Raw genomic sequence first — 67179 nt, 5'->3', positions numbered from 1 at the left:
TTCACCCAGGTCTCAGGTATGATGCACACCTTTTACATTTTTGATATGTATGACAATAAACTGTAAAATCATATGCAAATATTCATATGTATTTCACTACTGTATGGGATCATATACAAAATATGGCAATATTTAAAGCTCAATAGCGTTTGAAGACAATGACTTACAGTCATAAAACCTACTGTACATTGTTCACCCAGGTCTCAGGTATGATGCACACCTTTGAAATGTATGGCAATAAACTGTTAAATCAAATAAAATATGCCAACAAATGCCATATGACCTGGTGGAGGGACTTCTGAGTTCTAACTGTCTTATACCAACGGGGGAGGGGCTCAACAGTCAATTAAGATTTGCATGCGGTTAGCAGACTGCAGTTACAGGCATCATGGCCAGATATAAAAAAGGGAAACACAAAAAAGAAAATGATCTTTGGGCAAAGGCTGGTGGCAGAAAAAAAATAATCCAGACATTTTTCAGACATGGCGTGGGAAATGAACAGGTAAAGTGGTCCACCCTTGCTGTAGCCGTTTTCAACTCCCACTCACCGGACAAAAAACTGGCTAAATGGCTGCAAACTGTTTGGGCCGAGGACAGGAAAGGTGTTCGAGAACAGGTGCTTCAAACAGGCAGTTCTGGTAAATATCATATTTATTTGAGTATGTAGTGTTTCTCAGTTTTAGAGGGTTCTCAGGTTTAGGGGGTAGCTAAATATAAATATATTGCTAAGTAGCTTGCTTAACTATTTTTTTCAAGTAGCCTGACAGTAGCCTGAGCCATGTGCCATAAGTAACTAAGCAGCTAACTGTTACTGTGCAAAATGTGCAAATGTAAACAATTTTATACTTTAGCTTATTACCATCATAGTTATTACCTATTAATATAGCTATATTAATGTCTTATTAGTACACAATCACTTACTGCCACTACCAAAATGACATGCATCAATCCTGTGTAAATGCTATATATATTATATTTTATTGATTACGGTAGTGGCAGTAACTATGTGTTTAATAAGTGTATATATATATATATATATATATATATAGTGGAAGTGAGTGTTTAGTAAGATATTAGTTACATGCTAATAATTATGATGGTAATGGCATGCTAATAAGAAACTAGTTAATAATAAACTACTTTTATATCAAATTACCATCGTATTTATTAGCTTATAACTAATGTCTTATTACACAAGCAATAAATGCTTATTAATAGTAAGGTAGTTGTTAAGTTTAGGATTAAGAGATGTTAGCGTTAGGGTAAGAATATGGTCATGCAGAATAATGCATCAATATGTGCTTTATAATAGTAATATGCAAGCTATTAAGCAATTAGAGAAAATGCAATTAGGGATTGACTCAACTTATTTTATTTTATTTTTTATTTAAAGATAGGGAAAATTTTGAGAAAAATTATGAAGTTGATGAGGCAAGTGAAGGGACAAAGGAAAGAAGGGATGAAGACTATCCTTGTGACAGTGAAGATGGCAGGAACAGCACTGGTGATAAAGATGAAAATGAGAATATTATTAATGATAAAAGTTCAGTGCACAGTAAGCTGATCGGTACAGAGGGAAGAAGGGATGAGGACTATACTTGTGACAGGAAAGATGAGGCTGGAGACAGGAACAAAACTGCAGATGAAGATGAGGATGATGATGGCAAACGTTCAGGGCACAGTAAGCTGATCGGTACAGGGGGAAGGAGGGACGAGGACTATACTTGTGACAGGAAAGATGAGGCTGGAGACAGGAACAAAACTGCAGATGAAGATGAGGATGATGAGGATGAGAAAGACACAGGAAAATGGAGGAAAACAAGACCTGGTCCAAAGAGTTTTGTAGTGGCCTTAAAAACAAAAACCTGGAAAAAAATAAAGCCACATGCAGGCCTAACTCAGTTACAACAGCCCTGGACAGATGTCTTGTATGAAGCATTCACAAAAGTAAATCCCTGCTGTGTATTGGCATTTAAGTATCAGCATGTAAAATGCAGGAAAAGTCGTAAAAAAAGAGCACCTTATTTCCAGGCACTTGCCATCTGTATTTTTGAAGATTGCTCAGCAAAATACAAATTTACCATTCATACAAAGCCCAAACCATGCCAGAAGCATATTGATATCCATGTTTTACGAATTGGCGAAGTCACCCACAAAGAAAAAGATTTAAAATTCAGAAATGCCAAATTCACCAAAAGAGGAAAAATTGCTGCAGCATTAGAAAAAGGAGTAAGTCAGCACTACTATAAATCACTGAGAAACACACCACCAGACGAGATCTTGGCTGGCAACATCTCCAGATGCCTTTCTTTGGATGTCTTAAGGGTAATATCTAGTGAAGTCAGGAAAAGCACCAGACTCCATGATGATGTTATCATGGAGATGATGCTCTGTCAGAAGATAATGAAGGAGTGCAGTGGTACTGCTTCTCAAGTGGCAGGCTATATTCAACACTTACAAGTGGACCCATTTGGTGTCCACTTGTACACAGATTGTGGCCTACGAATACTGGCAGATCATTTAAAAAACTCACCCCCAGTCACATTGCATCTAGATGCTACAGGCAGTGTCATGTCACGCATCCCCAATCAAACCAAAAGGATCCTCTATTATGCTCTTGTTCTCCCTGGAAAGGGTAAGGATAAGCCACCTCTTCCTGTGTCTGAGTTCATATCAAATGAGCACTCCATACCAACTCTCACGTTTTGGCAGATGGAAACACTGAGACAACTGGGCCAGATAACAACACGGAAGGTCCACCAGGTTGAGACTGATTTTAGCTGGGCACTCATTGGTAGTGTCCTCCTGGCCTTCAATAAAGAAAGTGTCTCATCCTACTTAAACAGAGCACATTTAATTGTCAGCCAAAAAGTGAAAAGTGCAGATTCATTCAATTTCACAGTGCTCCATCTTTGTTCTGCTCATATAATAAAGGCTGTAACTCAAGGATTTTCTAAGAAAACTGGCGAGTATGCTGTAAAGGAATATGCCACCTATTGTTTTGGCCTTCTTCTTAACAGCACCACCCTACAAGAAGCACTTAACCACTTTCAGGATATGGCTATGTTGTTCATGTCAGCAAACGAGTCCAATGCAGTTATGGCAGCAAAGAACACACTAGACCAAAAAATCCTGAAGTCCAAGCCTACTACTATGGATGAAACACTTCCACCATACATAGAAGACATGGAGAGGAGCAGTAACATCAAGACGATATGTGGCACATCTCCCTTCACACATTTATTCAATGGTGTTCTAGAGAAGACCAGGTGCACACAGACAGAGAGCGACACAAAGAATGAATTCTACTGCCCAGGGATCATCAATTTCCTCATGAGCAACTACATGGGCATTTTCCCCCTTTGGAGTGGCATGTTGCTTGGGGACCTGAGCAGATTCTCCAAAGAGAGACCCAAAGAAATAAAAACAAGGGAGACAAATTGCCATGTGGAGCAGTGGTTCTCAATCGTGAAGAATCACATATTACATCGAAAGAGGTTCCTGCGGCCAGCTGATTTCATTACAAAGATGTTTAACTCTCTGCAAGGAAGGTATACACAACATCAGATGATGCATAATCTTGGTAGTTTGTCCCAAGTTGCATCTCCAAAGCAACAGACCATTGACCAACAAGAGGAGCAATGGGCCAAGAGATCCCTATCCGAAAGATCAGCCAAACATCATTCAAAGTATTTTGATCCACCAGAAGTAGTGCCACAACCAAAAAGACGCAAAACAAAGAAAACATCTGAGGGTCATTCAGAGGTCACATCAGCCCAGGTATTATGAAATTCTCAATCATGCCATAAAGCTTTTGTTCATATTAACTCATAACAACTTTAATATTATATTGTCTGTCTGCCTGCCTGTCTGTCTATCTATCTATCTATCTATCTATCTATCTAGCATCAGATGAAAACATCAGTGAAACATCATTCAGATTTTGATCCACCAGAAGTAGTGCCACAACCAAAAAGACGCAAAACAAAGAAAACATCTGAGGGTCATTCAGAGGTCACATCAGCCCAGGTATTATGAAATTCTCAATCATGCCATAAAGCTTTTGTTCAACAAATAAAAAAAGATCAAATCACTGCACTTAACCTTTTTCTTTTTGCAATTGTAATTGTTTTGTAATTGATCTAAATTTAGAACGAAATTAAGAACGAAAGATTTGTTAATACTAATTTGTAATTTATTAAAAAGACACAAGCGAGTGTGGATCTTTCATTCTATATTTTAAAATAAAACTTGCTTACATTACAGTAACTCATACCATCTTTTGTATTTTATTCAAATATCTAATTTCAGGTCAAAGCTCTGTGGTCTAAGAAAGCATGTGAGATAGTTGTTGCCATCATACAGTCAAAAGACAAAAAAAGGTCTTATATCCTGCATCATTCAGAGTTGAAAACACTCCAGCCACATAAATGGCTGATGGGAGAGGTAAGGAAAAAAAATATTCATATCTTTGGGAAATGCTTTGCAACTGAAAAATAATCTGTGAACATACAGGAATATAGAAATGTAAAGATGACAATGTTATCAATGTCAATGAAACATTAAATGAAGCAACTATCATTTATTTTTTCTCTTTTGATCTTAGACAATGCAATGTTATTTGCATGTGTTAGTGAATAACAGTGACCAGGGACATAGGATTTATGTACTAGATCAATACACAGCAGATGTCATAATTAATGACGAAAGAAACAAAGTACGGCGAAACATTCTCTCAAAGGTAAACATAATCTTTATCTTTTATTATCTTTAATCATTTAAGACAGTTATATAACAATGAAATGTATCAATGAAATTGCAGGTGGACTTTCATGACTACGAGGGAATTACAAGTTTCCTGAATGTCAACGAGAATCATTGGATGTTTTTGGTGAATACATTTTATGGTCCTTTTTTAATACATTAGATATAGTTACTCTATTCTATATATGATGTTCATAATTCAGATAAATTCAAATGAACCAAGACTTCAAATACCAACCATCAAAATTCAAATATAAACAAAGGCTGTCTGGTGTAGTTGAATGAATGAATGAATGAATGAATGAATGAATGAATGAATGAAGGAATGAAGGAATCAAGTTTAGTTTAATGTATGAAATTTAGTTATTTAGTTATCTATTATCTGTTAATTACCTATTATCTATTTAGTTTCATCTTTTTTTATTATCTTGCACAGTATCTCCATGCAGCATCCAGCCAGGTGTTTGTGATAGACCCAAAGGGACATGGCGAAGAAGAAAAATCCATGCATGCAGCCAGTAGATTTCGGTTAGATTTTTGCTTGTTATATACTGTAACTTTTCTCTACATTTAGACTCAACAAAGTAGTAACAAACTCAAAGATTGTTTACATTTAGTATGTTAATGATTGTCTTTATTTACACTGCCTAGAGAGTTCTTCAAGATGAGACGAATCTGTCTCAGTAAAAATGACTGGGTGGACATAAAATGGAATGGAGGACTAATTAACCATTCCAAACAACGTGACGGGTACAGCTGTGGAGTGTTTGTAATGCAGGTTGGTTTTCCTCATTAAACTGTGAAAAAAATGCTTATAATAAACTCTAACACATTTTTTATAAATTTGTGGTGCAAAATGTTGATTTGGTTCAGTCTTAAATTAACCATTGAGTGCACCAAGACAATAAAGCAGAATGGAAGTGGTAAATTGAGGCTAAATACTGTAAATTTTGTCATTTTTTTTACATTTAGTAATTTAGTCACTGTACATGAAGATGATCCAAATAGTCTACTGAATATGATTTATGGACTTAGATGTACAGTATGTATTTTTTTGTTGTTGTATGTATTGCTGATGTGGTGAAACAATCTCCCCTGGAAAAAAAAAAAAAACCTTAACTTATCTTGAATTATGTAGATGGCAAAAGAAGTTGTTGGTGCTTTTCCAAGTATCCCTTGCCATTTTGCAATAAACTCAGCCAGGGAGCACATGACACATCTGCGACTGACGATGGCAGAGGAACTTGCATATCAAAAATGTAAAAGGTGTGCATCATACCTGAGACCTGGGTGAACAATGTACAGTAGGTTTTATGACTGTAGGTCACTGTCTTCAAACGCTATTGAAGTTACAAAACGTTTATACCAGTGTCGCATGTAACTTTAGAGACGGTCCCTAAATACGCGAATATCGAACGTCCAACGTCAAACCAACTTCAGCGTCCTTCCATGCACCACAACACTTTTTTGTCAAGTCCTTCTCGAATGCAAGTTGAACTAGTCTGGCCTTTCTTGTGTGAAGCATGCTGCTTCTGTGTTCTAAAAACACATTTTTGAGCGTGGAGAACGAATTTTCGCAGGTCGCGGTAGAAGCACCAAATACCAAAGCCAGTTGGAGTGCCGTCAACACAGTGGGCATCGCCTTAAGCGTTTTGTAATGTTTGGACAACAGTCTCTGAACTGTCCATTTCTCCTCTGAGTCGTCTTCCATTTGGGACTGGAGAAATCGACGTGCGACGCAGAACTCCGACTCCACTATCTCCACTCCTACTAAATCCATAATGTGTTTGAGTTTTTTCACATCCAGAAAACTTTTATTTTCTGGGTCAAGAGCTTGCAATGCGCTTATCAGCTTTCCATTGCGCTCGCTGAAACGCACATCCATTTCTCCAAGTAGGCCTACGGCATCAATCGCACTGAAAAAACAGTCTCTTCAGCTCTGACTTGTCGTTATTTGTGTCGTGGCGCTGCTACAGGTGCTAGCTTGGAAAGCTACGATGTTAGCGGCCACGGAGTCACAAATGTTAGCCGGGCTGTCGTTGTCTTGCTGTATGGGGTCAGCAGAATCGTTAATCGGCGTGGAACTTGAAGGAGAAACTGTGGTTTTGAACCATTTCCTAATGTCCATTTTTGGAGCGTTTTGAATGCAGCGCGCCAACTGAAAATCATCTCATTCATGTATTAACGATTTAACGTGCGTGATTGGGGGGGCGGCAGGGGGGTTCCTCACAGCGCCATATTGGTTTTATGTTGGCTTTATTATATTTTCAGATAATGAGCAGTTTGTAGACATATATTTTTATTATTTCTCACTGAAATGTGAATTAAATTAAACTGATATTTTTTTGTAAATTATATCATAATTCAATTTGGGGGCATAAAAGACATTTGGGGGCATTGCCCCCTAATGCCCCCCCATACCGCCGGCGCTGCATGGGGGCTGCCATGTTGGAATCACATGACCACCCGAATACTACTCTTGTCCTGTTATTTCATACTTTCACTCATTGATTAAATAATCATGGCTGACTGAATATTTCATTTCTACAATGGCATCTGTAACTTAAAACTATTAATTTAAAATGTTGCTGAAGAGAGAAAAAAACATTTTGGAAGAGAAAAAAAGAATTAAGAGAGAGAAATACACAATTTGAAGAGAAAAAAAAGAATTAAGAGAGAGAAATACACAATTTGAAGAGAAAAAAAAAATAAGACTTAGGCTCAGAAAGGAACTGAGACACAATTGTCAAATTGTTTTTTCTCATCTTGCTGTTCAGGGCTTCCGTACTGTGAAGAGACATGCTCATTGGACAGGTCCAAACATGCGCAGACGCGTTGAGAAACTTCCATATCTGGGACAGTCATGAGGCCACGGTTAGACAGGAGGAGTGGCCAAGAATGTTGAAGATAATTTTTAGCCACATATATAAGCTTGAAGAAGATTTTGTTCGTCACGGAAAAACGTTTACTCACTCAAGAGGTGTTAAGCACAGTGATGTTAAAGTACTGCTTCGCTTGGGAATAAGTGTTTAACACAACAGATCTGATGCAACAACATGGCAACATCACATGTGAATGGCTTTCTTGTAAGGACAATCATGAGATGTTTACGGCACACTACTCGACAACCAAATCTGATGGCTGTAAGGCCTGTTGGACATTTTTCTAACTCCACTTCAGGAAAACGGGAAGATGTAAGAAGACATGAGAGCAGCCTGGCTGTTGTAGCGTCACAGCGGAGGTCAGGAGGTCGCACCGGTCGCTTGATGGCTGTGGCTTTTGGACTGGGATTCGGTGCTGCAACAGCCTTGTATGCATTAAGAGAAGGGGACAGTAAAGATTCCCTACAGAGGACAGCCGCTATCAGAAATGTGCTAATTGACAGCTTATTACCTACTATCCATTGTGCCTCCCCATTTAAAACGGACAGCCCGCGGTGCAAATACAACTTCATCGCAGATGTGGTTGAGAAATCAACTCCTGCTGTTGTTTACATCGAGATCGTTGGGAGGTGAGTCTGTGAACAATGCAGTGTAGGAACAAATATTTTTTAATGTCTCTTGAACCGATAAACATATAAATTCCGTCTTTGTTGTCCAACAACATCTTGATTTCATTTGTAATGTCAGTTAAAGGTGCACTCAGTAATTTTTTCCCTCATTAATAAAGTTTTTCTCCTAAATAAATTAATTGTAATTTTGAAACAGATGTATAAAAATCATGAGCACTCAAGTAAGATGAAGACTCCAGTCACATATCAGTAACCTTATAAAAGCTGTTTTATTCTACATGGAGAGGGTCTCCTCATGGGGGCTGCCATTTTAGAATCACATGATGAATACTACTTGCTTAACCTCAGTAACCACAAGATACAATATTGTACACTTTTTGTTGCAGACACCCTTTTTCTGGCCGTGAGGTGCCCATCTCGAATGGCTCTGGCTTCATCATAAGTAGTGACGGCCTGATAGTGACCAATGCCCATGTGGTTGCAAACAAGCGTGGCGTCCGTGTCAAACTGACCAATGGAGAGACTTACAATGCCACAGTCCAGGATGTAGACCAGGCTGCGGACATTGCCACTATCAAAATCAATGCTAAGGTACAAATTGTGCTTTTGATTCATTGTGCATTTGCACAGGCTTTATGATGGGACGTATATTTTATCTCCATGGTGATCTCTTTGTTTAACCTTCAATTTTGTCACTATGTGAAATAGTGGTCAACATGTAGACATGTAGGCTAGAATAGAATAGATAATCTACAGTCAGGCGGTCATTACTGCAAAATAGACCCTGACAGGGTTGTCAAGACTAGAGGTCAAATTGTGTATTTTGCGGATATGGATTACTAAGGTGGTAAGTGATTAATAGGCAGATAGATGATTAATCAGTTGAACATTTTTGAAATCGTATAGATGTGTCAAATGTGATTGACGTGATTTAGACCTTGGAATGATTGTTGGTGCCAGACGGGCTGGTTTGAGTATTTTTGTAACTGATAATCTCCTGGGATTTTCATGCAAAACAGTCTCTAGAGTTTACTCAGAATCGTGCCAAAAACAAAAAACATCCAGTGAGCAGCAGTTCTGCAGATGGAAACGCCACGTTGATGAGATGTCAACAGAGAATGGCCAGACTGATTCGAGCTGACAGAAAGGCTACTATTTTATTGAGCAGAATGGCATTCCAGAATGCACAATCTTCGGTCAGTCAAAAACAGAAAACTGAGGCTGCAGTGGGCCTACCATTTGTGTACCTCAGATTTGTCAGACCAGGTGATGTTTTTTCCAATCATCTACTGTCCAGTTTTGGTGAGACTGTGCCCACTGCAGCCTCAGATTCCTGTTCTAAGCTGACAGCTGTGGTACCTTTCACTGAGTGGTGGTGGCGGCGATATATATTATTTTTTTTTAAATTGTCAATATCCAGAGAGCACGGTGACCAATAGGCCGATACAATGCTGATATATCACACAATTTAATATAGTAAATAATAAACTTAAAATTGATTAAATATTTGTGTGAAATGGAGTAAATATAGTGCTAAATAAGAGTGGTTTTATATATATATATATATATATATATATATATATATATATATATATATATATATATATCTCAATTTCATACCAAAATAATATAATTAGATGGTATATAGCAGTTTCTTCTGATTTCTGTTTAATCATCAAATTTTAATAATTTATTTGCATATGAAGAAATTTTAATATCGTCACCTTCCTAAAATAATTGCCTAAGTCATTTTTTGACAAAAATGATTTTTTTGCATAAGTCATCTCCTCATGATGCTGGCTACCTTTGGTAAAATCGCCCACATCCTCAGTTGAACAGATCATGCAATTCTACCCCTATAGTATAATGGCCTATGTCAAGTGTGTGACTTAGGCCGTTTTATTTTGCCTAAGTCAAAAGGCAATGAGACAATTTTACAAGTTTTTTAAGATGGCAGGTGCATCAAGAAGATGGAAAAGCTACTCAACCTCTGAAGTTATTTCCATGATTCAGGGCTCACCCCTACTGGTAAGTGATGAGGTTTACTATAGACTATAAATGCATAAAAATATTGTGTTTTTGTCTTTTTATTTAGTCTTTTTAGTCAGCATTTTAGTCAAGAAAAATAGCTAAGTCAAGCTAGCATTAGGCTTTCTGTTAACTCTTTTCTGTATTTTTAAACAATATTTCATCTAGTTTTTGTCTAATTTTTTCCACATTACATGATCTAATTATGAAAGATTTGAATAGGCTTTATTGTAATCAAACATCTAGAAACGATTATCAATAAATATCATATATTCAATTATTGGTTCATTGTTTTGTGTTTTCTGAGAAAAGTGAAAAAATGACTTAGGCAATTATTTTAGGAAGGTGACGATATATTAGGAAGAAGGAAATAATAGTACATGCAGTAGTCCAGCAACCATGGATGGCATGTCCATGTTAGCAATCGCATTTACTCAAAACATACAGAATCAAACCGATTGTACATACAGTACATAGTGAATAAGACATTTACTTATAGCACATGGGAAGTGCTTTTACCTTGAAGTTGCACCAGAGACTATTTAGCAGAGACGGGCCACTGGTATTAAAATGAATGGGAGAAATTAGAAGGTCCAACTGCAGCCAACAGTCAACGGATGTAAATGGGAAGTACCGCCTTACAGGTAAAAGAGCCAATTACCTTTTAGATACAGACATCGGCTGTCAATCAACTTGAGAATGTGCATTCGCTATAAAAGCTGAGAAAATTGTGATTTTTAGCTTAATCTGAGGTAAAGAAGCACCATTTATGATACCAGTGTTGTCAGATTTTACTGCTGATTTGAAATATGTTCTTTGATCGTAATCTTGACCAACCATTTTGGAGTTTTTGGTCTTTCTCCATTCAAGTAGATAGGAGCTGCACTTTTATGACTGGAAATAGCCTCCCAAAGCATTCCAAACATGGCCGACGATGGTCTGTCTTGCTAGAATGACTTTGATTGCACTCACATGCTCGTGCAGATCCAACGCGAGCAGCAATCTCCTGACAGTTTAAATGGTCTGGATCGCCACATATACCTATAAATACTTGTGTGTGTGTGTGTGTGTGTGTGTGTGTGTGTGTGTGTGTGTGTGTGTGTGTGTGTGTGTGTGTGTGTGTGTGTGTGTGTGTGTGTGTGTATATACATTTCACCAGATGAGATTTAATGAGGAATAAGGTTTATTATTATTCACACGATATGAGTTGGAGATGCGACGTGTCCTGGCGGAGCACGTTTTCATATACAAAAATTATCAATGATAAAAGATTTAGACACAGAATGAGGTGTCAGTGATTGTTTTAAGAACTGTTGAATCCTCCAGCGCTGGCCACAATGTAGAAAATTTTTTTATTTTTTTTTTAACTATCGGCATAGATTTTTTTGCAGATAACCGATTGTTCCAAAATAACAACTAGCGGTTGATTATCAGTCAGACTTGGACCGATATATTGTCTACATCCAGTCAGGACTCCTGAAAGGGTTTATTTAGCAATAATGACCGACTGACTGTAGATTATCTCTTGCCTAATTAAATGGACATGAAATAATGATTTGAGTTAAAACGATGTCATTATGTGAGAAGAAATAGGCATCAGAATCTGAACAGCTGAATTCCACCTCAGGTTTGCGTTGGAATTCTGATTAACCTGTTGGTGTTTATTTTGCAACAATAACCATTTGACTGCTCATTGGCCTTCTTAAATACATAACTACTAGCTATATAAAAAATAAATGGACATAAAATATTGATTTGAGTTTAAATAATTTTATAATTTTTAAATAAAGTTTACCAGAAATGGGAAAAATGACTCGCTATACCCGGATTATGAGTGAAATATCACTTAATTCTCAAAAATACTGCTTGATGGCACGATTGACCAATCAGAATCGAGCATTCCAGAGAGCCGTGTAATAAGGGTTTGTAATGGCTGATGATATCTAAAGAGCAGACAGGCCAATATAATGTCAGGTTACACACTCACCGGCGACATTATTAGGTACACCTGTACATCTACACCTGTTTATTTGGGTTACTGTCACCTTCCTGTTGTTTTGGACCTGTCTGGCCATTCTCCTCTGACCTCTGTCATTATAAGCCATTTTTGCCCATACAACTGCAGCTCACTGGATGTTTTTTGTTTTTTGCACCATTGTCTTTACACTCTGGAGACTGTTGTCCATGAAAATCTTAGGAGATTTCAGTTACAGAAATACTCAAACCAGCCCGTCTGGCACCAACAATCATGCCACGGTCCAAATCACTGAGATCACATTTTCCCCCGTTCTGATGGTTGACGTGAACAGTAACTGAAGCTCCCGACCCGTGTCTGTATGATTTTATACATTACACTGCTGCCACATGATTGGCTGATTAGATAATCGCATGAATAATTAGATGTAAAGGTGTACCTAATAAAGTGTCCGGTGAGTGTACCTGATATTATAATAACTTGGTGATGACAAAAAAGACGAATGCTTATTTTACACAATATTTACTTATTTTACAATATTTGAAAACAGGATATGTTTATTATGCTTTAACATGGATGTCAGCATGTTTTGAAATTGATACAAGGAAGCCATTCCAATATATAAATGGCTTTTTATCGCTAACCTCAAATTTTTTTCTCTTTGTAGCATCCCCTCCCAACGTTGTATCTTGGTCAGTCATCTGATGTGCGCCAGGGTGAGTTTGTGGTTGCCATGGGGAGCCCCTTTTCTCTTAAAAACACAATCACATCTGGAATAGTCAGCTCCACCCAGAGAGGAAGTAGAGAACTGGGCCTATCCAACCACAACATGGACTACATCCAGACTGATGCTGCCATAGATGTAAGAGGACAGAAATTAATATTGTGCATAGCAAATTTGAGGGCAATTGCATGTGTACACTATTTGTGGCTTTACAATGAGACAAACGGTATGACAGTTTGTTGCTTCAGTAGAGATACTGAGTAATGGATTGCAGTGATCAGTCGTACATTTCTGTTTTACAGTTTGGAAATTCAGGAGGTCCCCTTATTAACCTGGTAAGTCACTGACATTTACACAACAGACTGCTTGCACTGCTTGTGCCTTTTGGTTTTAGGAAGTTGATGTATAAAGGTCGCTTTCATTTCCAATGCCAGATTTTATTACAGTTTATTAGACTAATAATAGAACAACAGATGAATTAACACGTTATGCCTCATTCATGAAATCTGGACAGAACAAATTTCTGTCTAAATCATTCATTAAAGCATTCTTCCTTAAATTGCCACATTGAAGTGATGATTTCCTTTTATTAACAATTCACACAGAAAGTCTTCTTGTTTCATGAATAAGATCTTGTGTGAATTGACTGGTCATGTGCTAATGCAATGTGATTTTTAACGGATTTGTCGCTCGTCTATGCAACCTTTAGGATGGTGAGGTCATCGGCATCAATACCATGAAAGTGACAGCAGGGATTTCCTTCGCTATTCCCTCGGACAGAGTCCGCCTTTTCCTTGAGCATGCTGCTGACAAACAGAGTATGACCTTTGACTTCAAAGGATCTTTCTCTTGTAAGTGGCATTATCCATCGTGTGGTTATTGACTGTCCTTAACGTGATTCTCTTGCTTTTAGAGTCCTGGTTTGGAGAATCAGGATCAAAACGGCGCTACATTGGAGTTATGATGCTGACACTAACCCCCAGGTGACATATTATTTATTGCTACAGAGGGGGTCACAGAGACTAGGAGCAAGTCTGTTCCTCTTTTGTAACTTGAAATGGTGTACCTTTGCTCCTTCAGTATAATCGAGGAGTTGAAGATGCGTGACCCATCCTTTCCAGATGTTACACATGGAATTCTGATCCACCGTGTTATTATAGGTTCCCCAGCCAATAGGTAAGCAGCAGTAATCTGACCCTGTCTGTGCTCTGCTCAGTGGTTTGGTTCCTGACAAATGTTTGAAAGAGGCCTCCTATTGTTGATGTAATGTCCTGTATTCTATTTTACAGAGCTGGAATGAAACCAGGGGATGTGATTGTTGAGATAAATGGGACAAAGGTGAACACGTCAGAACAGATCTATAACGCTGTGAGTACAAGCGACAGCTTAAACGTGGTGGTCCGCAGGGGACACGATCTCCTCATGTTGCACATGACTCCTGAGTTTACAGAATGACATCAGCATGATGAAAATGTATGCATTAAAATAAGAGATAGAGAAATGGTTCAGCTGAGGTTAAATGGATGACAAATACAGAGAAATGAAATAAAATAGAGATGATTTCCAGATGTGAGACTATTAACATAGTTGGGAGGTGTTATAATAAAGTACAAATTAATTGGATCAAACCTGGGTCCAGTTTGTTTTGCAAAAGTGGAAATTTGTGCAATGTGATTGAAATGTTATTTTAAAGAGATGGTTCACCCAAAATGTAAATTCTCTCGTCAATTACTCACTCTTGCCATCCCAGATGTGTATGACTTTCTTTCGTATACTGAATATAAACAAAAATTGGTCTTTACAATGCAAGTAAATGGTGACCAGACATTTGAAACAATATGATGGTTGTGGGTGAGAAACAAATCAATATTTAAGTCCTTTTTTACTATAAAATCTAAATTATAATTTTCTTTCACAATTTGAAAGTGAAAGAATAGTTTTATTTTAAAACATGCTTAAATATTGATCTGTTGCTCACCCACAACTATCAAATAGCTTCTGAATATATGGATTAAACCACTGGAGTCTTATGGATTACTTTTGTGCTGCCTTTGTGATTTTTGCAGCTTCAAAGTTCTGGTCACCATTCACTTGCATTGTATGGACCTACAGAGATATTCTTCTAAAATATTTATAAATAAAATGTGTTTGTGTTAAGCAGAAGAAAAAGTAATACACATCTGGAATGGCATGAGGGTGAGTAAATGATGAGTTCATTTTTGGGTGAGCTATCCTTTTAAGTGTACATTTTGTGCATGCTTTGGAAGTGTGTGAATGAGTTTGGGTAAATTTGAGCAGGTCTGCCTTTAGCATTACACTGGATAAATATCAGTGTATCCTCTCAAAACTGCACTGTATCAGTATTGTATCAAAATAATGAGTTCCATTAAATATTTGTGTCTGTGTTCAGGAAACTGTTTAGCATGGCACAAATGAACATTTGTCCATCATTATAAAAGTGAGTTTTTCTACATTGCTACATCACAGAAGTTTTGTATTGAATCTCATGTATGTTACAATGTTTTGTATTTTAATAAATTTTGAAAATGACTGTTTTCACAATAAAATATTGAAATTTCAAAAACCTGCAATCACATGCAATTGATTATATTGCAAAGTCAAAAGCAGGTTTCAATTCTGGATAATGTTAAAATGTCAAAATATCCTGTTTGTCGAGTGCTAAGCAGAGGCCCTTGTAATGTGACATGATTACAGTAATCTATTCTGGTTACTGATTTGCTGTGTGGCTCATGAAAGATGAAGTACCATTATTTGTATTAACTTTAAATAACACTTTTATTTTCCATCCATCTCTAAAAGAGGAGAGTGTGACATGTTTCTGTTGATGATCACATGAAGACAATCTATTCAGTAGAAGAAAATAAAAACTAGAATAGTGTGTAACAAAAAGTAAATGAAGCTTTAACAAGTCATACATAAGACCATTTGAAAGTAACATAAGATCCTATGTTGAATCAGAGCTTTAAAGCATAACATACTGTACATTCATACCTTGCAATAGCGTGAAAACGTGAATGATCATCTGGAGTACAAAACATTCAAGTATTTTTTAACTCACAGAGATGACAGCATCTTTGCTGTGTGATGCACAACAAGACTTTTTAAACCTGTAAGAAAATAAGAACCTGATTGCACTGTAAACAAATTCAGCAGGCTGTGCCATTGCACGGCCTTATTTGTTTTACGTCTAACCTTCAAACTACTGAAGCCATACTCATTCACTCAGAGTATCTTTTGGAGTTCCACTAGAGTCTTCATGAAAAAGTACAGTTAGTGTTATCAAAGTTATAGTTCTTTGGCTTCATAATTTTATCTTGTCAGATCCACCACTTTGGTCTAAAGAAAAAATGTCAAGTTATTTTTATGAAATGTCTCCACAACGTTCCATGGCTGGAGATGACATCAAATATTGCAGTGGCAATATAATGTTATACTCTTGGTTTAAAAAAACATTAGGTAATGTAGAATTCCAGGTTTCTGTAACTGGCAGTGTGAGAAGATATATAATTAATCAATATTTTACCCTGGATTATTTAGCCTACACATAAGATTGTCTAATTATGAATCTATGGTTTAGCTGATTACGAGATCTGGTTGTTCAGTTGTCCAGGGTATTTCTCAAACCTTCTCTCAGCCTCCTCACTGAAAGCGTCACCTGAAATATAGATATGGAAAATAAAAGTCAGTAAATTAACTTTTCTTTGGGCATTTTCAAATCATTCCATGTAACTATGTATAATGTGGATACTAAGCATATATGATAGATGACCTATTGCATTTGCTAAATGTGCAGTATACAACACCGCATCTTGTGTTTGGTACCATATTTTAATGCAATGTGCTAGACTTGACCTTTAATTTCTAGTGTGACGAATGATCTCTTGATTAAATAATAATAATTGTATTTTTTCATAACATAACATTTGAACATGTACACTTACCGGCCATTTTATTAGGAACACCTGTACATCTAATTATTCATGCGATTATCTGATCAGCCAATCATATGGCAGCAGTGTAATGTATACAATCCTATAGATATGGGTCAGGAGCTTTAGTTAATGTTCACATCAACCATCAGAATGGAGGAAAAAAAATTGATCTCAGTGATTTGGACGGTGGCATGATTGTTGGTGCCAGTTGGGCTCACTGGATGATTTTTGTTTTTATACACCATTCTCTTTACACTCTAGAGACTGTTGCCCATGAAAAACCCGTCTGGCACCAACAATCATGCCAATTACTGTCCAAATTACTGAGATCAAATTTTTCCCCATTCTGATGGTTGATGTGAATATTAACTGAAACTCCTGACCCGTATCTGCATGATTTTATACATTACACTGCTGCCACATGATTGGCTGATTAGATAATTGCATGAATAAGTAAATGTACAGGTGTACCTAATGAAGTGACTGGTGAGTGAATATAATAATATAGATTTTGAAAAGTATATACTATGCAGTATTCAGTAAGGCCATGGCCACACTAATCGGCCTCTAAATGTGGATTAGAGGATTACACCTCTAATCCACACTGGAACGTCGTTTTCCTCCACCAGAAACTGAAACTTTCGAAAATGCTCTCCATGCTTTGGAAAATGATGACGTTAGGAAACTAAAAACAGAGGTTTCAAACTCCAAATGGATTAGTGTAGACGTGGCCTAAGTAGTATACTATTATTCCATTCCAAACACAACCATTGTCTTTGACTTTGGTGCTCTGTATTTGTGTCTCACCAATATGGCAGTTATGAACCCAGATCCTGTGGCCATCGTATTTGCAGTTACATTTCATGGCATTGTTAGTGAAGTCACTCTCAGAAACCTCATAGTTGGGATTTATTACAACCTGGAAAAAAGATAAAAAAACACATTTTCACAAACACGTCTTCTGCTATCCTAAGAATGCCATACATTTGTTATTTCTCATAATATGGTTAATATTAATAGGAGGGTTAATAACATGACGAGCTAAACTGTCACATAATCTCAACCATCCTTCCACTGATGATTCCAAAACAAGTCTATATAATCTAGAATAAATTCTACAAGACAAGTTTGTGATGATGTTCTGCACACATTAAAATGTACCATGCATTGTAAGAGGTACTGCACTCTACCATTCATTGCATTTTGTAGATGAAACCAAGACAAGTGATTCTCTGACCTGTAGTATATAATTTCCTGGTTTGACATCCGTGATGTCGATCCACTGGCAATCAATGTCATGGCGATACAGATCCCAGCATCCCACAGTGATGCCCTGCTCACCAAAATTAGCACACTCATATCGCTTGGAAACACCTGTAATCAAAACAGATGATCAAATCTGATATTTACAAATCACTGGAAATGTGTCTAACTGAACGTGGAAGAGTGTATTTAGATGCTTTGATTTACCCTCTTCACAATCTACGTCCTCCAGGCAGAAACTGGCTTTGTGTCCTTCTGCCACCTTAGTGCCATTGGCAGACAGCAGGTCATAGTGTGTAAATATATCCATACTATGATAATGCCTGTGGAGTCAAATCAGTTGTTATAAATCTTGCCTCAATTGTATCAGACAAAAGCACTATTTAGCAGTATATCAATGATTATAATGTATTTACCTGGGACATCCCTTGGTAACCACATGAGGTGACTGTATTTTGTGTCATTTTGTTGGGAATTTTTTCCCACTTTGTATTCATGACACAAATATATTAAATAATGTATAATAATAAATATAATAATCTCATGTGGACCTGTTTTTCTTAATTATACCTTTTATTTTGATCAAATCTTATGCATTATGATGCTTCTTTTCAGTAATGTGTAATGTAATCTATACTGTGATGTGTGTTCGTTGCAGATGCTTTATAATAGATTTCATAAATTTTTTCCATGTTATAAATGTTGTATTCTTATGTTAAGTGCATTAATTGTATATAATACATAACAATATAACTAGTATGTGCCTCACCTCGAAGCTGATATCAATGTTGATGTTTCTTTTCAAAATACCTTTTTCACAGACTGTGATGATGCATTTCCGTCTTATTTATCAGCATAAATCTCTAGATTTTTTTTATATTATACATTTTTAAAAACATTGAGTGTAAGTTTATAACATTATGCTTTGTGTTAAATTACCCTGGAATTAGTTTGAAAAAATGAATTACCACAGCTGCAAGGGGGTTTCTATTACAGCTGCTGAGAGAGTGACAGTAAATTTAGCATATTCTCCTATCTTTTCGTCTTAATCCACCGCTCTCTATTTTTTAACTCTTCTGGAAAGTCATTAAAACATAAGAGTGGATTTTTTTTTTTTTTGTCTTTGAGCGAATGGGTAAGTGAAAATAATCACTTAAGTAATCAGTAAAGTAAGATGAATAATTTAAAACTGCTATTGCGAGCAGCCCCCTCTGTTAGTCAAAATATACAGCACACAGTTAACGTTGTTGCCAGTAGGCTTCAATAGGGGCTTTCTTACCATTGATTTACCAAAATGGGGACATTTTCGGGGACAGCTCCAGTCAGGGACAGACCTTCAAAAACTGGGACTGTCCCCAGAAAATGCGGATGTCTGGTCACCCTACTGGGGCTTTCATAAATTCACAGTATGCCCACCTCTTCAGCCACTACTACATCACTGATTTAATACGTTGCAGTATTGTTACCCATGACAAGCATGCCAGACCCATGAGTGACGGCCAGCTTTGGGTCTGAAGTCAGCCCGACCGATGTTATGTATCTGTGAGGAGAAGCGGAGCAGGCGGCGATGACCGTAAGGCCAGTTAGCTTGAGAAGCGCTCTTGGAAAGACAGTCTTCCTCTGCTGCGCAATACAGCATGTGTAATGGTCGGTCCTCTATATATGTTGTCTGCTGCACTAGGGATGCATTCAACACTAGATCGGATGCAGCTGTGGAAAGAAACTTGAAAACATTAATATATACCTATCATATAGTTAAAATATAAAGCAAAAAAGTGTTAATCTGGAATGGCATACTGTCAAATATAAATGAAAGTTTAACCCTTTAAACTCGGATCAGCCCAAATATTAATAAATACAATCTTGACCAACAAAAAATAGGTGTTGTTTTAAATCTTAGAAGCTCTACTTTACAATGTATGTAGGCATTGTGACCAAAACTGAAAAAGTGCTTTGAAATTTACAATAACTGTAAATCAGAAGTGTTCCGTTTTTACCTTTTGCACTGTATATACGAATTATTGTAATCGGTTAATACATCCATCTGATCAAAAATCATGTGTCATATGTAGTTGGAAATCGGAAAAAAAGTAGAATACAACAAGATTATATTTTTTTACTCACAGACAAAAATTTAGTGATTAATAGCTAAGTGTATGTCTTTGTCATGCTGTACATGAAACATGTAAACATATGTTGTTATTAGCTGCATTTACACTTATATCTTAAAATAAAAGAAAAAAGAACATACAATATCACATATAATTACTTAGAGAAGGGGATTCCCGTTAAAACGGTTTGACACACAACGTACTCAGATGCATAGATCATTCGATTATCCTGCATCTGGCTAAAACACATTAGATTACTGGATCAGATGACTTCATCGGAAATGATGTAGTATGTTGTCAAGCATCATAGAACACTAAATCAATCACATTAGGATTCAGATAGCAGCAGACAGAGGTGGAAGTCATCCAAATATTGGCAGGGAGGATTGTTCACTCTAATTTCATATGGCCACCAGGAGATGGCACCAAGTACATGAGAAAGACTCAATGATGGCTCAAATGACACAGAATGGAACTGAATGAGATCTCATTACTCATGCCTGCATGCTTTGCAGTTCTTATGCAATTAGTTCTTATGTACAATTATTATGTTTTATTTGTTTGGAGGTGCTTTTGGTCACTTGGAGTCATTTTTGGACACTAGGATATATTATTTTTGTAACGCTATAATTTTCAATTGCTTTGTCATAGCAACACAATATTACAGGTGACAAAAAACAAAAGCAGTTTTTCAGAGCTGCCTTATTTTCACCCAGAGATATACTGTATAATGTCATAACAGAAAAATAAGAAAAAGTTTTTTTGTGTGATTTTTCAACAGTTTCTGAGTCTCATTTATCATAATCTATATCATTAAAACATTTGAAAATGTTTATTTAAAATGATACCAAATGCGTGACCCTCCTTTTTTATCAAGTTATAAGCCTTTAAGTTTGGGCTTGACACTCGAACAGGAAATCTTTAAAAACACCTTCAGAGCTTAAAGGGTTAAAGACAATCCAAAGTTAGAGGGTTCGCTTAGGTCCCCCATAGGCTCAGAACCAGCCCTGTGTCATAAGGTTTTGCACACATGAGGTTTTTTTTTTTTGGAGTCAAGTGCATGCTGTCATTAAAGAAAAAGAGGGACCAAATACTTGCAAACTAAAATACTATAATTCAATAATTGAACTTTCACTGAAATTGTCATAATGATAGTATAATTTGTAATGTAAATTATTACTTCAGAAAAATGCAAAATAGAAACATTTTAACAATGTCGATTTTTGAACCCCTGTGTACATACTTTTGACCCTTGAATTACATTTTGATGGATACATTACATGTTGATCACAGAACTGGATATCTGAGGTTTTATTGTATGAACAAACAGATTTGCTCAATGTGCAACAGTTGTGAGAAAATGATATGCTCATTTGTCTACATGATCCAGACAGGTGTAAGTAATTAAAAGTTCTGAAAGCAAGACATTTTCCAAGATCTTTCCATGATACGAGATCCACTAATTGCAGACCTGTGCAGAGAGAAAGATAAACAACAGACTCACCACAGCTTAAATACTACTGTCTACAGCAGACTAACCATCTGAGAGGTGAGAATTGCTGTCTGTCATAAAAGAGTGAGTAACGTTCTTTGCAAAAGACCATAATGTTTTCCACATCACTGGAATTTTATAAGATTTTATACATATTGTTTAAATGAACTCACTAGACTCAGCAGTTTACATAGTTTACATGTATATATATTGAAGTCCATAAGCCTGAGATCACTAGTGACAATGATTATATTTAGCATTTTACCAGCATGATTTAAGAATGTTCCAAAGAACATCTTGTGTGCTTCAATGGAAGCAAAGAAACTGAATTTTGTACAAAAGATACATTTGTTTGCATTTGATTAGTGACCTAGATGTAGTGCTGAATCCTTAATATTTATGATTCATTTCATGTCATATTGAAATAGATTTATTGGCAAACTTCGAATCCCAGATGTCCAATGTGCTCTTAGACAGACTGTCTTTGTGTACTGTACATGTCTGTATGGTCACTCACTTTCTGAGCAGATAACTCCTGCTGAGAATCGTGCGGTTGCTTTCTGGCAGTTGATGGTTTTGTGGTGTTGGCACTGACTGAGAGACATCTCATCTCCAGTACATTTCACTCCACTCATGACCATCTCTGTCACATTACTGCTATCCCAATACCATGTTTCCTTGGCAAACATACACAGAAAGAGTGATGAGCAGTTTGGCATGAAGGGAATGATGTGATAAATTCATTGGACTCACAAACAACAGAATAAATTGGTAGACAGTTCTGATCTGAAAAGCCATATTCATAGCATCTTTACATTGCACAGGTGGCACAGAAGCTGTATCTGAAGTGACAGATATTCCTGTCTGTATTTACACATACCGTTTAATGCTGCTCAGAGGTGGCATAACTGCATTTACCGGTACACAGCAATTGCAAATGCATTAATAATGTTCTTTAAATAAATCTATGCTCTATCATGACAACAACAAAGTTTAATGTGATAGTTCACCCAAAATGAACATTCTCTCATCATTTACTCACCCTCATGCCATCCCTGGTGTGTATGACTTTCTTTCTTCTGCTGAACACAAATTAAGATTTTTAGAAGAATATCTCAGTTCTGTAGGGCCATGCAATACAAGTGAATAGTGACCAAAAATTTCAAATAAATCGATGTCTTATAAAGCGATATGATAAGTGTGGGTGAAAAACAGATAAATATTTAAGTCCTTTTTTACTAGGGAGGGAGGAGAATTTATAGTAAAAAAGACTTAAATATTGATTTGTTTCTGACCCACAACTATCATATCACTTCTGAAAGGATCATTAAATCACTGGAGTTGTATGGATTGCTTTTATGCTGCCTTTATGTGCTTTTTTATCTTTAAAGTTCTGACCACCATTCACTTACATTGTATGGACCTACAGCACTGAGTTATTCCTCTAAAAAATTTTGTTTGTGTTCTGCAGATGAAATAAAATCATACACATCTGGGATGGCATGAGGGTGAGTAAATGAAGATCATTTTCATTTTTGGGTGAACTATCCCTTTAAGGGATCATGCACATAGCAGCCTTAGCACATTTTACACCCAAATACTCATTACCATAATGCATGTAAATGCATGTAAATGTTTTATTTTAGATTTTTTCAATACTCAAAAGTGGTTCTTATTGGTGTATTTTGTACTGTATTATCATAATAAACTACTGTAATGCAATGTTTTGTATTAATACTTGACCATTTAAATAATATAGAATTATTATTTTTTTGCATTACAGTAAAGATAATGAGATTTTTTTTTTTTTTTTTTGCATTATGGAATATGAGATTTGATGAGGAAAATGTACTTAATTCTCATAAAGCTAACAATAATAGTAATGAAAATAAATAAATAATTATTAATGGTCCACGATCACAAAAATAGGCCCCCAGCATCCAAAGTGGCAATGAATTCTCTACAGTCTTTAAAGTGTTTTGTTATGAGTTACCACAAATGTGTTTCACTTTTATTCCTCAAATAACTCCTTTACACTAAACAGCTTATTTGTAATCATAAATTTCACCTAAACAAACCCACATGCCTAGTGAAAGAATGCAGCTGCATCTGAGAGCATATGTGTGTTCAGGTTATGTACTCACTGTAATAGCATGCATGCTGAAACCCAGCCCTAGCTGCCTGCACACTACCATGGCTTCTTTGGTGGTCCAGCCCTCACTGCATACACTGCCCCACCGCTGCCCCACCCGCACCTCCACTCGCCCTTCATACTGCGAGCGCCCACCTGACAGACGCACCTGAAAACACAACCTACGCCACGTCAAACCACTCTCACATCTTACCCGATCACCAGTCTCTCTCCAGACAATCGCTGCTTACCCACATACACAGGCAGACTTCACTACTGAAAAGACCAGCATAGAATAGCATGAATGTCTATGCTAGCGCAAGCTTGTTTACCGCTGACCTAGCTGGTAAGTCAGCATAGCCAAACTGTTCACTAGTAAAATTTGTCTGGTGAAGTTAGTCAACCAGCATGATCTTTCTCCTGAAGCTAGTTGACAAAAAAAAAAAATCTTACTGCAAGAAAAAACAATACAAATATTATATATATATATATATATAAAATTATCTTATTATGTCTTATTTTCCATTAAAAACATCTAAACATCCTTAAAACAAGATACATTTTCTTTAAAAAGCAAAATCGAATGTGATACGGCTTGTTTTCAGAGACTATATTTTGAATAAACATTCGTTTTGTTAGATTTATGCTTAAAACCAATGGGGTAAGAAAAATAAAATACAGGCATCAAATATATAAAAATACACAATATATATATATATATATATATATATATATATATATATATATATATATATATATAGAAATATGTGTATTTTGTTTTAAGTCTGTTAAGAAATTTTACTGGAAAACAAGAAACAATACTGTTATTTTTATTATATTTTTGTTTTGCAGTGCTAACCAACACAACTTGTGCTGTTGCCAAGCTATGTTGGTCTTTTCAGCAGGTGTATTTCCTAACTGTCCCTGTACTACATGCATTGACTCAGCGTTTTCATGTGTTGTTCTGTGTTTTTTCAAAGCCGAAAGCTTTGAATATGTATGTGGGAGGGTGTAAGCAAGCACCATCAGATTCTTTGATGGTAGCAGAAATTTCAAGGCCTTGTTAGCATGCATGTGTGTGTTGCTGTTAGTGTTAGCATCCTACTTGTAGGCCATGGTTGGCGTACCCGAGGCCCAGCTGCCTGCACACAACCATGGCCTCCTCAGTGCCCCAGCCTTCTCCACAGATCAGGCCCCAGCGCAGGGTTCCATTAGTCTCAAGATGTAACACCTCCACACGACCCTCGTAGCGTGACCGGCCCCCTAAGATGCGCACCTGAGCAGGGCACAACCAGGCAGGAAAGGTGAAGGTGTATTCAACTTGTAGATTATAGGGGAGACTGGGGCTAGGTGTTAAATTTTTTACTCCCGTAAACATGTCTCAGGGTAGGTTTTTTCGCTATCAATATCTGTATTATAATTTTAAATCTACAAATGCTACAAAAGCTGCTATAGTTTACAGAACACATATTGACCTTTTGTTACAATGTGTTCAATGGGATAAGTTGTCACAGAGGGAACCTGTCATTAACCCTAAAAAGCATACCTCAGGGGCCGGAGTAACTCAGCAAGTAAAAACGCTAACTACCACACCTGGAGTTGTAAGTTTAAATCCAGGGAGTGCTGAGTGACTCCAGTAAGGCTTCCTAAGCAACCAATTGGCCCGGTTGCTAGGGTGGGTAGAGTCATGATCGGTTAACCTCCTCCTGTTCGCTATAATGTGGTTCTTGCGCTCGGTGGGTCACGTGGTAAGTTGTGCGTGGATGCCACGGAGAATAGCGTGAGCCTCCACACGCGCTAGGTCTCCACGGTAACACGCTCAACAAGCCACATGATAAGACGCGTGGATTGATGGTCTCAGATGCAGAGGCAACTGAAATTCATCCTCCGCCACCCGGATTGAGGCGAGTCACTACACCTGCACGAGGACTTAGAGCACATTGGGAATTTGGCATTCCAAATTGGGGAGAAAAAGGGAGAAAATCCAAAACAAAAACAAAAACGCATACCTCAGATCTTTAGTGATCCAGGACCTCATTCTACTTCCTTTACCTAATACATTTTTTTTAAATTATGCCCACACTTCTTTAGCATTCCTCAAACTTTCACTTATAAAACAAAATTGTAAAAATAAAAATTCAAAAAGAAATAAAACAATCATCTAACTGTTTCATTACCAAAATATATAGTGTCTTTAGTGACCAGAGATATGTAATAGTGTTGCAATATATATGTCCACTTCTATAAATCATATTATAATGATAAGTTCATATCATTATTATATTAATATATATTTAAGTTTTCTTTCACATAATATATATAGTTCATGGTTTATGACAAGACAAATGAGTACTATATTTATACAAATGTTGATTTTCTGCACAATGGTGGTAAATGATCAGTATATGTGTGTGCACACATTATACATTTATACAGTTATTTGTTACTCAAAGTGGCACTGATGCTTCAGTAATTGACTTGATTTATATTTGATGAAGAAGCAACATGGAAGTAAACTACTGAAAGTACAAACACATGAACAGTATGATTTGGTTATTGTCATTTGGGTGTACTACTGAAAATGTGCATCTATTTAGACTATAATTTAGACTAAAAGTGCCTGAGAAAACACATATGTGTAACTTATGTGTAGCTTATGTATTAAGTTGTTGCTCAACACATATTTGACAGTCAGTTATGTCTAATAAAATTTCAGCATAGAATGAACTGCTTTTTATCATTTGTTGCATCATCTCTTTGATATGTGAAAAATAAAACAATAAAATATATCAGAATATATTCTATTCCATTATCTTAAAAATGCTTTGTTAATTTTACACTATCTTGGCATTTTGTAGATCTATTTGTAATAGACATAAGGTGTCATATTCCCTGTTGTCTTTTGTTTTTGTACTTTTATGTTGAAATTCTTGTTTAGTTCCTGTTAGTTTTGTAGTCCTTTGTAGTTCATTTTCTTGATTGGTTCTCCCTGATTATCTCTCATTCCCTGATTGTTTCCCCAGGTGTTCCTCGTTCCCTTGTTTGTTCCTTGTATATTTAAGCCCTTGTTTTCCCCAGATAGTTTGTCAGTTCTTGCATGTTTTGTTATGCTCTGTGCTAGGGTCCCTGTGGTTTTCTTTATTTGGAGTTTTCTTGTTTATTTTAATAAAGCTGCACTTAGATCCTCATTCTTTGCCTGCCTCGCCACACCAGGTACCTAAAGACTCGAAATATGTAATAATGTTTAGCAAAACAGTCATGCATTTAAGGATTAAACAGGCTATTTAACGGCTTGTCTGCAAAATATAAACCGTAAAAAATGTATAAAGCACAAAAACATTCATGAAAAACATACACAAATATCAAATCACTGTTTCAGTTAACAGATAATGTAATTAATGAATTCTATAAAATACAACATGTGAAACACATAAGACAACTTGCCATAATATAAATGTGACAACCTGACATTTATAAAAGAATAACCCTGTCCTAAGAACACAGTTCAACTTCTTAGTTATATTATACCTTCATAGCTTCAATGCATTCCAGTGTGGATTTATTGCATTCACACAAAAAATATTTAATGATGATTCATTATTAATTATTAATGAAATATTCAACAGTAGTAAAATAATAAAATATATACTGTACATTATATAATATTATTTATTATACCAAAATAATCATATTTTAGAGGGTTTTGAAGTAGTTGATTGAAACCAACAAACAAAACCACTGCTAGAGAAAACAAGCAATTGAACTTTTGTCTCAAATATTGTTCCTGAGATATAGCTCTAGTGACAACTTCCATGTGTGACAACAAGCCCCAGTATCTCCCTACATAGAGAAAAGAATCATAAAAAGAGGGTTTCTAGAAGTGGGTGTATCATGGTAAACGTATGTTACAATGTTACAAGACAATGTTACATCTGTTGTAATTAATCATCATAGATCACAACAGATGATTAATTTCAGTCATTGTCTCTTGACATTAACAATGTTATCAAGCATTTTCAGTCATTCATTTTGATAAGAGCTTTTCAAAATGAACAGCGAGCATGACATCATTCATTGATTTGATCATTGCTGAGAAAAACAAGCAATAGATGCAAGTGATTGTAATATATGATCTCTGAAAACATAATTATCATTATGTCACCCAAAAAAAATAATTCATTTAACATTTACTCACCCTCATGTTCATGTTCGAATCCCATATGACTTTCTTTCTTCCATGGAATACAAAAGGATAAGTTAGGCAGAATGTTATAGCCTCAATCATCATTCACTTTTTTCTATACAATGAAAATGAATGGTGACTGAGGCAGTTACATTCTGCCTAACACCTTTTGTGTTCCACGGAAGACAGAAAGTCATACAGATTAGGAAAACATGAGGGTGAGTAAATGATGACAGAATTTTCATCACTTTTTCACATTAGTAATGATTAATTTTCAAATGTAAACATTACATTGTATAACCATATTCAAAAATGTAAAAGAATGAGTGTAAGTTTGTGTGTGTTGCTCTGACCGTCTTCTCATAGCCCATATCTGGGACATTACAGCGGACTGATGCATCCTCTGTGTGTTTGCAGTCATCAGAAGAGATGTTTTTATAGCCACAGTTCCACAGAGAACGCTCATGGCCAGTGCACTGGACCTTATTCATATGGATATGCCCCAAACCTAATAGAACACAAAGCAACATGCACAAAAACACAGTAAAATGTATAATAGATACTAACACATAATAATGCAATACAGTATATTTAACTGGAGAATTGTGCTCTTTAACCTTGTGCGATCCCGCATACACACACGTGGATGTTGTCTTATGGTTACGCAATAACGAAATACGCAATGCATAATTAAAATAAATTTAAACAGATTGATATCAGTTCAGGAGACCAGATGCGGACAGGAACTTTTCCAGGTGGGCCAGTCGCGAAATGTGTTCGCAATATGCCAAAGTGGGCCACGATGTGATGAAGGGGGCTGTGAAATGGTGCCGCGATATGCCAAAGTGGGCCGCGATATGATGAAGGGGGCCGCAAAATGGTGCCGTGATATGCCGAAGGGGGCCATGATATGCAGAAGGGGACAGTGAAACACACTGCCACAACCCCCCCCTACCCACAACCGGTTGACAACTTCACATCGTACAGTGTCATGTGACAAACCAACATGCCGCTGATCTCTCTTTGAGAGAAACGCCAACAAAACTACATCTAGTAAGCAACCTAAAAAGAACGTTTTTACATTAAAACCTGGTTGAGTCAAAAGATTAGAGCCTCTAGTTTCCTCCGATTTGCCTTTTTTTTTATTTGAGCAATTTATTGTGAAACGCCACCCTGCTAAACACAATGCACACAAATGTGTACTTGAGTGCATTTTTTCCTTAGAAATCCTTGATTTACTGTGCATTATCACATTGAGAATCAATGGGTTCACCCAAAAGCTGAAAAATGTTGCTTTCAGAGACTTTGTATGGAGTTAGGTTGAAGATAAGGTGCATTTCACACAACCATTAACACCTCCTGCAACCCCCCTCCTACCCCCTCCTGCTACACTACCTGCACTCAAGATCTGTGAGGACGATGTGTGCCGTCTCTTTCGGAAGCAAAGGTCAAGGAAGGCTCCAGGTCCAGATGGCATCTCACCAGCGTGCCTTCATTCCTGTGCTAACCAACTGGCCCCCATCTTCACTCAGATCTTCAATAGATCACTGCAGCAGTGTGAAGTCCCTTGCTGCTTCAAACGCTCCGTTATTATCCCCATCCCTAAGAAACCTAAAATCACAGGACTTAATGACTACAGACCTGTCGCCCTGACATCTGTGGTCATGAAGTCATTTGAGAGACTGGTGTTGGCCTACCTGAAGGACATCACTGGACCCTTTCTGGACCCCCTTCAATTTGCTTAGAGCAAACAGGTCTGTGGATGATGCAGTCAACATGGGTTTGCATCACGTCCTGCAACATCTGGACAGACCGGGGACATACGTAAGGATCCTTTTTGTGGACTTCAGCTCGGCTTTCAACACAATCATACCAGATATACTCCAGACTAAGTTAAACCAACTCCCTGTTCCCACCTCTACCTGTCAGTGGATTACCAGCTTTCTGACGGACAGGCAGCAGCTTGTGAGGCAGGGAAAATTAACTTCCACCACCTGTACCATCAGCACTGGTGCCCCCCATGGATGTGTGCTCTCCCCACTACTCTTCTCCCTGTACACCAATGACTGCACCACCAAGGACCCCTCTGTCAAGCTCCTGAAGTTTGCAGACGACACCACTGTCATCGGCCTTATCCGAGATGATGATGAGTCTGCATATAGAAAGGAGGTTGAACGGCTGGATGTCTGGTGCAGTCAAAACAACCTGGAGCTGAACACGCTCAAAACGGTGGAGATGATTGTGGACTTTAGGAGGAACACCCCATCATTGTCCCCCCTCACCATTCTAAACAGCACTGTGGCAGCAGTGGAGTCATTCAGGTTCCTGGGCACTACCATCTCACAGGACCTGAAGTGGGAGATACACATCGACTCCATTGTGAAAAAGGCCCAGCAGAGGTTGTACTTCCTTCGCCAGCTGAGGAAGTTCAACCTGCCACCAGTGCTGCTGAAACCAATAACTGTCTGGTTTGGTGCAGCTACGAAATCAGACATCAGAAGACTACAAAGGACAGTTCAGTCTGCTGAGAAGATTATTGGTTGCCCCCTGCCCCCCCTTCAAGAACTATACACTTCCAGACTGAGGAAAAAGGCTGGTAAAATCACTCTGGACCCCACTCACCCTGCCCACTACCTTTTTGAACTGTTGCCTTCTGGCCGGCGCTTCAGAGCTCTGAACATCAGAACCGTCAGACACAGGAACAGTTTTTTCCCTCAGGCCATCCATCTAATGAACAATTAAATTGCCCCATTGAGCAATAATGATGTGCAATACACAGTTTAATTTTAATTTATATTATCCAACATATCCACTTCTGCCATTACTTACATTGCTCTGTACATAATATACTGTATTTTTGTTCTTTATATACAGATTGTATTAGATTTGCACTACGTGTGTGTATGTGGGTATGTATGAAGGTGAGTGTATGTACGTATATGTATAATTATTTATTTTGTGTTCTTTTTTAATTACCTATGTCTTGCTGCTGTTTTTGGTATTGTTTGTATTGTTGTACACTGGAAGCTCCTGTCACCTAGACAAATTCCTTGTATGTGTAAGCATACTTGGCAATAAAGCTGATTCTGATTCTGATTTCGAACTATTCTGAGACCAGTACAGACAGACAGCACACTGGAGGTTAAGTCATTCACTAAATAGTGAGCAAGGGAGCATCCTATAATTCTCTATGCAGCTAAGTGCATTCAATCCAAACTTTCGATCAAAAGAAAGTGGACCACTCAACATGTTTGTAAGAAATGGGACAATGATAATCAGTACTCAGGTTTGGGGAGTAACGGAATACATGTAACAGGATTACGTATTTAAAATACAAAATATAAGTAACTGTATTCAACTACAGTTACAATTTAAGTTTAAGTTGCTGGACATTACTTCTATCAGAATGAATTATGCTCATTCCTGATGTAATGTCTGTAATGTACATGACGAACCAACACACCTGCAAACATAATAAACATTTTTTTTTTAAATAAATAAATATTAAATCTGATTTTCTATAGCTTATTTATATTATTTACTATTTCATAACTCAGTCCCACTGTCCACATTTTATTTCTCTAGAATTATTATTATTATTTTGCATGTTTATTAGGTGCTACTAGTTACAAATCAAAAAGGGAAATGGAAAATGCACAAAGCAGTCGCTGTCTCAGGAGGTTAAAGTAGAACTCTGACACTCAGTTACCTTTAAACGATTTTAGTCCATTAAAAATAAAATATCCCTTTAAACAGCACACACACATAGTTATATTTGAACTGGCAATTATAGTGTATTTTTGTAAAGGACCAATTCACTGTGTGCTGTTAGAAATCACAGCAAAGTTCTCACTCATCCTAGAATTGCACGATCACCCTTGAGCCTGCACTCACATTGCATGGCAAACACACACACACACACACATGTTATAAATGTATATTTTGTCTTGTGTCAACCTGATCAGCTGACTGCAAAATATCCCGCTTATTAGATGATTACTTCAATCATTTTGACCACGGAGTGATATGTGAGACATGATATTAACGTAGCTAATTAGGAAAATGGCTGCATGGTACAATGGTCAATTATACAGTTTAGCTGTCATTAAACAAAAGTATTTGACCACAGAATGTCATAATTGACCATTCAGAATGAAGTACTCCCAGGAGCTGTGCAATTATTCAGTGGAATTTCTTGTGATGTGACGAGTTGTTTTCTTTGACGACTAGAAATGAGAGTCCAGGCCACTGGTCAAGTAATAAAAGCATTCCATTCATTCCATCAATGCAGTCAAAACAATTTCTCATATCTGTTCCGTCACACTAGCCTCACTGAATCTTTCTCACACTAATTTTATGGCTCTCTTTCTCCATCTCTTTCTCACCTTGTCCCATGCGGGCCCCTGTCAAGGCTTCTTTGGCAGAGCCGAAACCCAAATCTCTGCATACAACGCTGGCAGACAGCAGATTCCAGAGATCATCACAAACCGTCCCCCATTCACTGCCCTTCAATACCTCGACACGGCCTTCACCATGCTTCGCTCCACCCTTCAGACGTATAGAGGTCTGATGAGAAATACAGAGGATGACTCAGAAGTTAAATTATGTAGTCAGATAAGCACTCATGAAATGCATGTAAAAGGTCAATCTTACACAGTGGCCCTAAAAGGTATTTGGACAGATAGGCAACACTCAAAAATATATAACCATAATATAACCAAAATATTAAATCAAGTGGCATTTATTTAAAAGAAATATAGCCCAAAATGTTTCAAGCAAAACATTTCACAAAAAGAGGTTTGTAGGGTTTCAAAAAATAAAATAATAGGTACTAGTCAAACTGTCCATTAATGTGATGAACTACACCTGTGGTTACTCTGCTAGGAGACCTGTGTGAACTTGAGGGGAACTGATTTCATACATCACCTTGACACCAGTTGGTAAAAAAGTAACTGCACAAATGGCTAAGAAAGGTCAAGTTAGTTCTGATAAAAACTTTAGCATCATTTGTTTGCAGATGCCACATGGTTTGATATTTTGTATCTAATGCAATGAAATTCATACAAGTCTAACTTAAATTTCCAAAATAGTCAACACATTTACATGTTACAATACATTTTTGGGCCACTCTATATCATGTATATGAACCCACTTTACCGAAATTTTGAGTTTCTTCCTCTGTATGTTCTGTGCATACAGGGGACCAGGTACGCAGCTGACCACAGCAGGCATGCCTCCAGGGCAGGATTCAGTGGCATTACCATAATTAAAGTCTAGAGGACACGCACCCAAGTGCACCTCTGTACCTAAACATACCACTGAATGAACCAGGAAATGATTCTTCTGCCGCTCAGCATATAGCCTGAGAGAGAAGTCAAAGAGACATTGAGAGAGAGAGAGAGAGAGAGAGAACATGAGAGAGAGAGAGAACATAGAAACCTGCTTTTTTTCTGCCTAGATTCTTTCTTCTGCTATGAAAGTATCTATAAAAATTTGAGATATTATTCTCATCTAAATGCTTGATTTTATTTCAGCAAGCTTAAAAAGTGGCCTTCTTTTGACTTGGATTGACTTCAAGCATCAATAATGTAACCAGTCTGACCGAGGAAATCCAAGTACCTCTAGACAGATGGGAGAAGTTTTAAGATTAAATTCAAAAATATTAAGAAGAAAAGTTTTGCAAAATGTGCATTGTAACACATGTAATTACACTGTAATACTTGTTAAAATGTTATAGTGGAGTATGTGTGTTTTTAGATGCTGCTTTGATAGGGAGGGCCCTTCCACAGATCAACAAATGGGCCACTCAAGGGACTGATGAGGGTTTTGTAACAGTAATCAGTACGTTTACATGCACATTAAAAGTTTGAATTTGGTTACAACAATACATTTGTCTTTTTAAAATACCACGTAAGAGCTTTAGTCCAACTGACATTGTACCAGTCTAATTTTTCCACAGTCGGACTTACAGACCTAGATAATGGGATTGTAGCTTTGCTTTCTGCAACATCTATACACTGTAAAAAATCATGGTGTTTTAACTTAAAAAAGTAGGTATTTGTGCTGCCTTAACATTTTAAGTTGAGACAATGAGCTTAATGTATTTTTAAGTAAACTTGATTTTCTTAGTTCAGTCAACATCAATCTAATTTAATTCGAACCGAACATAGAAGTTCATTTACTTAAATGTAATATTATTGATAATTATTTAAGTAGTTAGGACCATCCCATTTTTAGAGCTAAAATAACTGCCATTTGATGGTAAATGACCAGTTGATAATCAGACACCAATGTCTGATCCCTCTGTCATATTCAGACTTAAACTTGTAAATGAGATGTGCCTGGGACACAAATAACAATGATGATGACAATCATAAAACACATCATTGAGTGAGATGAGCTTTCAATTATTGCTAGATGACAAATAACTGAAAGTGACAACAAACCAAATAACTTTCAGCATAGATAAAATTAGCAAACAGAAAAAATATATATAACACTGAAATTTGCATAATTTAGTTATGCCGCAGTGCATGCTGGAAATCCGAATACATGAGCGTGATGTGCGTAGTTCTCTTAACTTATATTTTAGATTTCAGCTGAATAGTTTTTCTAAATGTAATAACTTATTACAAGTTCAGAAAAAAAAAACTTCAATCGAAGATCAATCGAGGGCAGTTATTCTAACTCTACATTTTAAGTTATGATAACTTCAACATTTTGCACATGCTCCGAAAGACAGTGGTGACACAAAACATGTATTTAACACTTCCTCAGCTGATGTCTTTCCTTTAAATATTCAATAACACATGGTTTCATGCATACATTGACAGATGAAGACAGTAGCTAAACTACGCAAAAACTCGCTCTAGCTTCATTATAACATATGCACATTTAAACATACTGAGTGGTTTATCAGAAATATTGATTTATATCAAAATATGACATTATTTCCCAAACAGGGAGTTCAATTTGCTTATGCTCAAAAACACTGTTGTGAATTGGTGTTTCTGGATGTATTGATTTGATCACTTAGTCTGAAAAGTTTCAGAAAGACATTCAAATGAATATGCTAATTTTAAATTAAGAGCACAAAACGAAAATTTAAAAAGGAAGCCTGAGACAGGAAGGACATAACTGAGATTGATTTATTTATTTTTACCAAGGTTACCTTTTAGCTGCAGCTGATTTGCCTGGTTTAGGCTTAGAGCTAGTTTTAGGGATAGCCTTAGCTTTGGGCTTCTGCCTGTAAAGCAAACATCCATCAAGCCTTCAGATACATTCAAATTTCACTGCAGCATCAACATGCATGAGCACATACACATACCTGCTACATGGGAAAGGGGACAATGAAATTTAAATCCTACAAGGCACTGACAAAGTAATTATTTAGTATGGGGCATAATAATTACTGTAAGTGTCAGTATATTAAGTCATCAATAAAACTTTCCCATGCCTATTACTTACATAAAAACAAGCACATAAGCAACATACACATCTGAAGTGATTGCAAAAGGTCAACATGCAGAGGATAAACTGAGCTGGCAGAAGAAAGATTTTGTGTTAGTGTTAGTAAGTATTATAAGTGGGTTTGTCTCAAGATGATTTCTCCCTCAGAAAGCTTTTACATAAACAGCCTCATCACAAAACTATGTAAGTAGAACTAACAGATGGCGATAAGTTCTACATTGGGAAAAGATTCGTCTGGGTCATTTCAACTACTCCCTCAGAATCTCTTTCTCCCTCAGATACACACACTTTAAAATGCACTTTAATTCACTTACAGAGCATTTAAAGTTCACAGTTCATTTGCAAACAGTCTAAATGACTAACAAGTAGCCTGAAGGTTGAATTAAAAGAGTTAGTTTGAGGATGACCAACAATATTAAAGCTGCATTTAAGGACACACTAATGATTCAGCTCTAGGGAAGGAACACTACTGGTTTCTTTCCCTCAGATGGTACCTGGCTGCTGTAACTTTAACTTTAGACTCAGCAGATCTCTTTCTGAGATGCCTGTTAAAAACAGGGAAGTAAAATAGGGTCAAGAGCACACACACACACACACACACACACACACACACACACACACACACACACACACACACACACACACAATGTGTTTCCATGTTTTATGGGGACTTTCCATAGACATAATGGTTTTTCTACTGTACAAACTATGTATTCTATCCCCTAAACCTAACAGAAAACATAATTTAGTATGATTTATAAGCTGTTTTCCCCATGGGGACTGACAAAATGTCCCCACAAGGTCAAATATTTCGGGTTTTACTATCCTTATGGGGACATTTGGTCCCCACAAAGTGATAAATCAAGGTTACAGTCAGACACTTACAATGGAAGTGAATTGGGCCAATTTTTATGAGGGTTTAAAAGGCAGAAATTTGATGCTTATAATTTTATTAAAAAAACCCCAAACATATTATTAGAGCTAAATGTTGTTTTAATTGCTGTTTTTACTGTCATTTTTGGGGTTTAGGGTTTACGACGTTACATCTTCATGGCAACAAAGTTGTAAAACTGGCTATAACTGAACACAGAAAAGGTTACTATATGATTTCATTACACTAAAATCATGTTGTTTACATCTTTTGGCCCCACTGACTTCCATTGTAAATGTCTCACTGTAACCCAGAAAAAAGGGACAATTCGACATTTATTTTTGTGGTAATCAACATTATGCCACAAATACTGTTGACTGAGCTTAACTTGTATTGAACTGGGAATATTCCTTTAACCAGTTATTTAACAGAAAAAAGCACTGGATTTACAAGAGAGCACTACAAAAAAGTGTTATGATGATAAGTTATGTTATACAGGCATCATATTTGGTCATATTTACTCTAACATAAGATATTTTACTTAGATATATTATGTAATCTAAGTTTCTTTTCATTTTGGAGTTATTTTGACTTAACCAACTGTAGTAAAATTATGGCCTGACAGAAAGGGACCTGCTTTGATTTTTGATGGATAATAAAATGTACTGTAAATCAGACTGTTCTTTTACTATGCTGGAATAGTAACAAATGGCTTCCTATAAACTATAAAAAATAAGTTATGTCCTAGTGTGACATTAATACAAGAATGTGGCGTAATGCTGCACATATGCCTTATTAGGGAGAATGGCTGATAAATGGAACCTTTAATAGTCTGTAAAACTACACATGGGAAATAAACACAGAGAGACGTCCAGTAGAGGCACACAGACATCCCCTTAGCTTCTTCTCATTTGACCACAGATAGACTTAGGTCTTATTCATTTAAGTGGAACATAACACCATATTTGGGAGATGAGAACTTTTACCACAATTTACCTATTGGTATGCATGAGTTTCCTGTGTAATAGTTTGCTTGTGCATTTGTTTGTTTGTGGTTTAAACTGTGTATGTTGCAGAGCTTAACCTCATTTCTCCAAAGGCTGAGAAAGTATACAGCATTTCCTCTCACTTTGGCAATAAATTCACACACCACAGTGAGACTCCACACTTAAGAGCACAAACACAATAAATACACACACAAAGATAGACCCTTAAATCAGAGCAGTTAGTCTAAATAAAACAATATAAAAAATGTGCAAGAATAAATGTCAGGCTCTTGCAACAAAGCTTACCTGGCCAGTCTAATTTAAAGTCAACATGAAATCAAAACTGACCCTATTTACTTTCGTAGAACACATTCCTGGTCTTATTGTGGAGGAGTAGTCCTCCACACTCGTAATGATGTCTGGCTTCATTCTGGTATGGCCCACTTTTTATGTTTAAATAAATTCCCCATTCACAAATTCAATTTGCGGCCTACATTTTTTTCTCTTTGAATATCCTGTTTCACTCGGAAATACACCACATTACGGAAGCAAAATGTGTTACGGACACTGTTTCATGATGCTTTCAAAACATTTATCAGTATAACACAGTAATGTTGGAGGTCCTCTGATGTCATGAGTACTCACTTATAGAAGTTCTTGTTGACCTTCCTCTCATTGGGGAATCCCATCATGCCACAAACCACACGTGAATTTCTGGGTGTCCAGCCATTATCGCAGATCTGAGCCCACCCGTCCTTATACTTGACTTCCACCACCCCTTCTGTGATTGGCAACCGTTTAGTTGACATCGCGACAACAGGGCGCAAACGGACCTCTTCCACCTTATTCTCATCTACTTGCACCTGAGAGAGAAATATGATGCAAAGTAAGGAAACCATGTGGACAGCCAAAGAATAACAAAGTGCATAGAAGATTGTGAGAATGGGTGTAGTTGACATATTTCGAAAGGCCAGATTATAAAATGTTACAGGTACAGAGCTCAGCCATGAAGTGTTTCTGCATGATAGGTGAATGTAAGTGTACTTAACCCTTGTGAGCCCTTCGGAACATTTTTGTCTATTTCATTTTTTTAATGCCAACGGCATACATTTATCCAAAGGGTGTGTATTTTGGGCGAATTTTGATACTTCAACCACTTTCAACCTATAATGCATCTATAATACACTGTGTACACAAAATAGTTATACCCAGGGCTTTCAGGACATAAATGTCCTCATTGAAACACATTAAATCTGTAACATTTGATCACGGTGCCATTAAAGCATAAAATCATGTAGTCTATGATATAATGCTTTCATTCCAGAGCCCTTGCTTACAAATGTTAATATTTCCACCAGATGGCGCCATATTTCTCATGTTTATCCTATGGAGCAAATACATGCTTTTTTCCTATTTTCTGTTTGCTGTATTATAGAGCACTACAGGCCAATTGAATAAATGATGCAGCTAAAATTGTGTGGGTGTATTGGTATGGATGTCAGAGTGTGTTTTGTATGTGTGTATTGAGAAATTAATTTGCGTGTGTGTGTGTGTGTGTGTGTGTGTGTGTAAAAACAACAGTGGCAATATATAAACAAACTGGCATTTAAAGGGTTAAAATCCTGAAAATGAATATTTGGTAGGTTAAAAAATCGAAGTTAGTGAAAGTGGAGAATAATATTAATACGTAATATTTTTTATGGCAGTTTTTTTATATGGACATTTTTGTCCTTTTACTTTTTTTTTATTGACCCAAAAGGGTTATAGGGATAGTTCATAGGGATAGTTCACCCAAAAATGACAATTCTGTCATCATTTCAAACCCTCATGTTGTGTCACCCTCATGTTGTGACAAACCCATATGATTTTCTTCAGTGGAACACAAAAAGAAAAGGAAAAAAAAAAATCTATCCTTGGATGTTGGTAATAACTCTTTGTTTAAATGTTAATGAAACAATTGTTTCTCATCTACAACTGTATGTGTTGTTTAATGCTTTACCTCTATAACATTGGATTCCACATATCCAGGCAGTCTCTCATCTTTACAGATCACTCCAGCATCCTCATCATGAGTGCAGTCACTGTTGCCCCAGCCACGAGACTTACACACTGAAATACTTCTTTCACTGCCACTACACTGCACATTGTCAAGCCAAATCTTTCCTGAAACAAACACAAACTCCCTCATGAGCAATAAATTGCATTTGTGTTTTCAGTAAAACATAAATGTAAATATGTAAAATGTAGAATATATTCTTTCTTAGCATCCTTGGATAAAGAATTTACAATAAGGTTGAATGTGTTAACATTATATTTAACACAAAAGTTAACATTAGTGTTGTCACGATACCAACGTTTCAGTAGTCGTTACTGATACCAGTGAAATTTCACAGTTCTCAATGCCAATTTCGATACCAGAGCAAAAATATGCTTATATTATAATGTGCTATTGAACACACCAGTTAAGTTATTTTTGTATTATTTAATAATAATTATTATTTTCCAGAACTTTCCAGAACGGAAAGTAATTTTAAAGTTTAATTTAATTTCATCATCAAAATGGTGTCTAATCAATATATTCTGAAAACTTTTAACAAGTGAAAATAGAACTTATCAACATGTCATTGCATTTGTATTTTATTCAACAGCTGTCTTGCTTATGATATTTTGATTAATTATTATTATTATTACAGTGAATATGACATTTTACTGTACAGTTGTAATATATTTTTATTCAATTACTTCAATTTCAGGGATCTATATTTTATGTTGTATCTGGCATTTATTATGATATGGGTTTTTTGCCAGATGCTTCACTTTCCAGATAAACAGTTGGCAAGGGCTGAAATCTCATCTGTTTACACTGTCTGTTATGTATACCTTGTCTTGTCTCACTGTTGCCCTTTGTTTGTCATTTTTGTCACTTTTGTAGTTCCTTAGTTTTCACTTTTGTCACCCTTATAGCTCCATAGTCATTTTGTTAGCCCTCGTGTTCGCTGTTCATTGTTTTCACCTGTCCTTGTTAGTTTCCCATTGGTTTCTGTTTATCACCTTGTCATCTTGTTTGAGTTCTGTTTGTTCATTGGCTCCCATTTTCCCATGTCCATGTATTTTAACCCCGTTGTTTTTACTCCCCTCTGTCAATCGTTGAATGTTGTCATGCCTGGTATGTGTTCCCTGCCCGAGTTCTCAGTTTTATTTCATTTCCTGTTTTCCCATTGTGGTTGTTTCTTTTGTGTTTATTTGTTTGTTTGTTTATTTAATAAAGTAAGTTGCATTTAGTTCCACTCTCCTCGTCTGCCTTCGCTGCCTCCATTCGTAACACTGTCCTTGTCTGACAAATGAAATGTAGGACACAGTTTGGTGTGTTTGTATTTTAGATTACTGTTGTTTGTGTATGTGGTCATTTTGAAATGTTATGTTTAAAATGATATTACTGTGAACTTTGGTCAACTCTGTTGTTTTAAATGCTATATAAATAAAGCTGAGCTGAGATTAAAGTGCAAATGCTGTAATTTTAATTATATAAATATATATTTTACATGTGCATGCTCTGCTCTGTCATCTCATACAACGTGAATGATTCTCAATGTCTGTGAGTTTTTAGTAGACACATAAAAACTCCACAGACATTGAGAATCATTGTGAATTTAAATTCAAGTAACTATTCAACTACAGTTACAAATTAAATCATTGGTACTTAGAATAGAGTTACATTCAAAAAGTATTTTTATAACTGAAGAGATTACTTTGTATTTTATTGTCATTTGTTTCATTTAATATTTAGTCCTTTCAGATGGAAAACATTTATACATATAAATGATGCGATTCAATGTGCATTTGAACAGCGGTGAAACACTTCAATTTCATATACACTATTTGGGAAGTTTTTTATGTATTCGATTTTGAGAATTCACTGGGCTGGAAAATGTCAAACGAATCTGGCAACGCTGCTCACATTCCTCCGTTGCTAGTTCTTTAGTGACATTTTCGAATTAGCAATGAAGGCACGGACTGTATTAAAGCAAGTTGCTGAATCTGTGGCAAAAGAAAGTAGTTCCTCTCGTAAGAGCGTTTTAAGGACGAAAACCAGAAAATATCTTGAGATAAAACCCTGAACGATGTCTTAATGTGTGGTAATCATGGTATAAGTAATTGACTCCAGCCCGTGACTGCATTGCCACCTTGGGTGTGCATTATTTTTAAACAATTCAACGGTCTGTCGTATGTATTAATATTGGTTAATAAATGCTAATTTCAACATACACTGATATTTTTACAATTAAAAATGTTATATGTTCAGATTAGTAAATACAATCATTAATATGAACTAACAATGAAGAATTGTTTTACAGCATTTATTAATAATGGATAATGCTAATTTCTATATACACAGATACATTTGAATTTTAAATGTTGTATACTGAATGCTAACATTAGTTAATGCAATAGAAAACATGAACTAACAATTAACAATACTTTTACAGCATTTAATAATATATGTTATCTTTTGCTAATTTCTACATATATGGATACATTATAACATTAAAATGTGCATACGTTAAAGGAATATTCCAGGTTTAATAGAAGTTAAGCTCAATCGATAGCATTTGTGGCACAATATTAAATACCACAAAAATAATTTCAACTCATCCCTCCTTTTCTTTAAAAAAAGCAAAAATCTTTGTTCTAGTGGCATGGAAGTGAATGGGGCCAATCCGTAAACGTTAAAATACTCACTGTTTGAATAGTATAGCCACAAGAAACGTTTAACTAAGGTTAACATATAGAACCTCACTGAAAAGTTTAACTGACAAAGTAAAAAAAGTGTTTACGGTTGACATATAGAACATGCTGGTAAGTGTGAAAAAGTGCTGACATGCATGTTACCTGTGCCTTTGCCATACATGGCGCTGTGTGTCCAGCCTGTGGCAGACACAAAGCCAAGCTGGCGACAGAGGACATGTGCATTGGCCAGTGAGAAATCATCATCACAAATGGTTCCCCATTCGCCTTTATAGAACACCTCAATTCGACCCTCATTGTGTTTCCTGGGGAAACCAGACAGACGGAACTTCAGATTCTCTGGCCTCTCTGGTGTCTGAGAAGTCGGTGTAGGGCTTGTGCGCACTGGGGGTGTGGTTTGGGCAAAGCATGATGGAATCCAGACGTTAAGTAAGAGGACAACGATGTGTCGTAACCTATGAGACTGCTCCATGAGAGGCTCTAAGTAGGAGAACAAAAAGAAAGAGAGGGATAGGAGGAAGAAATGTTTGAAAAATCCTCTCACTGGATGACAGAGAGAAGCACAGTTTGTTTTGTGATTGTGAGTATGTTTTAACTGGATCTATGTCACTATAATGATCCAATGGTTAATGTCCTCTCAATGCATATCCGAAAAGATTTTCATGACAATTAAGCACTATCTCATTACTGCTATGCAAAACATTTTATTCTAATTACTGAAATACGAAAGAAAATGAAAACATATTGCAGTAATGAGTGTATTACTGTAATGAGAATCTACTGAGAATCACCAGAGAATAACGCAAATTAGAAAACAGCTTAAAAATTAAATATTGAGAAACTTTAGGTGGAAATGTGTTTAACTGTCATGAAATAAATATCACAATGCAAAAATCTTAGTGGTCCTAAAAAGCTTCATTTTCTTAATTTTTCTTAGATTTAATTTCTTTTAATTTTGGAATGAAATATGATCTGGACATGTTTTGGTAAGATTCCCCCACAGATCAAAAGGCAACTCTTGTATCCCAAATTCCCAACATACCCCGGGGTACCCAATGTATTGTAGCTTGAGCGAGTAGAACAATGAAATGAACTGTATTTGACACACACACACACACACATAAACATACACATTTTAGCCACCACGTGCATGCTTATTCTGCTCTATATCGAACTGTGCAAGTATTGAAATGTTCCAGGGTTAAACATTTTTTATAAATGTACATGAAAAAAGACAAACCTGGCTTGAACAAACTGCAAATACAATACTCTTATTTCTGCAATAAGAAAATGCCAAAATTTCATACTAAAATCTACACCTCTGTTTTGACTAAGAAGCAATCATGCATTAGTTATAACTAGACAACTGACTTGAGGAGAAGCAGTAAAAACATTTTACTGAGCCACCCACTGACTATGTGTGACTGAAATTATTCTCTGAATCATCTTATAATGCTTAGAGCGAAAAGATTTTAAACCCTTTGTGCGGCCCCTAAATGGAACTACAGCAACGATTGGGAGCGTGATATTACTTTCTTATAACCATTCAACAAACAAGTAAATAATAAAAAATAACTTTTGTTTCAGACAAAAATTGGCCTGTTAGTTTGTATATGTCTTCTCCGCAATCAATAGTTTCAGAAGAAGCTGAAGTATCAAGACCTTCTCTGTAGTGTCTTTGAACGAATCTGTAAACATTGTTTTGGCAGCGAGTGAATCAGACTGTTTTATGAATTAGATGAATCGGTTGCCCCTTTCACACATGCAACCTTGTAAATTTGGGCTCAAAGAAAGTCCAGAGTTTCCCACTTGAAAAATGACTAAGATCATTCTGGGATGACTCGAAAGCATCATGAGTCATGAAAGAAACATGCTGAGTGCATTTGGGTGCAGTCTCAGAAAGATGGAGAGTGCGACACGAGTTGATGGTGAGTGGCGTTAAATGTTTAGCTTCACTTTGAACACTTATTCGCAATCTCCATTTCTTTGTGGTCCAGTGTTGTAGACGCGCACAGTCCATTAGCTCCATCATCTATCTGCATCATCTCCGTCTTACATCAGCGCGTCCTGACCTCATACGTGCTCAAACCGTTAATCTTATGACTCTGTTCACACACATGAACTTTTCAGGTAATGTTACAAATTCTCATTCAGGGAAATAGTGAGAAATGGAAGTGGAGCGTAGTTCTAGCGGGAAGACCAGCAGGTGCACATCATCACATCATTAGCTGGGTAACTCCTAGCCACTCGCACGTAAGCCATTGCTTTATAAGTCCGCTCACAATGTATCACATTGCTGTTTCGGTGTGCTAACACTGCAACCTCCACCTCCCCACCACCACCAGTTGAGCCCTGTCCCGCAGGGGGGTAGGCTCCTCGCCCCTGCCTCCTATCTCCGTCAGGACATGACGGTTCCGGGTACAACTACCTCGGACTGCCGGACGGGGCCTACGCCAAAGAGAGAGACATCACCTCCCGTTTTACATCTATCAAGTAAATGGCATCTCAAACTTCACTCAAGCCTGCATGTCTTCCCGATAGAAATACATTTACCGGTATTATTTAACAGGTTGTTTTTACACATGACCTCTAAACTGAAAATTGCAGTTAATCTTCTGGAAAATTAGTGACCCTCATAAACACGTGCATAAGTCGCCACCTACTGGCGTAAAGATGTAATCTCCAGAATTAGTCACTAACATAATTAAAAGTGAAAGATGAATCAATCCGCACCATTATTTGGAAAGCCACCAACAATAAGAACACCGCTCGTCCTAATAAATAAATATAGACTAATGTAAATTTAAGAGATGATTTTATTTTCCTCCATTGAATGGCACAAGAGTCTGGCGCGCAATTGAAAACGGATTTTCAGTAGCTCAATGAGTGAATGCGAATCAGGAGCCCTTGAAATAGCCATATAGTATTTACCCTGCAATTATCATGGAATCAATCTAAGAGCACACATTTCATCATTTAATATGATCCAATCTGAAAAATATATCATGCTATGAAATCATATAATTGTGCCTACACGAATATGTTCGTGTGACGGCAAGGCAAATAAGACAAATCTGGACCCCACAAGATATCGTGCTTACAGAAGTCGTGGACACTTTTACTATTTAACATCAAGTCCATAAACGAGTGAACAAGAGAAGTAAATGAAAAGAAAATTATGCTTATTTAAAACTAGCAAGTTAGTCCATGCCTACTTCAGTCTCAACAATTTCTCTGCGCAATGGATCACTACTGCTGTTCAAACTCAAGCAGGGGACGAGAAAAGAAACTTCCGATAAACACCTTTCTCCTTGTTATTTAAAACCACAGTATCTAAATAAATACATTTGAGAGGAATAAAAAGACGGAGGGAGACACTGTACGTGCTGTCCAATTCAGCTGCTAACGTCTAAATCTGGTAGTACTTGAGACTTAATAGAGTGGTACAACAGTCTATTCACTAACGAACAAAAAAGACCAACCATTCGTATTTTCCGCTTACCTTTTGTTAAGTTTGTCGATTCCCACACACACAGACTTGGTGCACTATTTCAGGAAGATTGTATTCGTTATGTACTGAACTGCAATACATCTACAAATTACGTTGGGTATCTGCTGCAGGACCAAATACTTTGACGTAAAAATTCATCTAATGAGCACTGATAAATCTGCCTGTAAAATGCCAGCTGGACAGAAGGAAAGAGGGATGGGAAAGACGGGGCACAGGGGGGACAGGGAGAGCAGGAGGGAGAGGTGGGGCCGACTCGTTGAGGACTTCACACGAATGAAAAGGGGCAGGATTTATTTTTGGAATAACAGATATCCCTTTCACAGTTCAGGAAAAGTTTTTCCTACTTCGGATAACGGAACGTTATTCTGTGGTTTCCCAAATGTTCACGTTTTACATTTGTAGAATTACATTCATGCATTTTCTTGAAACATTAATCAAACGCTTAAATAAACATTTGAATAATAATAGTACAACTGATACATTTATTAACACATACTATTAAAGAGTTTAAATCTTTTATTACAAAAGAAAATTGACAATCTGGAATAAAAAAAGATACAAAGGAGTTTTTATTGAACACAATCCATGTTTTAAACTAACAACATTCTTAACTAACATGACACTCACCAAATCATATTATAAGAACAAACTCCATATTATACGTACATAAGCAATACGCAAATAATACATCAATGGACTATAAAGAGAAAATAGGTAACAGTGCACAGTGTGCGTTGCTTTATGCAACGTAAGAGCAAACTCTTTAGAGAGGAGTTTCCCTTGTGTAAATGCTTAACATTTTTGTACTCCTCCCAAATATTAGGCCAAAAGGTTTGCAAAAATCTCTCAAGTAACACAACAATGGTTTTCTACAACCATAATATAAGCCAAGTGGACTGAATGAAGAGTATCAACGGAAATCGATGACTGCTCTTATTTTTATACCCAACATTTACTTATTTTGCATTTATATTGAATCAGTTATATAAACAAGACATAGAGACAGGGGGGGAGTACTAGGGGTGTTGAGTATTTCTGTAACTGCTGATCTCCTGGTATTTTCACACATAACAGTCTCTAGAATTACTCAGAATGGTGCAAAATAAAATAAAAATCCAGTGTGCGGCAGTTCTGTGGACGGCAACACCTTGTTGATGAGGAAGGTCAACGGAGAATGGCCAGACTGATTCGAGCTGACATAAATGCTACGGTAACTCAGATAACCATTCTGTACAATTATGGTGAGAAGAACAGCATCTCAGAATGCACAACATGTTGAACATTGAGGCGGATGGGCTACAACAGCAGAAGACCACTTCTGGCACTTCATTAGGACCATAGTGTTCCTAATAAAGTGCTCAATAAGTGTATAGTAAACTAAAGGTTCTAAATAGCAATTCTGCAGCAGCAATACCTAAAACTCATATCTACATGTGGTTTATCCAAATGGTTTAACCCATAGTTACATAATGTCTAGCAGTGGCTGTAATTCCACATATTAATGAGATAACATGGCTTGGTCTGACAACAGTTAAAGGCAACTTTGGTCTGTTTTCAAAATTACTTCTGGATTTTTGGTAAAAGCCATGAACCAAGGATGATTAGTGCAGATCAGCATTGGTTTGGTAATTCCAAAAGTGCACCAACTGCACCAAAATAACCCTGTGAAACAAACATGACAAAAGAGACAGTGGTTATGGATGATTTGTTTAGATATTATTTGAGCTTTGTGAGTATTACAAAACCACACCCACCTCATGTCTGAGGAATAAGGCTTTGAGTTGTCCTTTGCTCCAGTAATCCATAGCATAAGCCAGCAACTTCATGGACAATGTGTTAACTCGCAGAAAGTTCCCAACAAACACCACTCTGTCAATATTCTAAATAGAAAAAAACTCATAAGCATCTATCCTGAAATCAAATTTCTTTGCAGGAGCTGATTGGCACCTGGTCTCTCATAGCCCTGTACAATGCTGCTTGATCAAGATTTCACAAGGCAGCACCGTAAAGAGGCTGAGAGACAAGGGCAAGACTTACAGTATATAAGTGTGGGACCTTATAGTATGGATGCTCATGTGTACCTCATTAAGTGCACACATGCGGGTGATTGAGCCAATGTTGTTTGTGATGGTGACAAGTGTAGCTCTAGCCAGATCTTCTTTAGAGATAGAGTCTCTTTTGTCCTTACACATCATGTTCCCAAAACTAAACAAATTAAATATATATATATATGTTACATTAATTACATTTAATTGCATAACAGAAACATTTTCAAATCCTATACCATAAGTGACTGATTGCCATAGACATACACATAGACAGTAACTACACAATGTATGTGCCTATACCTGGAGGCAACAGCCCATCCTGGCAAGCCAAATCTTTCATAGTTGCCACCATAGATGTCCCGGACAAGTTTATCTACACGTGTACTCTCCCCTTCTGTGGCCATTGCCAATGCCTCCTCAAAAGTGGAGCATCCAGTCAACAGGCAACACAGTCCAAGGAATGTACCACCACCAAGGCTGGATGGGGTGGAATGAAAAATTAGACTAGACTTGAAGCAAGTTCCAAAAGAGTTATTAAGAGATTAATGCAATATTACTGGCATGTTTTTTAAGCCACAGCCAACCTGGTTCCAGTAACACGCTTGTAGTTGTCTTTGGAATATACAGCCAGAATGCTGACCCCTGAGCCAATGTTGACCAGAAGCAGAGGATAGGGGTTCTCCAGGTTGTATGCTTTCTGCTCACAGCGCTCTGGGTCCGTTGGGTTCTCAAAATAGTAACATTCAGTTGGACCACCTGAGGCCACCGAGTCAATATACAGAACCCCCTTGATCAGACAGTCCAACTCATCCAGCTTCAACAGCTGCAGATTGGCCATCTTAGAGAGAAAAATCAATTCATTCAGTTAAACTGATCATAATGAAACAATACCACATACATAGGAAATGAATGCAGCAAAATGGGAAATAGACAAAAAAATAAAAAAATAAATCAGCAAATGAGCTTAGGACACACCGTACGGAAGTCATCTTCGAACTTAAATGCACCACCTCCGGTGGCACAGAGGGTGGTGTGCAAACTGGAAAAGTGCTTGTCTCGCCCCATCTGCAAGAAGGCAGGTAGCTCATTAGTGGGGAAGCGGATGAAGTGCAGACTGCCTTTGCGGCCCCAAAGCGTGAGATCCGATAGCTCCAGGTGGACATCTCGGATACCAGTTTTGCCATAGGCAGTGTGTGAAGTGAGGTAGCGGCGGATGCTTTTCAGACTCTCAACCTCTTCCTGTTCTTCCTCTGCTGTAATGTCTTTTGGCTCAAAGTAGACCAGTTTCACCAATGTGCCACCAATGTCCATACCAAACCATGGGAAAGCTGAGGACCAATAATATACTGTTAGTAACTTTGTGCATTTTCTAAACACATTTATTTACATAAATAAATAAGAATATAATAATAATACTCCTTTAACAAGGAAGGAAAGCTATAAACTTCTAGGATTTTCTATGCAATGCATTATTTACATATGAAACTATTAATAATGCAACAACATAAGCAAATATTTTTAGCACGATTACATTTTATTCTTTACGTCTCACCTCATCTGTCATTTAAAAACAATATGACTTGAAAGATTCGTATTATGTTGGGGTTAAAAACAAACACCTTTATTTTATTTCTAGCAATTAATACAATGTTGGTCGTCAGAGGATAAAACTGACAAACACAACAAAAATCTTTATTTCACACAAATAAGTGACTACAATTGGGATTATCGCAGTGTAGGTCCGTTAACCCCGTTACCTAGCGCAATAACAAGATGGTTCACCTACGCGGCCTATTCTTCTTCAGCGAATCGAGCCTCAGCAGCGCCGGAGTCGATTTTGCTGTTCGCTGCTCTCTGTGTGCACTGCCGCCACCCGCTGCATTGTCCGCACCCGGTGTAGCAATTATGCTGCATGTCGTTTCGGTCTTTGGTCGAGGCAGCCCGAGCGCTGTCATTTCTTCCTCTTGTTCCTCCATACATCCCTCGTCGTCACAGTGGTAGCCGTTCACCTCCATTATTGAATTTAACAAAAATATCTGCATCGACTGTTAAGTAGAAAAATCCCCGTTAACACATATAAACGCATTTTTTGTATTTCATATCGTCATGTTGACATCGCTGTGTTTACAACAAGAGCACAGTTATTCGACTGACCAATGAATGCGCTTCTCCTGGCAACTGAAATCGCGCCGAACCAATCAGGTACCGGCTGGAAATCATCCATTCCTCGTTGCTGACCACGTTTTCTTTTTCACCCAAAGATGTCTCGCTTCCAGAACAGATTTAGTTTGTTCTTGATTTTATGTTAGTTCATGAACATCAGGGTTAATGCTCGGTCCCATTCAAGTCGGATGTGTGATATTCCTACTTGATATCTCCGATCTACGGCTATAAATGTATTCCATTGCCAGATGCTCGGAAGATATGGAGATAGAATTGTTGCATATTAACATACAAATGGAAAGAGATTCACAAATAGGTTCACAAATAAATTGAATCAGATCCACAAATAAATATGAGTTTCACGAAAATTAAATGAATTCACAAATAAATCAAATCAGATTTGCAATTAAATATATATATATATATATCACAAACACAACTCTGTCCAACATTCATTTGTGAATCGATTTCTATGCATTTGCGGATCGCTACACGCATTTGTCGATTTTGAAACAATAACTAATGAGTCAGTTATCACTGTCAGAACATGATGCTGTATTTTATGAAGGGACCCCCTAATAGTAGGCCCTACATCCTTAAACATTCACACAAAAGTGCTAAAATGCAAAATTTGAATAAATAATACCTTACAACTGCTTTTCTTAAACACATTAACATAATGTGAAACCAAATTATTAACATAGAAGATCTTGTACTCTGTGTAATATAGGTTATTCATTTATGGTTTGTGCCTCTAAGATCATCTAATAAGATTAATGTTTTATTAAGACACTATCTATACTACTGATCTTTTGTAGTGTCTAGTAGTGTGTCTGTTTGGATCTGCCATGTAACATTAAGAGTAAAGGATTTGATGACACATTTCAGTCAAGAAACTTGGTTCAAATTAAAATAGCAGACCCATACAGTCAGCTAGGTTAGCTGTAATGCTAATGATCAGGACACTCTACACATTGGAATTTTTTAGCTGTCGACATTTAACAAGACGCTACACATGTTTATAACAGAGTGAAACTTATACAAACCTTAAATCACTATATTCCTCTGATGACATCCATTTCTTTAAAAGTTTGCAGCCTTGGAGCTTATGTATGTGCTTGATTCCATGCTCATGAGAGCACTGTGACTCTGGTCCCGCCCTGATAGTAAAACTAAGTGTTGGTTGAAGAAAGAACGTGCTACGATTGGTCTGATTAATGTGGTCGTTATCTGATTGGCTTGAGTAGACGATGGGTGGAGTCCACCTATTTGTGGATTTGTCTGCACCTCTTGACATTAGATTTCAGAATCGACAAATGCCTGTACAGATCCACAAATAAATGCTGGACAGTGTTAAAAAATACATTTGTACATATTTTTTTTTTATTTGCAAATCTCATAACATTTTTTGGTGAATTCAATTTATTTTCGTAAAAATCCTAACATATATTTAGGAATCTCATTCTTTTTATTTGTGAATTCATTTTATTTTTGTGAAACTCCTTACATTTATTTGTGGATCTGATTCAATTTATTTGTGAACCAACTTTCTATTTGTGAATCTCTTTCCATTTGTATGTTAATATAAATATATTAACAAAAACAAAAATAACCCCATAGGAAGATGTTTAAGGAAACAAACCTGCAATGCTCCCATTAGTGGAGCAGGTGTTTGACTCTCATTAGAGATGTCTCCTACAACTTAAAGCTTGCTACAGGTGTACAATCATCATGAGAAAGCATAATTTACCATGTTTATACACCCGTTTCAGCAGGCGTTTGTTGAACATGCTTTAATATCATGCAATGTGGAAACTTGAACTCATTTATCGATATTGTGTGATGTCACACACCTGTATCTCGGCAGAGTTAAACATTTCCACACGAGCTTCCAAGTTGGAATTCCGACTTCAAGTGACATTGCACTTCCCAAAAAAGTTGGAAAATCGGACTTTCTAAGATTAATGGAACTCAGCATAAACCTCATCACTGTAGTGCCAAACATATGACAATCACAAAGACTCAAGGTATGACATTTTATTTCAGAATTTTTTTTTGTTGGAAATCATTAAGACTGGACATGGTCAAGGCCGGTGCACAAAAAAGAAAAACAGTGTATAAACATTCATTCAGAGTCCCTACTTTAAAAGTTCCCCTGAAACACAGTATCCAACTGAGCAGGCTCTGAAGAATGTTTAACAGATCATTAGTAACATGACTATAATAATTTCATTTTAAATATGTTCAATCATACATAAATGAATTTCACACCACCTGTTTTAAAAAGTGTAGATACAAGTGCCATTTCTGAGATTTCTAATGTCATTTATGAAGTCAATATGCACAAATCATGCATTAAAATACCATGTTTACTCACAATATGAGATGGTTTATCAATTTATACATAAGCACATACGTTTATGCTTTAATCACACAGAGGAAACTGATAAATGATGAGCAAAGTACAACTGAACTGTGACAATATTATACAGTATTGATACATAAACTGTTTTCTCCTCCACACATGGTACTTTGGTTGTGTTAACAATTCTGCTTTATCCATTTTTACAGATACTTCAATATAAGTACTTTTAACAGCATTTGATTCTGTCAACGGTGGACAGCCGCATGCCGGTGTTTGTGCCAGTGAATGTTTCAGTCAAATTACAAGTGCCTGTTGGACAGTCTCACATGGGTCAGATTGCTCACAGAAATTCACACGTAGGACAGTGATGGAAAAAGAGTTCTAAGGCTTCCGTGAATGTGAAATTGTGATGCATTAAAGGAAGGGATTGAAGCAGTTGTACAGTCCATGTAGTTCTTGAGTGAGTGTTCCATAAATGTGCAACCGAAGTTATGCAATAGTCACTTAGTTTCATGGTCTGTCACACACAAGAGTTCTTGCAACGTTTCATAACTGACTGTACAACGAATTGTTGTATAACATAATACCTGGAAAACTGGGCTCTCCATATAATTTTACATGTACAGGTCATTCCATTTATTTTAGGTAGCCTATCTTACTTTACAATTGTAACAATGTCAATAGTCTTAATTGATCACTGTTCCTCCTGGCAAATATAAGGCACATGATGAGCAAGGATTATATATACAGAAAATAAATACGTAGGGACAAAACCAATATAGAGAATGAGCAGAGTATAAGGCAAGATTTTCAGTGAATAGCGACTTAAATTTCAATCTATTCCCAAAACAAAGCAATTGTGTGGCTTTAGAAGACTTTGATTATATAGCTCACAAAATTGACAACTTTTATAGTAGGTTTTAGCTTTGAGGAGCTTGACAGCAACATTTACTAAACTCTTTTTTTGTATGGGAAAAGAGCACGCTGGACATTCTGCTAATTAAGTCTGTTTGTGTTCCACAGTAAAAGATCACATGGGTTTGTGCAACATGTGAGGAGATAATATCAGAAATGTACTTTGTGAGTGAACAATCGCTTTAAGAATTTAGAGTTAATGATTGAGCTTCCAGGCCAGGAAAATGGCAATCAGACCAATTCCTGCAACAGCACAAAGATGGGAATTGTTTATCTGAAATAATGCCCTGCCCTCTTCTCTCTGCTCTAACTGTAGATTGCTTGCTTGTCTAGTGGCATTGGACTCTTGCTCCTGGTAGTTAATGCAAGATGACTTCTTATTGTCTGATGCTTCCGCGTCACTGAGATTAACTTCATTTTCAATGCTTTGATGGTTCAGGGTAGGTTGATCCTCAGAGATGTTGGTCCTCAGAAAAGACAGGTGTTTTACATTTGCTGACACTCCACCTGGGTTGACTGCATTGCCCTGAATACTTGGTGGCTGACCACTCAGATTTTCAGCAGATGGTTGCTCATCAATATGAATGACTTTCATCAGCGTTCCTGGTTCTGTTTGACTCTCACAGAGAGATTCATAGTCATCCTCCTCAGGCTGGTTAGGAGACAAGTGAGCATTCATTGGAGGGCCATTTTCATGTAAGGACTGAAAGGCTGCCTCAAGGCAAGCAGTGTGATTAGAATTTTCATTGGAGTTAGAGAGAGACCCCGTGTTGTGATTTGGGTCAGCAACACAGTCTACTGGCATCTTAGCAGAAGGAAATGTTTCAGGGGAGTTGTTAGACTCAATGCTTGGGTGCTCTGCTAGACTAGACTGCTCAGTCTCTGTGGAACACAATGTTGACCTGCTGATCTCCAAGTCTTCTGAAACCACTGAGCAAGGCTCCTCGTTCAAAACAGGAAGAGCCTCTGCTGGATGCTGAAGGACATTAGGCTTGCTGAAATACTCCTGGTCAATGGAAGAGGGGCTGTGAGTATCTACTTCAGTAGGGCCAGAACATGTTGCTTGCTCTGTTCTGGTGAAAGTTGTTTGGGCTTGGACTTGCAATTCAACAGTGTTAGTCCCCTGAACAAAATGCAAAGAAAACAATATTAAGTCACATAAGATAACAGCAGGGCTATACGCATACTTTTAATGTGTTCGCACTGGTGCTAGAGATCTATAAAATGAATTAGCACAATTTGTAATTTATGAGCACATAAAGGAGTATGGTCGAAATAGTTTTATTATTATTCATCACTATAATTTATATTCACTATTATTTATTACACAATAAAAGGAATATTTCGGGTTCAATAGTTTAATCCCAAACGACAGCATTTGTGGCAAAATATTAATTACCACAAAAATGCATTTGGACACGTCTCCCCTTTTTAAAATCAAATCTGGGTTCCAGTGAGGCACTTACAATGGAAGAGAACGGGGCCAATTTTTGAACGCTAAATACTCACTGTTTCAAAAGTTTAGCCACAAGACATAAACAAAATGCATTTTAACATGATTTTAATGTGATAAAATCATATACTAAGCTTTTCAGTGTAAAGTTATAGCAAATTTTAATACAAAAGACAAAACATTTTTTGTAATTGACATTATGCCACAAATGCTGTTGATTGAGCTTAACTTTTATTGAACCCAGAATATCCCTTTAATTGCAATCACAATAAAACATTTCTGTAATTTTGATTACAATTTATTTACATTGAATTTTGCATGGTTTAATTTCCAATTCTGATTGGTGCACATCTATTGCACACTGACGAGATCTCGCTCATGCTGTGCGCAAAAAAGGTACAGAGAACAGAACAGAAATCTGGAAGGTGAATATAGAAACCAAAAAGGCATTAAATAACTAACGCTATCATCTATCAGTTATGCAAAGACAATTTTTTTCCCTTCTGAAATGTGTTTTGAACAGTGACTTTTTTATGGAAAATAAGGGAAAACATTTGCCAAAATCCCAATTAAAAAATCTATTAAAAAAAAAAGTGCAATATAAAATTTGACCATATTGCAAAAACCTAATTTAGTTCTATTGCATAAACCTAATTTAGTTCTACAATTTTCATATGTCATATTTGACAGACTTATTTGATATTATTATTAATATTTATTATTAAATATTCATCACCATTTAATAATTTATTCACATGTTAATTGCAGTGGTTTAAGACACATATCCATCGACTACTATTCTGAATAGTCTTTTGCAGGAACGTATCCCAGGTGTATCTCAGAAACATGCTGAATCCAGTGTTTTTGAGTCAAAATTACTAGTTTCTTTTACCTGTCCTCTAGAAATCGAGCATCTAGATACGCACAAACTCGTGTTTTTATTGATCACATCAGTTTTGCCAAATAGGTTATAATGTGCAACTTTTGAACTAGCAGCACAGAAGTAACAATGCGACCCTGACAAGGTGACAACATTTCCATGGCAATCCGCTAAAGTTCGAGCACTCCAGATTTGGCAGGCATCAAAATCATTGTAGCTTCACTTTCTTTGTTGCAATGCTTTTCGAATTTGAAAATCATACATCACTGTGGAGCGGAGGGGGCGGGGCCGGGTCAGAATATCGCACGCCCTGTCAGAACCGGCTTGTCAATATAAATGATAATTTAATGTAAACTTAAACCAAAAGCACAAACATAAACACACATGACGGACATACCCGTAATTCTCTCTCTCTCTAACCATCGTCACCGGCCGCCTTTATCCCTCGCACGCCTCATCAGGCCGATTGGGGACCGGGCGTGCGATATTCCGACCCGGCCCAGCCCCCCCTCCGCTCCACAATCACATATGTGCAAATATGTAAAAATCTATATTCTACACTCAGTCATCACATATTTAGATTTTTAAATCGCAAATGCAAGCAAAATTTAGCTACTGTACAGTCCTGGACAACAGACTAAGGGTTGAAAATCTGGAATGGTGATACAAAGATGACAGGTTCAGTACCAAGTAAATGTGACCAGAAACTCAGGCCTAAGATAACAGTCTTGCTGTGTCACTGCTTTACCTATTAGTAACGTGAATCTGTAAATGGAGATGCTTTGGGTAAAGCATTACCTCATTTGCGGTTGGATCCGAGATCTCTTCTGGCTCCTGAACCACAATTTGCTCTTTCAAAGGAGGATTGGTGTCTTGGACCGGGTACTTATAAGAGGGGTCAGTCTGTTTAACTGCTGCTGGCACCTGATTTTTATTTGACCTCGGAGAACCCTGAGAAGTGTTGCTGGGGCTTGTATTTTGATTTTGAGAAGTGTTTGAGGAGGATGGTTGAGCACTTAAGGTGGAGAGGGCAGTTCCATTAGTGGAGGTTGTGGTGGTTTGGCTGGTTAGAGCCAAGCCATCTAGGGTGTCTACAATGGTTGTTTTGTTCTCGGTTACCCCAGTACGGGTTTGGATGTAATTTGTCTGAACAGGTGAAGTCACTTTGGATGCTGAGACTGCAGTTGGGGGAATCACTTGGGAGGGAGCTACAACTGGAGGTGCAATATCAGCTTGGAGAGCAGTTTCATTAGAGGGGGCAGGAATTGGAGTTGGGACTTGTACTTGCTGTACACGCTTGGTCTCTTGACCATGAAGAACATCAGCAGGAGGTGGTACTTGGGCTGGGGCAACCACTGAGGGTGGAGTCAGTAGAGGAGGAGTGGTCACTGGGTGAGTATGAATTGTAGCTTTGGTTACTGTTGCTGCAGCAGAAGAGGGATAAGCAGGAGTAGGCGCAGGGCTAGGCGCAGGGCTGGGCGCAGCAGCAGCAGCAGCAACAGCAGCAACTGGATTATCTATAGACAAACATAGAAATAGGCATTTATTACAGAATATCCCTCCCTGTTATACCTTGCTGTAAACAAAAGCAGTTCTACTACAGGAATCTCTTACTTGTCATTCCTCTGATCCTGTCATAAGCAGCGCTGATTTCATCAGCCAGTTCTCGGTGTTCACAGTTCCGCAGTGCAGTGATGAACTCATCTGGCCAGTTCTCTCGCCTGCGCAGGTTGTCCAGAAGTATCTGCATAGCAGAGTAGTTTCCTGCAGTTTCTCTCTTGGCCTCAATCTCCTCCTGCAAAATGTAAAAGTTTCATTTGTAAACAAATTGTGACCAGTATAATTATGCATGCAACAAAAAGTATGAACAATGTTTGGACATTTCATCATGTGGGCTTATGGTCACTATTGCATATCTGACTATAGTTGTGAAGTTATTTTTGGTTAAATGCAATCCTTACCCTATCGGTGAGTGTGAGGCATGGCAAGTGAGGCAAGATCTCTCTCACTCTGACGGTTGATGAAAGACGAGCCAAATTTCGCCTGATCACCTCATTATAAAGTTTTTCACTAGTGTATGTCATTTTTCACACTTAGAGAAAGAGGGATAGAAAATAAATGTGTGTTAGTGGTTTATTACTATTAGGCCTTGTTTTCACCTGGTATTAAGATGCACTTTGGGTGATACAATCACATATTTCCAGCCCTTAAATACAGGTCTAAATGGGGTCTTAACCGTTTTGTGATCCAAATAAAAACTACATACAAATGTGGTCAAAAACGCATGTGACCACATCGCATTTGAGGTGTAAATGCTAATCCGTCCCGTATGCGTCCTGGAAGCAGTCAATCGCTGTGGTTTAACAAGAGTTTAAAGTTTGCCGGTTATGACCAATTTTAAAAGGATTTAACCATCTGATCTGCAAATTTTAAAAAGTGTATACAAAGACGAGATCTTCTTTAGTGTCTCTGGTATCAACACAGACACCTGAACATTTCAAGCACATCTGGGAGAAACAGTGTGCAGTTTATTCACACTTTCTTTGTATTTACTTTGTCGTGCTATATTATCATCCAATAACACTCTGACAGTTATTTGATGTAAGACGTCACGAAACAGAGACCCTCCTCTCCAAATCCTAACACAAGTGGTCACAGGAGATGCATTTAAGTGACCAGGTGTGAACAGCCATGTGTCTCACCTGACCACAAGTGATCGGATCACCCGAGACGCATCTTAATACCAGGTGGAAACAGGGCCTTAGACACATCATGTATATGCACATACATTTAACTGAATATAGGTACCTGCTTTAATCAGTCAAATTAAAACAGCCTCTTCTTTATCACAGATTCTAGACTTTAAATCAGTCTGAAAAAAAGACAGACAAAATGTTGATCATTTAAATCTGTGAAAGGCTCAGAGATCAGAGAATGAGGTCTGCATCAGTTAGTCAGGGTATTGTTACCTTTCAAGGGTGGAAATGAGATTGCATCATTTCACTATAGAATTTGTCCTGCTTCAGCATTGCTGGATGAGGGAAATTTTTATATGAAAAAGAAAGTGAAAGTGAAACTAGGATATGATTGTCAAGATTGGGAAAATCCTTAAGTTTCCATTTCTTTTTCAAAGATTACAAAAAAAATAAAAAAATAAAAAAATAAATAGAAGTGCCTGTAACATAACTGCAACCCTAAAAGTGAAACTTAAAGCTGTCTAGTACAAGGGCAAACATGCCTTTTAAGATGTGGAGAGGGTGTGTGAGATGTAATGGTATTGCATCATTTTTGCAACATTACTCATCAGTACTGTGGATGCCCCAGAATTTCCTACTGCTTCCAAAAGTCTTCAAGCTAATGGACCACTGTATAAAGTGTTTGATGATCTTTGTGCTGACTGGATGACAAAGGATTACTTTAAACAAAGCATGTTTAAAATTTTACTAGCCATTTAAGGAAAGAATGACCATGAGAATGAGTCTCACCTACTGCAGATACATTAAATAAGCTATATGAATCAATATGTTTACTACTGATTACACTTTTGAGTACTCATTTACATTAGTGACCACAGATATAGGTTTCTCAGATCTTGCCCTTTTTTTTTCTTCAAGTTATTATTCAAACACAAACACGCTACGTGGTGTCCTTGCATTATTCCACCACAAAGCGGCACCCTTAGAACATATTGTTGATACTAATATTCTAAATAAGAAGGTTTTACATTAGAATGCAGACTTGAAGATCAATTTAAAACACATGTTATTTTATAAATGTTAAATGATGGAGAACCCCAGGGAGGAGAGGGGAAGAAACAGAACCGTGTACATGCCATTTCCACAGCATTAAAAAAAAACCCGAAATGCTTGCTTTATGATGAAATCACAGTCATTTCCAAGAACCAAGGCATTTAAAGTTTTTGTCATCATACAAACCATACAATGTCTTATAACCTACCCTTATCTTTTTATTGCCAAACTATTTTGTGTCTGGCTTGTCAGATTGTTTGATGACTAATTTGTCTTGAATTTGCAATAGAAACAGCACACACTTACACAAATGTTTATTGATAGTGCTTGCAGTTTTCGCAATCTGTCACACTGTTGGCACGCATTTATGCTAAAGTTACCTTTGGTTTGGCATTACGTTTATGGACAGATTACTTTCTGACCCAATGTGTCTCAATGAGGGCTCGTTGCAGTACCATGTTTGACCACATATTTCCATTGGAAAATGTACATAAATCTGGCGTGGTGAGCTGGAACCTGCTTACGTCAGCTGTCACCGCTTACGTCACGAAGTACCGCAACAGCCAACAGGAAAATTAAACTGCAGTAGCCACCGTTCAACCTGAAGAGGGCAGCACTCAGACGTTTTTACACCATATATTGTAGAATTAAAACACTTTATACACAAATGTCAAAAAAACTACTTGAATCAATGACCAGTACTAATAAAGCCCATTCTTACAGATCATTAACTAAAAAAAGTTGGTTTAGAGTTTAGTTACCCTTTAATGATTCGAAAGAGGATAAAAACTTATACTAGCCCTGCTTTTTAATACATGTGTCAGCTTTAACACATTTACAGACAAATAAATTACATTAATGCCAGTGTATTATATATGGATCTGTGTATTCAAGTGGATGAATATTTAGGTGGGGCTCTGCCATACCTGCCCATATAGATGAGACATGCTTGCTTATTAAAATAATGTAAACATTTTAATTTGAATGGATGAACAAAAGAGGACCTAGACCACAAACCTTTTTTTGTGTGTTTGTTGTCAGTTTCTTGTATCAACTTGTGCAATGTCGAATTCATTTGAGTGCATATAGTCATTTCGAAATGTGCTAAAATGCTTTCGAAATATGGAGCATTTAAATACATTTTCACTTTTAAAACTTACGTTTGTGTAATCTAACACACAAAAAATACGTCATGGCTGTGACTAAATGGAATAAATGACCTTGACAGGGAGAATACTGTAGTATTTCCCGTATAGCGAGTCCAGAGCTGATGTGATTTGGACATTACCTCTCTGGGGAAAAAATAAATAATAATAATAATATTATTATATATATATATACACACATACACACACACACACACAATGGAAATCAGTCATATCACCTGTTCAGTCCGACTATAGAGCCCACAGTAAAGATGATTTGTACATCATTTTTACATTCTATCAACATATGAATAGGACATATGTACTATTTTTCACATTTTAGAATAATGGTAAAGTCATCAAAACTATGAAATAACACAAATGAGAGTATGGGAATTAGTGTCAAAAATGTTAAATCAAAACTCTTTTATTTTAGCTTCTTCAATGTCCTTTGCACACAATAAAACTCTGGATACTCGAGGCATACTTTAAACAACTTCATGAGAAAGACACCTGACCTCATGTTGGCTGGTTTTCTTCCTTTTTGTTCCAATTCATTCATTAAAAAAAAAAAAAACACATTCTATCAAAATTTTAGTTTTGTAAAGAAATGTACAGCTGAAGACAGAAATTGACATACACTTAGGTCGAAGTCATTCGAACTCATTTTTTTAATCATACACAGATTTCAAACTATATAGCAAACTATAGTTTTGGCAAGTCATTTAGCACTATTTTGTGCATGACACGAGTAACTTTTACACTAAGTTAACTGTGCCTTTAAGCAGCTTGGAAAATTATAGAAAATTATGTCATGCCTTTAGGCAATTAGCTTCTGATTGGAGTCAGTTGGAGGTGTACCTGTGGATGTATTTTAAGGCCTACCTTCAAACTCAGTACCTCTTTGCATGACATCAAGGGAAACTCAATAGAAATCAGCAAAAGCCACCAAAAACAATTTGTGGACCTCCACAAGTCTGGTTCATCCTTGGGAGCCATTTCAAAATGCCTGAAGACATCTGCCAGGAAGTTAAAGCTTGATTGCAAATGGGTCTTCCAAATAGACAATGACCCCAAGTATACCTCCAAAGTTGTGGCAAAATGGCTTAAGGAGAACAAAGTCAAGGTATTGGAGTGGCCATCACAAAGCCCTGACCTCAATCTGATAGAAAATTTGTGGGCAGAACTGGAAAAAAGTGTGTGCGAGCAAGGTGGCCTACAAACCTGACTCAGTTACACCAGTACTGTCTGGAACTCATTGTGACAAGCTTGTGGAAGGCTACCCAAAAAGTTTGACACAAGTTAAACAATTGAAAGGCAATGCTACCAAATACTAACAAAGTGTATGTAAACTTTTGACGCACTGGGAATGTGGTGAAATAATTCTCTCTACTATTATTCTGACATTTCACATTCTTAAAATAAATTAGTGATCCTAACAGACCTAAGACAGGGAATGTTTTCTACAATTAAATGTCAGGAATTGTGAAAAACTTTACATTTATTTGGCTAAGATGCATGTAAACTTCTGAATTCAACTATATACATAAGCAAAATGTTATATTTGGCTAATAAATACATTTACAGCATTTAAGCATGTCTTCAGAGCAAGTGGTTCCATGAGAAACAAATTAATTCAAGTGTGACCATATTTTTACTGGTAGTGTATGTTAATATCCTTTGAAACCAGCCCAAAGCACACACAAAAAAATAAAAATTTCAGCAGATGACCCCGCACAGCCGAGCACATCCAGCCAAATAATTATATGAGTGAAGTATGCACAAATCACTATGTAGGTTTGACTTCTAAAAGGCAAGAAGAGGACCCAAAAACAGGCTCAGTCAACAGAATAACAATTTTTTTTTTTATTTAATCCAGGTCTGTTTAAAGTTAAACAGCTCAGCTATTATAATCTGTTGTCTATTATAATCTGTTGTCTGTCTCGGCTAAGGTACTGAGAGGTCACTGCACGTTCCCCTACCATCATGCTCATGTCTCTCAAAGGTCAAATACAAATTAGTTTTACTGGAAAAGAGCCATATGTTATTATCTGTCATCTTGCATGATAAAAGACACATGATGACCCAATCACTCTCCAAAGCCAGACTCACCTAGATAGATAGACAGGTAAGGTATGTGTGGTCATTCCTCTGGGAGCTACAGTACACCCAGCCAGCCACAAGACTTTTCACAGTTTCTAATAAATTATTATATGGTTAAAAGCACAACGTGGAGGTCACAATGACAGACCAGTTAAATTGGCTTTTGTTCAAGGAAACTGGCATACCTCCTCCCTGGTGGAATGCCCTCTAAATGTCCCAACCATATTGCTGTAAAATCTTAAGGAAGTATTGTCAAATTTTGAGATGAACAGGAAGCCCTTGCCTATATATCACGTGTTATAAGTCTTCTATACAGTGAGTCTGGTAGAAATGATCCAAATCAGTAGCAAATAAATGTTTTTTGAAGCCCGTTTAAAAGTCTTTAGAAAGAGTTTAGAAAAATAATGTTAATTATATGTGCTCCAGGACAACACTGTTAGTCAGAGGGTTTTAACATGACGCAGTACTAGTTACAAGGCAGATAAACATATAGAAAACGAGCACATATAAACATTGCATTCTGCGTTTATAATAACGCGTATAAATAAGAAGCAGTCCGTTTGTAAGTCAAATGTGTTCGTCATAACCCTTCGAACGAGCGCGAACTTTGTACAACAAAGACATTTACACACGACACACAAGTACCACATAATTTACGCACAAAACAAAAATTACATTTTAAAAAGTTAAATGTATTTGAATTTACCCTCTAGAAGGTCAATGGCACTCTGCACAGTCCTTCGCAGATTGTTGGCTACTACTCTCCAGTTTCGATATGCACGACTTCCGCACTGTATTTAAAGCCCTCCCTCGTCGCACTCACTCTCTCTCTCTCTCTCTCTCTCTCTCTCTCTCTCTCTCTCTCTCTCTGCTGTCTTTTTCATTGGATCTCGGAATTGTACATCATCATTTTACACTGTTAGGCTATTTAAAGGAATAGTTAACCCCCCAAAATGAAAATTCTCTCATCGTTTACTCACATATTTGGGATGGCATGAGTGTATGACTTCCTTTCTTCTACAGAACACAAACGAAATTCTTTTTGGAAGAATATCTCAGCTCTGTAGGTCCATTTAATTCAACTGAAAAGTGACCAATACTTTGAAGTTCCAAAAAGCACATAAAGGCAGCATACAGGTAATCGATATGACTATTCTGAAGCGAACCAAATGAGCACCTGCCACGCACCAAATTCAGGTATTTTGTGCGCATTGGCAGAAAATTAAGATGTCTCTGAGTGATATACGAAAATAAATGCAATTAGACACAAAGATACATGCTTGAAGATGCACACTAGATGATATTTTCTCCCCAATTTGGAATTCCCAATTCCCAATGCACTCTAAGTCCTCGTGGTGGCGTAGTGACTCACCTCAATACGGTTGGCGGAGGACGAATCTCAGTTACCTCCGTGTCTGAGACCGTCAACCCGAGCACCTTATCACGTGGCTTGATGAGCATGTTACTGCGGAGACCTAGCGTGTGTGGAGCAACTCTTGTTTCGGCACACAAGCCTTCATCAGGAGTTACAAGGTTAAAAACAGACTTGTCCAGAGCAAATATATCCTTCATGATTGCAGACTTTGATCGGTTTCTGGTTCACTGGCTCGAGGACGGAGGAGCAAGGAAATGAGAATGCACAATTTAGGACATGAGAAGGACCCAGAGAGCTATGAAGTATAATCATGCTTGAAATCATGATCATGCCTAGAGTCTGAACTTGCAAGATGGGGGAGAGCGAGGCACAAATCTGGCTGGTCACTTCTGCTGGCTATCTGAGAGTTAAAATATTATGTATGATGCTAGCTAAAAGATTGGAGATTAAAATGATACCAAGTTTGCCTAATTTGAAATAAACAGTAAAAACAGAGCTGAATATTGACTTTCATGTGAATTTTTACTTTTGCTACTTTAAAATGAATTTTTTAATTTTTTTTAATTTTCCGATTTTTTTTTACTATACAGTGTTGCTATGGCAACAAGTAAACAAAAGAAGTTTCGTCTTACCAGCATGTGTGCAAATGTGTTTTCAACTATCCCCGTGTTAGTTTGTGCCCCCGCTGCTCCTACTTTGAAAAAGGAGTTACATTTTGGTCTGTTCTCACCCAAAACAAATGAGATCTCATCAGAATACATTGATTATACCACTGGAGTCATGTGGATTACTTTTATGCTGCCTTTATGTGCATTTTAGAGCTTGAAAGTGTTTCATTGTATGGAAATACAGAGCTGAGATATTCTTCTAAAAATCTGCATTGTGTTCTGCAGAAGAAAGTCATTGGTATCTGTGTCAAAGACGTCCGTCTAGCCGTCTAGTGATTGAAAATCAGCGCGGACACAAAAATGCGTTTTGTATGAACGTCCCCTGGATAGCACGCAATTCCAGAGACATGGAATACTACTCAAGTGAAGAATATATAAACTACAAATTCTTTAAAATAACTTTTTATTTTGCATCTGTAATTAAATTAATTATAAATTTGTATACAATTCGTTTTTATCTTCTTGTCTACCTGATTATTATGATTACAATGTATTTAATGTGTTAGTTTCCCCCACCCAAAGGACAGTAGATGGCCTTGAGTGGACAGAGTGGACCTCATGACTACATGTTATATGCCCATTAGAAGTACAAACAAAAGCTGCTTAAGATGTCAGGAGTGCATTTACCACACTACATTCTCTTTAATAATGCATATCAATGTATTTCGGAGTAGGTTTGTCTTAATATTCTTTTCTATGTGGGAGGATCCATGATCGCTTAATATTGTGCTCAAGAGTGTGCTGACATAAGAGAGATATGGTTGAGATTTGACTCCTTAAGTAAACTACTTGTTTACTTTAAAACTTGAATAAGGTAGCCCTTTTCTATCTAGCACCTGACTGTATATCACCACGTGAAATATTAACAAATATTATTAACTATTATGAACACCAGGTATTACATTGTACTAGGTCCTTTTATAATATTGAGTTAGTCCCTTATTTTATCTACTGAATATAGAGATTGGTTAATTAAGTCATTGAATAAAATTATCCTCACACAGTCATGTGGATTGCTTTATTTAAAGACACTTTAGATATATAATTTTCAGATATGGATCATAACTCAGCATATTTCCTAAGGCTACAATTACAGTAACTTCTCAATGAACATGTGTATATGTGCCAGTACTTGTGCCAGTCTGTATATGGGCCACTAAGTTCAGTGGGATACAAATAACTGGCTATGCAATCCTTATTCATTTTTCTCAAAAAAGGATAAGAAATACATATTGCACTATATACAATAAATGTGCTAGTTTAGCAGTTCAGAATAAGTGCTGCTTGATTAATGGTGTCCTATATACTGTATAATTGCACATTACAGTAAGTTCACCCATAACCATGGTGTGTTGGAGTAAATATTAAGAGTGCATTTTGCAGCAGCCAAGGCTTTTAGTTGAAAGAATTGGGATCTTTTAAAAGCATCTTGTAAAATGCACCTAAAGGTAATCATCCATTCAGCACTAATAGTACATTAAATTAGCATCCACTGCGGGCTCCTGCAGAATGGCAGACCTGTCCTTTTCTGCATATTGCGGCACCGTTTTGTTGTCCATTATACATAACGCGGTGGCTCATTTTAGCTTAACTATTCGGCACATTTCGAGGCAAATTCTCCCGAATTCTCCAGTCCGCCCCTGATTGGCCCCAAAGTGTGTCGGCCTACCGGGAAAATGCCCGGTTTGCCAGATTACCAGTCCAGCTCTGCCGGCAATATAGTATAACCTAAAATATGCCTCTTATTCTCACATCTTTTTGTGGTCCTCAGTCCTTCCTTTCAGTCTCTAACCTTTTGGTACAACACACAACTAAAGAAATGCAGTATTTCTGTAATAACATGATCACACAGGAAGTCAACATGCTGCAACCGAATGCTCCAGTACCCTGATATCGACCCCATTCTGCCGAGTTACTGACAAACGGCATCTGCCGTCATACATTATTGCATCATCTTAAATTGTGTTTACCTTTTCCTGTGGTGCGACTGATAGCAAGTTGCTTCAGCTTCCTCAAGCCGTGGACATACTGTACTACACTTTGCGCTCCATTCTCTGAAAGCAGGAGACTGGAAATTCAAGCTCATGTGAATTTTTTAATTCCACTGTGCAGGAAAGGTCAAGTGTGATGATCTGACCTGCAAATTTGAATGATGAGTAAATGTGTGCCAAATAAAAGATCAAAACATCACACATTGACCTCTTGGCTAATTATACAAATTTTACATATTTTGAAGCTGCGTGTTTTATTGTCACAGCAAAGTGAGTAAATGGTATATTTTAACATTTTGAATATAATATTATTTGTTATTTGTTATTGTATTATTTATTATATCCAGAAGCCCTCGCGTGTGACTGTTGGTGGTGTCAAAAATAATTTTGCATGCTCAAAGAGTCTCAGAGGCATTGTTTCTGATCCAGCATGGAAACCAGGAAATAATGCATGTACATAATCGGTGACGAGCACTATTCAGAAGTTTGACTTTTCCTGATCTGACGGTTAGGTTTAGGGTTTGGTTTTGGGGGGTAGAGTTAGTAAACTATGCATTCCTCTTAACTGTATTAACTCATTTACAACTAAATGTCGCTCGATTTAC

General features: G+C 37.1%; 4 protein-coding genes across 9 annotated transcripts; 1 reads left to right on the top strand and 3 right to left on the bottom strand.

Annotated features, from left to right (window-relative positions):
- Window positions 1-7195: 7195 nt before the first annotated feature.
- LOC127660749 (serine protease HTRA2, mitochondrial-like) lies at window positions 7196-15680 on the top strand. Its single transcript, XM_052151147.1, has 8 exons — window positions 7196-8275; window positions 8662-8866; window positions 12946-13140; window positions 13305-13337; window positions 13712-13820; window positions 13916-13985; window positions 14083-14178; window positions 14292-15680. The coding sequence occupies exons 1-8, from the start codon at window positions 7821-7823 to the stop codon at window positions 14455-14457; spliced, it is 1329 nt and encodes a 442-aa protein (XP_052007107.1). The 5' UTR covers window positions 7196-7820; the 3' UTR covers window positions 14458-15680.
- A 109-nt stretch (window positions 15681-15789) lies between these two features.
- LOC127660559 (lysyl oxidase homolog 3B-like) lies at window positions 15790-45929 on the bottom strand. 4 transcript variants are annotated; one of them, XM_052150884.1, is made up of 17 exons: window positions 45711-45929; window positions 42353-42688; window positions 39462-39625; window positions 38108-38325; window positions 36100-36150; window positions 35307-35381; window positions 33293-33497; window positions 32521-32701; window positions 28489-28643; window positions 25058-25228; window positions 23966-24121; window positions 22339-22498; window positions 19685-19928; window positions 18426-18541; window positions 18193-18329; window positions 17763-17874; window positions 15790-16678 (listed from the first exon to the last, which is right to left on the bottom strand). In XM_052150884.1, the coding sequence occupies exons 2-17, from the start codon at window positions 42678-42680 to the stop codon at window positions 16605-16607; spliced, it is 2547 nt and encodes an 848-aa protein (XP_052006844.1). In that variant the 5' UTR covers window positions 42681-42688; window positions 45711-45929; the 3' UTR covers window positions 15790-16604. The 4 variants fall into 4 exon arrangements, with proteins under 4 accessions (XP_052006844.1, XP_052006841.1, XP_052006842.1 ...); XM_052150881.1 differs by lacking the exon at window positions 23966-24121; XM_052150882.1 differs by lacking the exon at window positions 25058-25228.
- A 334-nt stretch (window positions 45930-46263) lies between these two features.
- On the bottom strand, window positions 46264-49905 carry pank2 (pantothenate kinase 2). Of its 2 annotated transcripts, none has more exons than XM_052150886.1 (7): window positions 49550-49905; window positions 48743-49095; window positions 48352-48605; window positions 48068-48244; window positions 47801-47924; window positions 47474-47599; window positions 46264-47381 (listed from the first exon to the last, which is right to left on the bottom strand). In XM_052150886.1, the coding sequence occupies exons 2-7, from the start codon at window positions 49076-49078 to the stop codon at window positions 47331-47333; spliced, it is 1068 nt and encodes a 355-aa protein (XP_052006846.1). In that variant the 5' UTR covers window positions 49079-49095; window positions 49550-49905; the 3' UTR covers window positions 46264-47330. The 2 variants fall into 2 exon arrangements, with proteins under 2 accessions (XP_052006846.1, XP_052006845.1); XM_052150885.1 differs by having other exon boundaries at window positions 49554-49905.
- Window positions 49906-51958: 2053 nt separating this feature from the next.
- Window positions 51959-63324, bottom strand: mavs (mitochondrial antiviral signaling protein). Of its 2 annotated transcripts, XM_052151394.1 has the most exons (7): window positions 63247-63322; window positions 58513-58574; window positions 58352-58415; window positions 57505-57635; window positions 57158-57338; window positions 56342-57060; window positions 51959-54333 (listed from the first exon to the last, which is right to left on the bottom strand). In XM_052151394.1, the coding sequence occupies exons 4-7, from the start codon at window positions 57625-57627 to the stop codon at window positions 53407-53409; spliced, it is 1950 nt and encodes a 649-aa protein (XP_052007354.1). In that variant the 5' UTR covers window positions 57628-57635; window positions 58352-58415; window positions 58513-58574; window positions 63247-63322; the 3' UTR covers window positions 51959-53406. The 2 variants fall into 2 exon arrangements, with proteins under 2 accessions (XP_052007354.1, XP_052007355.1); XM_052151395.1 differs by lacking the exon at window positions 58513-58574 and having other exon boundaries at window positions 63247-63324.
- Between the last annotated feature and the right edge of the window lie 3855 nt (window positions 63325-67179).

The sequence above is a fragment of the Xyrauchen texanus genome, chromosome 20 (assembly GCF_025860055.1).
Source record: "Xyrauchen texanus isolate HMW12.3.18 chromosome 20, RBS_HiC_50CHRs, whole genome shotgun sequence".
NCBI classification, from domain to species: Eukaryota; Metazoa; Chordata; class Actinopteri; order Cypriniformes; family Catostomidae; genus Xyrauchen; species Xyrauchen texanus.
The sequence above is the reverse complement of the archived record's forward strand: the minus strand, read 5'-3'. Positions and strand labels throughout refer to the sequence as shown.

Coding starts and splice junctions, on each gene's coding strand:
- LOC127660749 (XM_052151147.1), top strand. CDS start 7,821: ATGGCAACATCACATGTGAATGGCTTTCTTGTAAGGACAATCATGAGA. Junction 8,867..12,945: donor CTATCAAAATCAATGCTAAG/GTACAAATTGTG, acceptor TTCTCTTTGTAG/CATCCCCTCCCAACGTTGTA. Junction 13,141..13,304: donor AGACTGATGCTGCCATAGAT/GTAAGAGGACAG, acceptor TCTGTTTTACAG/TTTGGAAATTCAGGAGGTCC.
- LOC127660559 (XM_052150884.1), bottom strand. CDS start 42,680: ATGGAGCAGTCTCATAGGTTACGACACATCGTTGTCCTCTTACTTAAC. Junction 39,626..42,352: donor CATGTATGGCAAAGGCACAG/GTAACATGCATG, acceptor TGTTTGTTTCAG/GAAAGATTTGGCTTGACAAT. Junction 18,542..19,684: donor GTCTGGCATGCTTGTCATGG/GTAACAATACTG, acceptor TTGACTCCACAG/GCATTATCATAGTATGGATA.
- pank2 (XM_052150885.1), bottom strand. CDS start 49,809: ATGCAGATATTTTTGTTAAATTCAATAATGGAGGTGAACGGCTACCAC. Junction 47,925..48,067: donor GGATGGGCTGTTGCCTCCAG/GTATAGGCACAT, acceptor TAATTTGTTTAG/TTTTGGGAACATGATGTGTA. Junction 47,600..47,800: donor GCATGTGTGCACTTAATGAG/GTACACATGAGC, acceptor TTTTCTATTTAG/AATATTGACAGAGTGGTGTT.
- mavs (XM_052151395.1), bottom strand. CDS start 57,627: ATGACATACACTAGTGAAAAACTTTATAATGAGGTGATCAGGCGAAAT. Junction 57,339..57,504: donor GCCTCACACTCACCGATAGG/GTAAGGATTGCA, acceptor TACATTTTGCAG/GAGGAGATTGAGGCCAAGAG. Junction 54,334..56,341: donor CGGATCCAACCGCAAATGAG/GTAATGCTTTAC, acceptor CATTTTGTTCAG/GGGACTAACACTGTTGAATT.